Source organism: Tenrec ecaudatus, chromosome 10, assembly GCF_050624435.1.
Source record: "Tenrec ecaudatus isolate mTenEca1 chromosome 10, mTenEca1.hap1, whole genome shotgun sequence".
NCBI lineage: Eukaryota > Metazoa > Chordata > Mammalia > Afrosoricida > Tenrecidae > Tenrec > Tenrec ecaudatus.
Genome location: NC_134539.1, coordinates 138,475,316 through 138,544,431, shown reverse-complemented (window position 1 = coordinate 138,544,431; position 69,116 = coordinate 138,475,316). Strand labels below are relative to the sequence as shown.

Below are 69,116 nucleotides of genomic sequence, written 5' to 3'. Positions count from 1 at the left end.
ATGAAGTTCACATTCAGTGTCTACAAATAAAGTTTTGTTTTGTTTACAAGTACAGTTTTATCGGAACACAGCCACACTCATGTATCTACATATTGTCTCTGGGGACTTCGGCCTTGATGGTTGATGGAGACCATAGAACTCAGAGAATCAGAGACATTTCCTGTGGCCCTTTAAGAAGTTTGCCCACCCAGCATGTCTCTAGTTCCTACATGCTTCCTCCCCCCACTATCACGATCCCAGTTCTACCTTACAAATCCAGCTAGACCGGAGCAAGTACTCTCGACACACGGAATCCAGGACAGATGAACCCCTCGGGAACAGTAATGGAAGTAGTGATACCACGAGGGTGGGAGAAGGTGTGGGGCGAAGGGGTTGAAAAAGGGAACTGATCACAATGCTCAGTGTATAACAACCCCCTCCCAGGGTGACCAACAACAGAAACATGGGTGAATGGAGACAGCGGACAGTGTAAGATTGAAAATAATAATTTATCAAGAGGTCGCAGGGGTGGGAGGGTGGGGGAGGGAGGGGGAAAAAGAGGAGCTGATACCAAGGGCTCAAGTAGAAAGAAAATGCTTTGAAAATGATGATGGCAACATATGCACAAATGTGCTTGACACAATGGATGGATGGGTTGTTCGAAGAGCTGTAAGAGCCCCCAATAAAATAATTTATTTTTTTTTTAAAAGTTTGCCAGTCGCCTTCCTCTCAACCACTAAGTCCATGCCTTAGCCACGCCTTGGTGTATGTGGTGAAACGCATAGAACATAAATCTGCCACGAAGCCCATTTTCAAGTGCACAGTTCAGTGAAGTTCATTACCTTCGCCATACCGTGCAACCACTTATTTCTAAAGCCTTTCATCACCGCAGACTTCTAGAAGACTCTCGCTGGTACACATTCACTCCCTTCCCGAGCCCAGCAGGCTACACATTAAGCTGCTTAACCACAGGTGAGCGCCTCAAACCCCCCAGTCCCTCTGAGGAAGAAAGATGAGGCTGTCAGCTCCCATAAAGACCAGACCCACCCAGAGGGGCCTCAGGCGGAAGGCCTGCCAATCTGCTTCGGAGAGATTCCAGCCTTGAGAGCAGGTCCACAGCAACTACCAACAACAGAGAGTCCACACTGCGCCTACTCACCGGTCTCCACCGACTGGCCAGCGCCCACGATGCTGCAGGGACCAAGGGAGCAGTCCCACTCTGTCCTGTGGTCTTCCTGCTTCCCGTTCTTTTGAGTTTTACTGTTTCCAGTCCTTTGGGGTGTCCCAACGGGCTTCAAAAAAACTGGTGGGACATTGAATTTTAAAGTAATGAAGTTTGTCCATAAACTTTTTGAAGCGCCCACCTCTCTCTGCGTCAGTGGTTCTCAACCTTCCTCACACCGCGACACGTTCATACAGTTCCTCATGTGGGGGTGACCCCCCCACCCCTAAAATTATTTTCATTGCTACTTCATCACTGTTATTTTGCTACTGCTAGGAAGCGGGCGACCCCTGTGAAAGGGTAATTTGACACCCCCACCACCACCAAAGAGGTCACAATCCACAGGTTGAGAACCGCTGTTCTGTTGGGGTGGAATTACGGAGCTCTGGTGTCATGATAGGTTAGGTGTTGAGTTTCCAGCCCCAAGGTTGGTGGTTCCAACCTCCCCCCACCCCTGTCGCTCTCAGGACGCTGACGAGGCTGTGTGCGCCCACGGAGAACCAGTCTCAGAAAGCCTACACAGAGGCACCGGGAGTTGCAATCAACCAGAGGGCAGTGGGTTTGGCAAAGTTATGTTTAACTTTTTAAGCAACCTCGGGAACCCTTGTCATCATCTGGGATAACAGCTAAGGAAGCTGAAACTTGTTACGCTGAGAGGTCAATAAGCTGCCAGGCCTGAGTCTCAGGTGGAAGCCGACTGGCTCCAGGCCACTCGAGCCAGGGAACTGGCCGCCAGCCACGTGCAAGGCCTCTCAAACGGCAGAGAGAGTTAGAAATGTGAGATCAGGAGCTGCTTCCCTCCTGGCAGGCGTCAGCGACTGACTATAATGTCCCCACAGTGCCACACACCATGCCAGCCCAGAGACCTGCTGATGGGATTACCTAGCGACTGTCCACAGACAGGCTTCAGCCTCAAGGGCAGCGGGCTGAGTTACCCGCTCGCTGCGTGAGTGGTCCGTGGTTCTGCCTGGTGTATGCAGGACCCTGCCCGTCATGTCCTCCATGCCCTTTTGTCCCTGCTGCCGTATCGTAGTGCCGAGCTCTCTTATGGAGCCCTGGTGGAGCAATGGTTACTCTCTTGACTACTAACCAGAGGTTGGTGGTTCAGAGCCGCCCGTGGCTGCGTGAGACAAAAGACCTAGAGAAGACACCAGCCCCCCGAAACCAAACAAGCGGTCAACTTCAACGCTGTAGATCTTGGTGGGAGCAGACAGCCTCATCTTTCTCCTGAAGAGCAGCTGGTGGGTTTGCACTGCCAGCCTGTCGTTAGCAGCCCAATGCCCCTCACACGTGGCATGTCTCCTGGCATGCCATGAAGTGAAAGGTACCCAGAAACGGCCTCAGAGGCGCTTCCGGAAGCAAGGCAGGATCACTTGCCTGCGAAAGGTTGCAGCTTCCTAAGCCCCACGGAGTGGCTGTTCTGTTCTGCACTCACTCACTGCCACGAGTCAATGCCAACTCCTAGGCCAGGTGGAACTGGCCCCTGAATGCCCCAGACTGTAACTCTTCACAGGAGTAGAAAGCCTCGTCTTTCTCTGAGGAGCAGCTGGTGGTTTTGAGGTGCTGACCTTGCAGTGAGCAGCCCAACATGCAACCACTTAGCCACCGGGGCTCCTCTGCGCTGCGCGCCTCGGGGTGAATGACCTGGGCGGGATTGGATAGCAACTAAGGGCAACAAATATTTTGCCTGGATGGATACCTACAAGCAGAATGAGTGGGACGGGGAATCTGGGTGGCCAAAACCTAGCCAACTCTTCACCACAGCTACCAAGCAGAAAGCAGGGTGGGGAGGAAAGAGCTGGGTGATCCTCCGCTGACCTCCTCCCCTGTCCCCTCCCCCCAGGAAAACCTCGCAGCTCCCCCTCTTGTCCTCTTCCAGGACCCAGCTAAGCGCTTCCTGAATGTCCCTGAGTGTCGCTGCCTCCGCGATGCATTATAACAAGACGATAATCAATGAACTGCTAACTCTATTGCAATAAACGAGCGAGCCCAACCTTATATAATTCTTTTTAATTGTTTTCTTACATTACAAGGGTTTTTCCTTTTTTCCCCTGCTAAACTTATTCTGCCATAAGTTATGTCGTTTAATTTCTCAAAGTGCTAATATTTTAATTGCTTCCTTCCTGCAGACAAAGTGCTTACACCGTCCTCCCTCCCCAGTACAGAGATTATAAAACGGAGCTGGCAGGAATGCCTAAACGGGGAGGCTCGTTGGCGGCAGGATTTGATGGGAAGCGGCTTTCTCAGAAGTCGGTGTGTGGGGCTACAAAGCTGGCTTCACACTTCAAAGGGGCATCGCACCCAGTCGAGCCAGCAGCTAGCTCCCAGGGTTTATAGTAATCACAGGGGGGAGGGGGAGGAACTGAGCCTTAGGAGGTGGGTGCAGTCAGGGAGGGCCCGGGAAGCTGGGATCTCAAACCCAGAGGGTATTCTATGCCTGGGGTGTGATGGGGAGCAGGACCCATCCTGGGGAGCAGGCTTGTGCCCAGAAAGATTCGCGTTCTGTGGGGTTTGGGTTGTTTGTAAATGAGGCTGGGGGTGCCATCGCAGAGCATCAACTTGTACTCAGCACAATCAGCGCCCCCCCCCCCCCATCGCTTACCCCTCTGCTGCCCCTAATTTCACTTCTGCTCCCATGAGCCACACCCTGACCTTCACGTTCCCCTCTGTTGTTCCATGTTCCTCCCTTGCCCTCCCCCGCCCTTGGCAAACAACAGAGTCTGTTCCAGTCTCGGAATGAAAGGGCCACCTTGGTTTTGTTTTCTGCTTTCTTTTCCATGTAACAGGGGTCTCCTTGTACAGACACGTCCTTCTGTGACTGGCTAACATCACTCTGCACAAGGTTCTCCAGGCCCGTCCGTGCCACGAGGTGCCCGTCCGTGCCACGAGGTGCTTGGGATTTCATCCTTGTTTTCCAGTGATGCAGAGTATTCGTGTGTGTGTGCGCACCAACGTCTCTTTATTCAAAGCATCCATACTGATGGGCATTTAGGCTGTCTTCTTGCTCTTGGGAACCGTGCTGTGGTGGACATGGTGCACGAGGAGGGCCTGACCCCAATAGCATCTTATGTTAACTTCACACACCCAGTGCTCTGATGAGAAAACCGAGGCAACGTTGGGGAGTCAGCCAGCAGAGCCCTGGCTTTCAACTGCCATTCAGTACACACTGCCCCTCGGTACAATCTGCCCCTCAGTAAAGCTTGCTGCCTTCTGCCTCGGGTTGAATAACAAACACCATCATCTCACCTTCCACGGCAAGAGCACTGGCCTTGGGACCCTGCTCCTGACAGGGGGACTCACAATGTGCAGGGCCAGCAGGGGCTGACACGTGCGTCCTTACTAATTTCTAGTGGACAGTTGTGTATGCTTTTCACCACCCCCTTGAAACCCAGGTGAAATTGTTCGCTACAGAGCCGTAAGGAAGCACAAATAAGCCCGTGCTTACCTTGCTTACTGGGTACAGGGACTGTAAAGTTAGAACGAGGCTTTGATTGGATAGGAAGGTGCAGTGGGGCGGGAGACAGGCAGATGCCAGCCAGATCCAGAAGATGAATTTTTGATGTGGAAAAAACAAGAAATTGTCCACAAGTGATTCAGAAGTAAACCCAGAGTCGCCCATGCTTGCCTTGCTCACTGGGCTATCTGCCCCTGACTCTCACCCCCACTGCCCATAGGAAACAATCCAATCTCCTAAGCATGGTCCCCTGAGCCTTCCCCTCCCCAGTCCACCTTGGTCCTCCCAAACTGGTCACCTCACTGGGAGACATCGCATCTTTACAAACGCTGCTTCTCCAACCTGGAATGCTTGTTTCTCTCAACACAAGACCTGGCTCACTCGCCTCCTCCCCTACCCCCAGCCCCTGACAGGCCCCTCCCAAGGCTCCCAGACACGGAGAGTCCAGCTTCCGGAGAGCTGGTGTGCTGTGCTGTCAGCGGGAACTTATTCCTCTGTGTTCCCTTGCTCACCAGCTCTGTGACTTCGGGCAAGTGATCCAACTTCTCTGCGCCCAGTGAGAGTGAGATAGGAGGTCAAGGAGTTAACCTGTAAGACATGTAACCTGACTCAGGTGAGTGCTCAAGGAGCCCTGGTGGCATCGTGGTTATGCGTCGGGCTTCTGACTGTAAGGTCCGCAGTTCGAAGCCGCCAGCCAGCGCCACGGAAGGAAGACTAGGCTTTCTACTCCTGTAAACAGTTACAGTCTGAAACCCTTAGGGGCGGTTCTAACTGGTCCTAGAGGATTCCTGTGACTGCATGGCAGTGGCTGAGTATGGGGAGTGCTCAGGAGACCTGGTAGCATAGGGCTGCTAATCGCAAGGTCAGCAGTTCGAAGCCACCAGCCATCCCAGGGGCAGTTCTATCCTGCTCTGTAGGGTTATTACGACTCAGAATTGACTCAGTGGTCGTGCTTTTCCATCTCCTAGCACAATGCCTGCCGTGCAATAGTTGCTGAATAAAGGAATAAAATAATATTCATTTATGAAAATAAATTATGATTAACAATAATCCCCCCTGCCTCCCCCCCTCACCCTCCCAGGAATGGGCCCTTTCGCTCTAGCCCCTTTTGTTGTTTCCTTTCTCCTGGAAGGCAGGGTCTGCGGGGTTCCAGATCAGTGCACACCCCGCCACCCCTGGGAAGTCACAGGACAGACCACCCCCTTGTCGGGGACATCCTGCCTGCAGATGTGCGGAAGCCCAAGCCGGAGCCTGCAGTGGCTCCTGTCTCTGAGGACCGGCCACCTCAGTCAGAGCCTGGAGTCCTCAACAGGCACTGGCCACGCCCTCGCCCTGCCCCTCCTCAGGACAGACCCGCTGGTCTGTCCCCAGCTCCCAGACACCATGACAAGCAGACTGAGCAGAGAATCTGAGGGTTCCGATCCAACTGTCTTTCCTGGCTGTGTGACCTTGGACAAGTCACTTAGCCTTTCTGAGTCCCCAGACCCGGCCCCCACAGGACAAGGGAGAGGCAGTGGTGAGACTCAATGTGAAACCACACAGAGACCATTGTGATAGGCTCCTGGGCCTTGGGAGAGGGAAGAGGGTAGGATTGGAGGTGAATACCGGCGGTCTCTGGGCACGAGGGGAGCAGGGAGGAGTCATAGAGCCTGGAGCCACCAACATCACAGTGGCCATGGCCAGCCGGACGTCGTGGAGGCATGGGGAGCCTGTGGGACAAAGCACCCGGGCACAGTCCAGGGACGGCCATGCTTGCTCTTCACAAGCACTCGCCAGCACCAGGTTAGGGCAAACCCACAATTCACTCCCCCAGGAAAAGCTACTGCTGAGCAGAGGGCCAGCCTAGAGTCTCTTCAGGCCAGAGCAGGTCCCCATCCGGCAGAGACCTCACCTACTCCTGAGTTGGCACACACCTCCCCCAGGTTCCCTCTGGGCCTCAGACTTGAGCAATGAAAAATGTTATTGTAGCATTCCATGGCCACTCCCACCCACTCCCCACTAGGAAGGAAGTGCTGGCAGGTAGGGGCCTGTCTGATACCACAATGGACAAACGCCGTCCTCAGTACCCGACCCTTCACTCTGCCTCCAATAACGAGGAGAGCTTCCGAGACACCAGGCCCCAAGGCAGATGCCTGAGGCTCATTCATCACGGGTGTCAGCTCCCGAATTGGGTCCCTGTTTCTGGTCTCCCAGGTTCCGAGATCTAACACGCCCACACCATCCCAGCAGGGAGAAGAAGCCACCATGAGTTCCCCCTTGCCTCCTTCCCTCAGTACTTGGGTGTCATGGCTCCAAGGAACATTCACAGGCAGGCCCTGGGGTCCCACGGGAGGGGAGACTGCTGCCCAGGCTGGCCACTGGGCAACCTGCTCGAGACCCACTGATGTGTGCTGGCTGGGCAGAGTCGGTGCTCACTCGGGAGTTTCTCGTGCAGCTTTGTGCACCCTGCCGGTGCTGACATCATACTGGGCAAAGCCGAGGGGCAGCGTAAGAAAGGAAGGTCCTTGACGAGATGGATGGACACAGTGGCCGCCACCATGGGCTCGAGCCTCAGAACCATGGCGAGGACTGTGCTGGACGCGCCAGTGTTTTCTTCACCTGTGCACAGATAGGTCACCATTGGTGCGACACGACGCAAGGGCACCTCACAATCACACCATGTGGACCGACCGCTGAAGATAAAGCGGGTGCATAAGCAAAGGTGGTGAAGAAAGCTGATGGTGCCCGGCTATCAAAAGATATAGCGTCTGGGGTCTTAACAGCTTGAAAGTAAACAAGTGACCATCTAGCTCAGAAGCAACAAAGCCCACATGGAAGAAGCACACCAGCCTGTGCGATCACGAGGTGTTGAAGGGATCAGGTATCAGGCATAATCAGAACAAAAATCGTATCATTGTGAATGATGGGGGGAGTGTGGGGTGGAGACCCAAAGCTCATCTGTAGGCAACTGGACATCCCCTTACAGAAGGGTCGCGGGGAGGAGACAAGCCAGTCAGGGTGCAGTGTAGCAACGATGAAACATACAACTTTCCTCTAGTTCTTTAATGCTTCCCCCACTATCTTGATCCCAATTCTGCCTTACAAATCCAGCTAGACCAGAGGATGTATACTGGTACAGATAAGAAATGGAAACACAGGAAATCCAGGACAGATAAACCATTCAGGACCAATAATGAGAGTAGCGATACCAGAAGGGGAAGGGGAAGGTGGGGTAGAAAGGGGGAACTGATCACAAGGATCTATATATAACCCCTTCCCTGGGGGATGGACAACAGAAAAGTGGGTGAAGGGAGACGTCAGACAATGTAAGACATGACAAAATAATAATAATTTATAAATTATCAAGGGTTCACGAGGGGGGACAAGGGGGGGAATGAGCAGCTGATACCAAGGGCTCAAGTAGAAAGAAAATATTGTGAGAATGATGAAGGCAACAAATGTGCAAATGTGCTTGACACGATGGATGGAGATAAGTTGTACGAGCCCCTAATACAATGATTTAAAAAAAAAAAAAGCAACGGTGTTGACATCTGAGCTGGATCGCAGCATCAAGATCCCCAAGATAAAATCCCAAGGCAAATCCCTCAAGGACCGTCTCCCCACTTCCCACGACTCCCGCCTGTGCCCCCTAGAGTCTCCCTCACCCTTTCAACTCGCCTTGTGCTTCCCAGACTCCGGCTTCTCCTGGCCACACCCTGAGCCTGTCTGAGGTCGCCCCACAACCAAACCCTACTCGCATCCAGCCGGCTCCAGGACCACCCCTCCAAGAAGCCTTCTCTGATGCCATTGGGTCTTTCGGTCCTTCCATAGTAACCCAAACCCAAACTCACTGCCGAGGAGTCGATGCTGGTTCATACCAAGCCCTGCGGGTTCCCAAGACGGCCACTGTTTACAGGAGTGGAAAGCCCAGTCTGTCCCTGAGGAGCTGCTGGTGGTTTCACATCGCTGACCACTCGGATCCCAGCCCGGGGCATCGCCACTGGGCCACTTCCTTGCTTTTCAACACTTTAAAGAGGTCTTGTGCTGCAGGCTTACCCAATGCGATGTGTCTTTGGTCTCTTAAAATCCTTCACACCTTCAGCCTTTTCTCCACTTACCATCGTGTTACCTGTGGATCCAATTGTGAGGACTGGGGTTTTCGTTACAAGGTACAGAGGATGGTCCTCACTGCACAAAGGAGGAGACTGAGGCTCCGAGAGAGATGAGCTAACTCACTGAGGCCCTGAAGTCAGTCAGAGGCACAACCAGGATTTGGAATCGGTCTGTCTGTCTCTTCCAGGTTCCCAAGAGTCCAGCTGAGATTCAGGTTCGGCTGTGAAATCATTCGGTGTGTAATAAAAGTGTTAAGGGAGTCGTGATGATAAAAATCAAATCGGCCTCGACTTCTCTGAGTTCTGTAGCTTAGATCACACCCAGCCTGTGTCATAAACTTCTTGAACTCGGCACTAGCTGGTCCGGGCGTCTCTGGACTTTCACACAGGGTGTTGTCTGGGCTCCTAACACATGTGTCCTACTGCGTTCATGGCCCGTCACCATATGTGTCAACAGAGGGGGGGGGCGCGCGTGTGTGGGGTCTGCATTAGCCTGTAAGCGTGTGCATCCGTACGTGCACAGACTGCCTCAGCAAACCAGCCAAGAAAGGAGAAGCCTCCGTGGCCTCTAGGAAGTGACCGGCGCCTATTACACCAAATGGGCCGCCAGGGGACAGAGATGGGAGGGATCACAAACTGTCAAATCATAATAGTGACAGCAGCATACGCCTTTTGACTTTTCTGTCGTGAGGACGTCTTGCCTATTCGGATAAATGAGCAAATGTCTCATAAGAACCGAAACAGCCCACTGCATACACGAGTCACATCTTAAGCGCAACCCGCAGACAAACCAGTTGCCAGCAAGCCAGTCCCTGTCCATGCTGCTCTCCTGTGTGTCGGAGTAGAACTGGGCTTCTCCATAGTTTTCAAAGGCGGTGGCCATTCAGAAGCCAGGCTTTCCTTTGGAGAGCCCTCTGGGTGGGTTTGAACTGCCAACCTTTCCATTAGTAAGCCACCTGGGGACTTCATGTTAAGCAAAAAAAAAAAAGACATTAAAAATGTGATTCCAATAACTCGGCGGTTCTCAACCTGTGGGTCGCGACCCCTTTAGGGAGGGTTGAAAAACCCTTTCACAGGGTGGCCCGATTCATCGCAGTAGCAAAATGACAGTGATGAAGAAGCAATGAGAATCGTGTCACGGTTGGGGGGTCACCACCACATGGGGAACCGTCTGAAAGGGTCGCGGCCTGAGGAAGGTTGAGAACCACTACGTTAGCATCTTGGTCAGCTCTTCAGCTAGAGCTGGGACTAGGCAGCTAAAAAGTGGAGATAAAGATACAGGGAACCAAAAGCAATTGGAAATCTCACCATATGATCATGCCGGGTAAGTCAGGGCAGAGACTAGTGAGGGTCAGCTGGAGGGCAGGAGCTGGGGCGGGCAGAGGAGAAATCCCGGATCCCTGGGGGTGGGGTGGGGGGCAGGTGAAGGAGGTGCTGGGCCCCACCCCGCCCTCCAGGCTTGTGTCGGCATGTTGTTCCTGCCGGCTGTCCAGTCAACTCAGACTCGCAGCGATCTCACCGGGCACAGGAGAAGTGTCCTCTGGAGCTTGCTGGCCCCCAAGTCTTTTCTCCCTTGGTTATAGGCGCTGGTGGGTTTGAATGGCAGACCTTTCGGTGAATAGTTTAACCAGGGCGCTATCAGCCTCCAGTGTTTGCGGGGAGTGGCGTTGACGGGGGAGAGGGAGCCGGAGCCTGCTGGCTCCTCCCCTTGTGAGCCACCAGTGTGCTGCAGTCAGGCCCACCCTGCTGGGCCTCCGCCATGCCACCGACAGCGCGCTGGCTCCCATCCCCTGACTGAGACTCCGTTTCTAGGTCTATAAAACGAAAGGCCTGGCCCAGAAAGATCTCAGAGGTGCTTCCCAGCGCTAATATTCTCGGGCTTGATGGCTTGCAGGCTTCTGCAAAGATGCATAAAATAAATTAGTTTTAGCAGTAGTGAAAACAAAACTGGAAATCAGATTTATCATTTTAATTAAATATACTTTACATGCTCAATTTCTAGGGAGCAAAATGCTTTCTCCCCCACCCATCCCGTGAGTGTTCCCTTTGTGGGAGCTGTTCGTGTCTGAGAGACAATGTAGGAAAATGCAGATCACCCTCTAAGCAGAGACACAATTAGCAAGACCCTCACACAGGGGTTCTCACCCTTTCTCACGCTGCCACCCTTTCATACAGCTCCTCATGTGGGGGTGACCCCCCAGCCATAACATTCTTGTCTTGGCTACTTCATCACTGTAATTTTGCTACTGTGATGAATCGGGTGACCCCTGTGAAAGAGGTCCTTCGGGAGAACATCAAAAAGCAATGTCAGGGAGGGTCAAGAAAGCAGAGATCAAGAGAGATCAGACTGCGGAGAAACCCCTTTGCTTCTGTGTTTGCTCAGCCCCAGAAGCGGGTGGGCTCAGGGGTGGGCGCTCAGCCTCCTCTTTCCCCAGCCCTCACGTGAAACCCAAACCCAACCCACTGAGACAAAATCGATTCTGACTCACAGTGACAGAGAGTACAACTACCCCCCACCCCCCTTGGGCTCCCGACACGAAATCTCTACAGGAGCAGAAAGGTCCATCTCTCTCCCGCAGAGCAGCCACTGGGTTCAAACTGCTGACCTTGTGGTTAGCAGCCCAGCACCTGGCCCACATGCCGCCAGGGCTCCTGGCCCTCCCGTTACTGAAAATTGACCGCCGCCGAGTTGGTGTTGACTGTAGGACCCCGTAAAAGCGACTAAGGAGCCCTGGTGACGGAGTGGCTATGAGTGGGTTGCTAACCGCAAGGTCAGCACTTTGGAACCACAAGCCAAGCCGTCAAGAGTGACCATCTCGTAACCCCACAGGGGCAGTTCTACCCTGTCCACAAGGGACCCTCCGAGCCGGCAGTGACTGAAGACAGAGTAGAACTGTCCCTGTGAGTGTCCAGGGCAGTTCATCTTACGGGAGCAGAAAGCCCCTCTTTCTCCCCTAGCCCCTGTGTTGTTGTTCTTTGGTGCAACCGAATGAAACCCTGCCCAGACTCTGCGATTCCCACAATTGTTCTTACGTTTGAGTCATTGCAGCCTTAAGGCAAACTGCTCCCTGGACTTTCGATTACTCCGCTAGGACACAGAACAAAAAACGTGGTTTTTTTTATAATGAATGCTGGGGAAGTTAATGAGAACATCCATGAGAAGGCTACTGCTCTAACCAGTGACCTCACGGGTGACAGAGCAAAGTGCTGTCCCAGCCCGTGCCACCTTCATGACTGCTTGACTGTGGAAATGCACCGTCTGGCTTTTAGCTCGCTGCGCCCCGTGGCAGTTACACCATCTCCAGTCCACTTGCGAAGGAGCGGGGTCTAGTCTCTCAATCAGGTCGCAGCTTGATGACCTCATGTGGAGGCGCCCCAGGAGGTAACTCGCTCCCTGGAGGCCAGATACTCTCAGCTCACACTCTGCTTGTCTTCCGGCTGACAAGCCACGCGGAGACCCCTGATGGAACCAGAGTCTGGAGCAGGAAGAGCCACGTGGAGACCCACACCAGCGCTGAGATGCTTCCACAGCCACTGGATCCACAAGACTCTCCACCCACTGGCCTGGGATCTTCCTGCAGTCGACGTCATCGCGCGCGCTTGTGTGTGTGTGTGTGTGTGTGTGTGTGTGTGTGTGTGTGTGTGTGTGAAGAGGACTTTATGGACTGGTGTTGGACGTATGGGCTAATACCGGATTTATGGACTTGATCTGGCCTGGGCTGTTTTCTTAATATACAATTACTCTGTGATACAAAGTTCTCTCTTACACACATGTGAGTGTCTATGAATTTGTTTCTCTAGTGCATCTGGACTGACACACTGGGGGATTCCCTCGTTGTGTCCACGCCCTACTTTACCAAACACAGTCCTTGTTTTTATAAATGGTCTTTCCCAAGTCAACGAGCAGCAATCTCCCCCACCTACTTCCTGTGGGGCATCCATTCCAGTTGAATTTCTTCTAAGCCCAATGTGTTCATTCTCTTAGAAATCCACGATGCAGTCAGGTTCCTTATCGACCCCGCAACCTGAATACATCAATTATCCGGTCTCCCTTCCCCTGGTCCATCCTCTGTATGCCTGTGACGGAGGTGAGAAGACCAGGCCCCTCTCAGGTCCCAAAGGGACATCTAGGCTTTTTAAACTTGAGCAAGCTCTTTTTCGGATCTTCACAGTAGGGCGGGCCGTTGGATTGTTGTGACAGCCACTTCCCCGTGGACTCACACGGCATGTGTCGGGGCACAAATTTCAAGACGCAAACTGATAGAAGAGCAAGTCAAAAAGTGTTACAGCAACCTCGCAGAACCCTTGATTAAACCAAAATATGGAAATGTGAAGCTATTGTTTGGTAACATTTCCTCTATCTAGGGCTATACCATTCAGGAAACATTGTTTCCATCTCTGCGGCCCTCCCCCGGCTCAGCGTGACAGCAGAGACCTGCCTCCACTGGGTTTCCAAGCCTTTCCAGCTCCACAGGAGGAGACAGCTTCGTCATTCTCCAGCCGAGCAGCTGTGGGTTCAAACCGCTGAACGGGTGGGTGGCAGCTCCACAGGTGGCCCCCAATGCCACCAGGGTTGCTGAGAGTTCCTGTTGCGCTTTCCACTTCCTGGGCAGCGTGCGCCCCTCGATGTCTGCCTCCTCCAAACAGCGACTGTGTCACCCTAGAAAGGCTCTCCTCATGCTCTTTTCACTGTCCTTGGACTTTGGGGTGGGGACAAAAAGAAGGGGGGTGCGAGCAGGGCTGTAGCGGGCTTGGCTCATGGGAAGGAGTGAGAGGACAGGAATTCCTCAGCACCATGGTCTCGGCTTGTTCTCAGCAACGCAGCTTTCTGTTTCCCCCAAAGGTCTTCAGAACAAGCCCCCCCCCCTCTGCCCCGTGACCGTTGTGTGCCCTTTGAGAAAACCTACTGAAATGCTCTCTTGAGAATCCCCCCAACCAGTCTGCATAACCATCTGAGCGGACCCCTCCGCCTTCAGTGGAACTGGCCCAGCAGATCCCCTGGGAAACCACCGTTTTAATTGGGTCTCGCTGTGACGACGAAGACAGCATCCTAACCAGACAAAGACAAGCAAATCACGGAGAGAATTTGGCTCCAGCCATCCTCGGGTGGCAAAAGACATGTGGAGACACATTTTGTTCGATTAGTCCCATAAACTAACGAACCCCGCACGTGTCAGTTTCCACCAGGAACTCGATGGAGACGAGAAGAACTAGGTGGTGCCCGGCTGTTGCTGCCCCCACCCCACCCCACCCCACCCCACCCCCACTCTGAAAAGGATCTCAGTAGAAGGTGGTGGATAGAGTGGGAGAAGAAGAAATGCAGAACGGAACTCAAAACCTTAACAGAGACCAGCCTGAGTGGTCATTTAGAGACTGGTGAGATGCCCCCAAAACGCGGGTCCCAGAGCCCCCTTCAGGTCTGGAACCAAACTCACCTCCGCCTTAATCCGCCACTTCAGAACAAAGGAGCAGCAAGCACCTCCCCACGGGTGAGAAGGTGGTGCAGGGACTGGAAACACAGGGAGGGAGGAAAGGGCTCAGTCCCTTGAGGGGACTGCAATGGAGGAGTGAGTCCGAATGCCTATGAGTTTTCTCATGTAAAGCTCTGTACACTTCACCTCATTCACAATAAAAAATTTTAACAAGGTTTTTAAAAACTGAAACAAGCATGTGTTGTTTAGAATAAGCCTGTGTGTGTAACAAACACACCGGAATTCTGGTTACAACACTCTGTAACCAACCCTGGAACAGGCGGTCGGACAAGCAGTGGCCCCTGTCTGGTGCTGAGGATCGTGTGCTGGACTGCTAACTGAAAGGTCCCCTGGGAGGTGCCTCGGAAGAAATCCCTGGAGATCTACTTCCTAAAACTCAGCCCCTGGGAACCCTACGGAACAGATCTACTTCAACACACAGGGCCGCCCGCAATTGTTTGGGATGGACTTTTCAGTAAGAAGTGGGCTTCTCTGATCAACACAGAATGTCTAGTCCCATCTGATTATTGCCTCTCAGCACATATTCCCTGCCCCCCCCAAATACCCTTCCTTTGTGCCGACCTCTTCACCATGCCGGTGGGGGTCCCCGCGGTGTGAGAAGGACAGCAACCCCTCACGTGAGAGGTGCTTCATTTCTGGGCTCTGGACCTCAGAGCCCAGTATCATAAATTCACAACTTTGGCTGTAAATTACCAGATAAATCCGGGCTGGGGTTGCTAAGAAGATGGACCAGACTCCACTGGAGAAGTCAATCCAGGCAGCTGCTCTCTGAGTTGCAAGGAAGCCCCTGCGAACTGAGAGCAAATGGGGTGGGGGGAGGCTGGGGGCGACGTGGAGGAGGGTGGAGAAAGGAGGAAACACAACTCCTGAGTGAATCCAGGAATCCTCCACTCTGATCTCCAAAAACAAGAATCCAAGAGGAGCGAAGTGTCCAGACTTCTCTCCGCTCTGGCTCCCTGACTAGCCTCAGGGACGTCAAGGTGTCCCCTCAGCCGCCCAGGATTGGTGACAACAAAAGCAAATGCAGACACGGAGGAGAGGGGATGGGGACACTAAGTGGGACCGGCCACACTTGATCGTGGAGGAGAAAAATCGCCTTCCTTTGACAGAGCCCCACCCAGCAGGAGCTGTGGCCCCTTCATAACTCAAGTCCACACTTAATTAAAAAGGGGAGCATCTTGGCCACAGTCCAACTGGCGCTGATTCCACCCACATCCTTCAGGCTGATGACATTTGTCCATTTGTCTCCCATCGATAGACATGGAAAAAAATCCCAAGGGGGGCGGTTATGTACCTCCTCCAGCTCTCAGACAGGACCCCCCTCGAGCGAGGCAGCGTTGCAAGCCCCAGGCACGGGAAAGAAGCTGTTCGGGACCAGGCTAATGCTGCGTTTACGGGTGGGGCTCCCGAGAGGCTAAAGCAGCCACTGGACAAGCTGAAGCCATCAGCGACTTCTGAAAACGAAAGACGATGTCCTCCCTACCTTGGAAGGCACGCTGGTGGCACAGTGGGTGAGGCATTCGGCTGGGAACCGCAAGGTTAGTGGTTGAAGATCACCAGTCGCCCCAAGGGAGACGCTCACACGACGCATTGCCTTGGGTACATCTGCTGCACAAGACCTCTTTCGAGTGGTGAAAAGCAAGCTACTTTGACAACGAAGGTGCGCCTGACCCAAGCCAGGGTATAATGCTCCTTAGAGGCAAGGATGGCGAAATGTCATCTTTGGACATGTCCGAGAGCCCAGTCCCCGAAGAAGGACGTCACGCTTGGTACAGTAGAGGGCAGGGGAAAAGGGGAGGGCCCTCGAGACAGTTTGCCACCGTGGCTGCCTCGATGGGCTCAAACATAAGGACAGCGGTGACGAGGGTGCAGGACTGGGCAGTGTTTCGCCCGTTCGGTTGTCCATAGAAGCCCGCAGAGTCGGAACGGACTTGATAGCACCTGACGACAGCCAGCCCCACATCAGCGCACCTGTCGCCGGAACATCATCAGCCAAATTTGACTCGCATGTGGGTAGTGCTCTGTACTCCGCACCTTACTGGGGTCCCCTTTCTTAGAAATGGTTACAAATACGGATCTCTTCCAGGCAGTCGGCCAGGTAGCTGTCTTCCACATTTCCAAACTGGGCGGCGAAAAAGAGGAAGGCCCTCGACCGGCTGGACTGACGCAGCTCTGCGACTAGGAGCGTGAACCTGAGGAGTGTGAGGCTGCCGCAGGACTGGGCGGTGCTTCTTTCCCTTGTTGCTCACAGGGCCGCCATGAGGGGGGACCCAGCGGAGAGCACCTGACAACCCCATTTCCTTGGTCTCTTTCCCCCACAGTGGACTCCACCTTTCAGGAAAGCAGCAGGCTCCATGGTGCGGGTTCTGACTCATGGCCCTCGGGTGGGCAGGACGTCAACCCCGCCTTGGGGTTTTCACAGCCCATCTTCTCCCCAGAGCTGTTGGCCTGGGCTTTCTTCCGCGGTTCCTGAAGTTGTTCTGCTTTGTTTAAAAATATGAAAAGAGAAAAATGCTCGTCACTGACCTTCTGACAGGTTCCTACTACACCTCTGGGAAAGGTGACCCACCAGAAGGAATCCTAAAATCAGCCCCACCCCCACCCCAGGGATGAAGGAGCCTGGTCTGTCCCTCTGCTCTGGAGATCTGGGGAGGCAAAACCTCCCTTCTCAGATTCCTAATGCTCAGCCCTGTCGGCTGTAGGAGACCCCTTAGGAGTTGGGGTGGGGTGATCCTCTCCCCCTGTCTCCCCTCCTGATGACACTCCCACGCCCACACCACCCAAGGGAAAGGAAGGTCTGGTTTCCACCCAGCACCTATCTTTAGGACTTTTCTCCAGAGACTTCTCCTCACCAAACACCTGCTGGAGTTGAGCAATGTAGCAGCGTCTCAGATCTCCATCATCTTAAGCTCAATAAGCTCCCAGCTGGAGGGCAAGCCCCCTTTCCTGTAGGGTCCCCAGAGAGGTCTCCAGCTAAGAAGAAGGTGGACAGGAACAAGGGAAGCAGCTGCCACACCTCACCCCAAAGGGCACTGCTCCCAACTGCTGCCTTTCCACCCACTGGTAAGGCAGTACTGTACTGATAAGGTATTCAGAAAGAAGTCCGTGATGAAAGACCTAAAGGCGGCGGGTCCTCGTCTTTGGGAAGTGGGGCAGGGGTCAGAGACTTGCTCTGTGGTGACTGTGATGAAGGCTGGGAACTCTGACCTCAGGAACATCATCCACTCCTGCTGGATCAGCGTCTGCTTGTTCATTCATTCCTTCCCAGGCTCGGAGGAAGAAGCTGGTCCGTACCTCCCTCCTAGCTTCCGGGACAGCCAGCAATCCCAGTCTTCCGATCTCGGTCCTGTCTTCACATGACTGCTCTGTGTCTCCTCTCCTCTCTTCTAAGAACACCACTCACATGGGACCAGGACCCACCCTACTCCAGTGCGACTTCAGGTGAAGGATAACTTCCGCAACGCTTGCTCCTGTTACCAGGGGTCAGGACTTCAACGCATCTTTTAGGGCATGCAGCTGGAGCCCTGGGGGGTCTAGTGATTGCGCATTGGTCTGCAACCCGCAAGGTGAGCAGTTCAAAACCACCAGCTGCTCCTCGGGAGAAAGTCAGGGCTTTCTGCCCCCAGAAACAGTTACACTGTTGGAAACTCACAGGGGCAGTTCTCCCCGTCCTATGGGATTGATATGAGTTGGCATCGACTGGATTGCAGCGAGTGAGTGTAGGGGACACAATTCCATCTCACACACACACACACTGAGGAAGGCAGTCCAGGGTGTGGACCTCCATGGACCCTGATGGACGAGCCCCTGGAGTGACAGGACAGCAGGTGGAAGGAGGACCAAGGGTGCCACCTGCCTGGGGGGGTTCACTCAGCAGCCTCCCCGCATCACCTCCAAACCCTGCTCTCTAGTTCATTGCCACCGCAGGCGGTCCCCACTGAGACACCAACACTTGGCCTGCCTATGTCATCTATCTGGTCTTACCGAGAAGTCTTCGGAGATCACCTCCTATATCCATCCTCGATGATTCAGAGCCTACAGATTTTTTCCAGGCTCAGAGGAAGCCAGGCCTTTCCATTCACCCCTCAGTCAGGCTAGGCTGCACAGGTCTCCCATCAAACGGCTCCAGCTAAGCCAAGTCCAGAGCCCCCTTTGTCAAGTGACCCAGAGAATGAAACAGCGTTCCCTCCCTTCGCCTCTCAGCTCCCAGGATCTTCCTTTCCTGCTGCCCCAGCAAACCAGGGACTGCCTTTGCGGGAACATTTGCATATCTAATCTCCACCTTCGCACGTTATAACTTACACTCCTAGGAAATGGGTTAGACTCCAGAACCAGGAGGAGGAAACTTCTCTTGCCAGTAGTCCTGTGCCACCCCCACCAACGTGGAGTGAGGCTTGTGGGACATGTTGTGGGTGGTGTGGCGGTGTGTCCAGGATGACGCTGTGAGCATCCTTCCTCTGGGATGTCCCGTGTCTGTGTGCGCTGACTGCACAGCCTCCATCGGGCCTGCTGGGTTCTCTCAAAGTCCACTTTGGGGGTCCTTCGTCTGGGGTTGGTATGGATCTTTGGGGCTGACGTGTGTCTGTGAGGGATGACGTGTTGCACGTCTCCTGACCTCCATGTCCTCATGGGCAAAATGGTGATGCTCACCACTCGGCTCTCAGGACTGTGGTGAAAACTGCATGGGTTGAGAGTCATCTGCACTTGCAACAAGGTATGGGAGCTGAGGCCCGCCTGGTAAGTGTTGGTCATTGTGATATGATTCCAGCGGAATCAAACTCACTGCCATCCAGTCCATTCTGACTCAGTAGTGTCCCTACAGAACAGGGTGGAACTGCCCCCTGTGTGTGTCCCAAACTGCAACTCTCTGTGGGAGTAGGAAGCCCCGTCTTTGTCCCGGACAGCAGCTGGTGGTTTCAAACTATTCACCTTGCAGATCCCAGCCCAACACATAGCCAGTACAGTACAGTACGCCCCCAGGGCTCCTCTTGATTCCAACGGATAGCTGCAGGGCTTCCCCACCTCAACTCGAAGAGACTCCAAGGTCCTGAAGGGAAGGAGCCGGGTTTCCTTGGAGATGTCACTGCTGTGTTGTCAGTGAGCACATGGAGAGAAGGGGAGGTAGGGGTTAAAAGGAATAGTGAGGTGGAGGTGGGGAGGCTGGCAATGACCTCTTCTCTTAGCTGAGCTAGGGACTGGGGAGGGACTTGGCCAAAGACCTACTTTCCACGGAGCCAGGAACCCTCGGGGACTCTTGGACGCAAACAGGAAGTAGAGAGCCCAGAGCCAGAGAGACACCCTGAGAGAGTACCCCTGCCAGCGTTCCTGGCCTGGAGTAGCCCATTAGCACTGTCTTCTAGAAGAATCCTCTGATCTCCTGCCCCATTAGTCTTGGCCCCAGGACACATGCTCCTCCCAGAGCTGGTTCCACCCAGCCCCAAGCTGCCGTTTGCTGAGACTTGTCTCCCCTTCCTTCCGTGGGCAGGGTTCCCACTAAACTCATTAGCATGCTCTTGGTTGTGTCTCTTCACTGACCAAACAGGTCAGGGGACCCTTGGAAACATGAAGCAGGTTTAGGGGAGAACTTCACAGAGCCAAGTGAGACCTCCTCCTGGTCCCTGGCCTTGAAGCACTCTGCATCCTCAGGGTCAACTAAATGAAAGACTTTCTCCCATGGGAGCTAGGCCTGAACGCTGGGAGGGCCTGACCGCGCTGACAGGCTATTCCAGAAGGCTTCCTGGAGGAGAGGGGCAATAGACATACATGAACCTTAAAGAACATCTCAGCAGAGAAGAGATGGAAGTGTATTATCATTTGATCAAAATTATCTCCTGGAGTGCGCCCTAAACAGGTGCCAAAGGTTCGGTGTTCTGACCTAGTACTTGTCCTACTTCTGACCCTGGCCAGCTGAAAGACCTTGGACTGATCATCTCCTCCTGTCTCCTTTGCCAAGTGGCAGTGTTAGACGTGATGAACCGGGAAAGCACTCTGCCGCCCTGGGGCCTTGGCCAGTTCCTGGGTTGATCTCATAGGGTCAGGAAGCAGAACCAGAATTCTCATAAGCATGCACAGACTGTAGAGCCAGGGAATTCTCTTAGGGGGGGAACCCCCAGCTGCAGCCCCAGCAGCTCAGCTCTCATCAGACATCTGTCTCAGTCACAGCTGCTTGCCTGGCACCCAACTCCTCATCTGCCACAGTGGATGTTTATTGAACGAAGAAAGAGATGAATTGAATGGGATGCCAGGGGCCGGTGACTGGCACTTGGGGGCTTTGGCGCATGAACACTCCATGTTTGATCTCGCGATAGGAGGGCGGTTGGCAGCGGAGCAGGAGCTGCGCTTTCAGAAATTGCCCATCCTGGGACCTCTGGTTTCTGCTGCCTTCAGTGGAAAGTGGGTCACAAAACAGCTCGGCAGCACACAGACCTGGAGGGGAAGCCTGGATCTGGAGCCAGCTTACATTGACTGGGCGCCTACGGTGGGGTGGGTCAGGTGTTGTCACGTGTCCCAGCGCCCCCAAGGCTACACAGGACTGCAATGGTAGGGGGTTTGGGGTTCGTAAATCCCAGCTGGAGCAACTCACTGTACCTCTCTGGACCTTCTTTTAAAAACTCTGTGAAATAAAAACAATAGCCTCACTCCGTCGAGTTACGGGAACGTAAAGAGCACGAGGAAGCGGAGCGCTGCACAAATGCTAGTTTTCATTGTTTCTCCTGGGCACACTGGCCCGCACGCCTTGCCTCCCCCAGGGCGCACTGCAGACGTTCACACTCCCACAAACACGCCGATGGAGGGGGCGGAAGGCGCCGGCCGCAGGCGCTCTCCGCTCTCAGACCCCGGCAGCCGCCTCGCGGGGTCCTCGGCTTAGCTCGCGTGCTCGAAGCTCTTTATGAATGAACGCCGGCCGGAGGAGTTTATTTTTTTATGAATGGGAGCTCGAGCAGTGAATGAAGCCCGGGGCCAGCCCCTGCCTCCCCATTGGCCGCCGCGGCTGGGAAACTCCGCCCCCCGCCTCTCCCGTGCGAGGCTTCTGATTGGCGGGCGGGCCGGCCCTGGGGTTTCATTCACAAAAGTCAATGAAACAAAGGGAACGGCCGGGCCGGAGGGGGGGCGACCGAGGCCGGGCGCAGGAAACGCACCAATCAGCTGCTCCCCGGGGCTCACAACTGTCTGCTACGCCCGGAAAACTCGCGGGTGCGCGGGGACTGGGGCCCGGCCGCCTCGCTCCGGCCTAGCCCCGCGGCCCGGGGCGCGCTCGGGGCCCCCAGAGGCTCCTGCTCCGCCGGCCCAGCCCCAGGTGAAGCTGTGGGAGGGGAGGGAGGGCGCGGGGCTGTGGTCCTCGCCACGGCCACCCTGCCGGCCACCCTCTCCCCCGCCCCCGCAGCGTCCCGGGCGAGGGTGGGCGGCACGGGGCTCGCCAGTGGAGGGGGCGCAGAGTTGGGGGCGCGCGGCTGATGAGCGCCCGGGCCGCTGCTCTGCGCGCGCGCGCACACACACACACACACACACACACATTCACACACGCGCGCGCGCGCGTCTTATGTAACTGAGCCGGGCGAGCGGGGCTGCAGGACGCAACCCAAGGCGCGCCCAGCTCCCGGAGCAGGTGGGACCTCGTTTGGCGGGAGGGTTTGGGTGGCGCGCCGGGCGGAAGCCTCTCCGGTGCCCGAGCGAGTCCGCGAAGTTTCGTCCTGGACCCTGGGCCGGCCCCTCCCCGCCCCGATCGACTCTGAGCGAACGCAGCCCACCCCCGCCCTCAGGTCTCTGCCCCCGCGCGGGGCCCGGGCCGCGGCCGGAGGGAGCGGCCGGATGGAGCGGAGGATGAAAGGCGGATACTTGGACCAGCAAGTGCCCTACACCTTCTGCAGCGTGAGCGCCGCGCGGCCTCCGCCCCGCCCCCCTCGGCCCCCGCGGGGTCCCTGCTGCCCGGCCCTTGGGTCACCCGGGGACCCCAGCCCCGCCCCGCAGACCGGCGGCCTCCGGGTGACTCGGGGCGTTCTCCTGGTCCCACAGAAATCGTCCGGAAATGGGAGCCTGCGCGAAGCGCTGATGGTCCCGCAGGGGAAGCTCATGGACCCCGGGTCCCTGCCGCCCCCCGACTCCGAAGGTAAAGAACGCGGCGGACGAAGCAACACCCCTGGCCCCACACGCACTCCGGGGGGTGGCGATCGATGTCCCTTCCCGGTCCCCCCAAAGACTAGCCGCCCGAGGGTCTTTCTTCTCAGCCCCGCGTCCCAAGTAGGGTGGCAGGGTCGTGGCCGGGCTACTGGGCACCCCCCTCCCCCATCCCCCCTCACCTCCTCCAATTCCACTCCACCCCGCAGACCTCTTCCAGGACCTCAGTCACTTCCAGGAGACGTGGCTCTCCGAAGGTGAGTAGTTTTGCGGCCTTTTCTGCGGTTGGTCCTAGGAGGCCCTGGCGTTGAGAGCCTGCCCTTGCTGCCCATCCACTTCCTCCCCTCCTTTGGTGATCTCAGGGGGGTCCCGAGGCCCCCTCTCCACTCCCATGCGCCGCCGCTCTCCTCGTTGGTAGACACTTAGATTGATATTTATTTTCTCTTCCCTGAGCCAGACTTGTGTAACTAGGCCTGGGGATGAATCAAACCATTGTGTGGGGTATTTGCTTATTTGAATGGAACTTGGCCCCGGGCCCGTTTTCCTGGTTGAAATTTTCATTTGCGAAGTTTGTTTGGCAGGAGCCGCCTGGCCGGCCGAGGTGTGTGTTAGATTGGGGGGTGTATGGCTACGATGGGGAGAGATGCCGAGTTGAGCAATTGATTTGTTAGCTATCTTCGGGGATTGCCAAAACACTGATTTCTCCCATACCTTGCCACCTGGCTTCCCACACCCCCAGCCCCCAGTGCCGACTGATTTAACATCTGGAGCTAAAGAACAACAAAAATTTAAATACTTGTTTTCTGATGCACTTCAGCTACTGGGCTCAGTGCCTCCTCCACAAACAGCCTTGATTGTGATTCTAGTAGAGTCACTGTCCACTCCCCCTTTCTGTGGGCTGGGGGTTAGCCACTGACCTGCTGGGGTGGAGTTGGTGGCTGGGCCTTGTCTGGAGGGGCAGTGCTCTCTCTGTGGGGTCTCCTAGTTGGGTTCTTTGGTGTGTGTTGGTGGAGCTTTAGAGAATCTCTTTATGGCAAACCTCAGAAAACCAAGAGATGCAAACCCTGGTCATCCATCTTGGGGACCTCTTCCTTAGACTCTTGTCACCCCTTCACCTGGGGACCTCTCCCCCGGGATTGCTTTCAGCTCAAGCCCAGCTCCTCCTCAGCACCCTATAGCAGGGTGGGGTTGAAGGAATAGACTCCTGGGTGAGATCCTTTGGCGGGGAGACCCACTGTCTTGGTCACGATAATATCCCAAAAATCTGGGAAGAATGACTCGTGACCAAAAAAGGTACTCGGGATGTTTTGTGGGATGAACGGCTGACCAACTGGGTGGGTGGGTGCTGGAGGGATGGTGGGCCTTGTGCAGCTCGCCACCAGCTCTGCCAGCCCAGCGCGCCCCACTCTGAGTTGCAGGCAGAGCTGTGCCCTGCTCACCCCTCTGCAGCCGCTGAGGTTCCGGAGGAGCAAAGAACACCCGGGTGTCGGTTTCCCTGCTCCCTCAAACACTTCCTTTCTCAGCCCTGCTCTCTGCCAGGAGCACCAGGCTGTGTCAGCTGTCCGACCTGTGCTCCCTGCTGTGGGCAGCCCCTGGGGCTGGGGGCTGAGCTGGTGGCGCAGAGGTTGGCTTTTTGGCAGCAATTGGACTGTTGGTATTGGGTTATGGAAAGGGAGGGGAACAAAAATGCCCTCATCTCTTCTACTTTGGAAGCCCCACCCCTTAGGGGTGGGGGTCTAGAGACTGTCCTTGGGTCCATCTGTGTCACAGTGTGACAGCGTGTGTGAGTGCGAGCGAGCGGGTGTGACAGCTGCTGCCCTGGGAGTCCCTGCACATTTAAGTCCAGTGGGTGCGGAGGTGGGGGTGGGGACCGCAAGGCTTTAGGTGTGTGTGTGTGTGTGTGTGTGTGTGTGTTCTGTGCTGGAGCCTCCTTGGTTCCTTCTGCTTCCTTTGGAGGGAGCTAGCTGCTCCCGGGTTCTCAGCTGGCAATGGCTGGCCAGGCCTGAGGGGGGGATGCTGAGGCCGCTGGCTCTTTCTCGCTCTCTCTGCGGAGACAGATGCAGCTGCCGGGGCCATGTCCCCCTGCACCATCCCAGAGCCACCCCAGCCTTCTACCCTGTCTCTTCCCACCAGGTCAGTGACCCTGGCACCCCAGAGGGCGCTCTGGGGTGGCAGAGAGGGACTCGATCGTTTGGAAACTTGCCAATGGTGAAGTAATCGGGCGGAACGAGGGGCTACAGCCCAGCCTCCCTCCTGAAGCTTGATTTCTCCCGATAGCCCCCGAGAAGCTGTTCTGTCGATAGCCCCCGAGAAGCTGTTCTGCCCCCGTTCCGAGAGCAGCGATGGGTCCTGGCAGGGTGGGCGATTCTGTTGGGGATCTGGATGGCTAGTCCGGGGTCCGGGCTAGAGAGGTGCGTGCATGGTTGTGGTTCCCAGGCCGGTGCTTTTGGGGTGACAGGCGTGGGGCTTGGTAGAGGTGGCTCAGACACCTTTGGGGTTGGGTTTTTTTCTAGAAAGAGGTGAACCAGCAGGGCATGCCTGGCTCCGGGTGCCTGGGGCCTGTGGAGCTGCTGGAGAAAGGACGGCTGATGCAGACAGACAAACCCAGGCTCAGGCGGGCTCAGCCCAGGCTGCGGCAGGTCGTGGTGGTCACTGGTGTGCTGGTTTGGGCCAGGGGTTCCTCTCCGGGCTGCTCGGGAGCCCTTAGGAACCCTTGGGGACAATGATTTTGGGTCCATTTGGTAGTAAGAGACATGAGTGTCCTTTGTGTGAGGCTGAGACCCAGAACCTGGAGTTTCTAGATTCCCAGAGGCTAAGGGGGTGGGGTGGGGTGGGGGGAGGTTTTCTGGGGCCCTTGAAGCTTCTGTCTGCTGCTGTGCGTGCAGTTGCTGAAGATGCACCCCACGCCCGGGTACGGGGTGCCTTTCTCTCGGAAGGAACTAATCCGGAGCTTGCATCAGCTCCCCAAAGGTGTGGTGGGTCTGTGCTCTCCCCAAAGGGTAAGAAGCACTGCTCTCAACCCACCCCACAACCTCCGCGCGTCCCCATCCCCTTCTTGTTGGCTTTCTATCTTCTATTTGCGGGTTCAAAAAGAGCCCCTGAGTGCAGACTGGGTGCACTGCATTGGGGCTCTAGTCACCTGTTTGCTGTCAGTTCACCTACCAAGCGGGAGTGAGGGAATTCAGGGATGTGTGAATCCCGGTGCAGCCTGTTGGTGGGGAGAGATGGGGTTAATCCCCTCCGCTGCCAGTCTTTTCTAGCTATAAGGCCTCCTTCTGCCACCTCCCCTTCCCAGAAGGCTCCTGGGGACCAATGTCCCCCGCCATAGATGGAAAACTGGTTCCTTCCAGGATGGAGGCTGCCAGGGTGGGGGCAGGGAGAAGGGTGAGAGACAAGAAGGCGACAGACAGACACAATGGAGCAGAAGGTTCCAAGAATGCCTCCCTCCCTCCCCCTGCCTAGGGACAGCCTTGAGAAGCCTCTCTTGCTGACGCCTGGACCCTAGGGAGGAGAAAGGTGATGGGGCTGTCTGGTGTTGGTAACTGGCCTCTTGTGGGTGGGTCTTGCGGGTTGCCTATTCTAACCTCCCAATTCTTCCACGGCCCTGTTGGTGGCCCCTGTGCCCCTCTCTTCTGCCCGTATGAAGATTGTCCCCTGAAACTCACTGTCTCTGGGCGTCCTGCCGGCCGACACGCTCATCCCCTCCTTACTCATCTGCCATCTCCCTAGTGGCTCCCCCTTAGTGCCAGGATCAAGCCAGGGACACAGGCTTTGGCAAAACTCAGCCAAGTCAACAAATAAATAGAGTGGCGTCCGCTCAAGACCAAACATGGTCATTGAAAATCGCCTGCTCTCCAGGAATGCACAGCCCGACGTTCCGGTTCCAATTTCTATTTATGCTTGTCGGTTTCTGTGCTTGTCGGCAGTCTCTGGGCACTGAAGGCTCGGTCCTGGTCCTGTTCCTTTGTGGGAGGAGCTGATCAGGGACCAGGCTCCTTGCCACAGCCCATTTTGGCCCCAGTTGATCTCCCTGAGGCCCTGGGCAGAGGATGGTGCCACCTCTTCACGCGTGATGGGCGAGGGGGATGTGGCTTCCTCTGGGGACTTCTGAGGAGTGGGGTTCTGGTCAAGCCCGCAGGCCTGAGTGGGGAGGAGAGGCGAGATGACCTGTGGGGCTCTGCTCTTGGCTTTGGGTGTCATGTGAGCTGCCCACTGACGCCAGCAGAAGCTCCCCTCAGCCCATTACCTCAGTGGAAACTGGCGGATAATGAGATCCCCAGGGGGGGCCAGAGTGCGTCAGCCTCCCCCTACTTCTGCACCTCTCCTGCCCTTGGGACCTTCCATGCCTAGGTAACAGGGAGGGGAGTGTTGCTCGCCCTGCTCTCATCACCCCCGTCCTGCCACTTTGGGGGTCCGCCTACTTGATTCCGCAGAAGGCATGGCCGGGATGGGGTGATCCTGGGCCTCCCATCCTTGGGCAGCTTGGACAGGTTTTGAGCCCCTCCCTTTACCCAGCACTCCTCAAACACACCTATGACGGCTCCAGGAGTACTTGTTAAAAAATGCTGGTGCCCGGGCCCACCCTGGCCCATGGAATGCAGAGCGTGGAATCTGTATTTCTGACCATCGCCAAGTGGTCCTTCCCCGGGGCCCGGGTGGGAATCCCTGCCTTTGTGCCTTTGGGCGCCTGGGAAGCTGTGTGCTGGCTGAGGGTTTCTGTTCCTTTTTGCCAAGGGCTTGTCACATCCTACCGATTTCTTGGATCATTCTAGAACTGGTTTGTGCTGGCTTTTCATGAGTTCTTTAGCGGCGGGTGACGTCAGCCCCCACTCAGGACAACTGTGTGTCAGAGTGGGACCTGCGCTGTCGGGTCGTCAGTGGCTGATTGTTTGGAAATGGATCACCTGGTCTTTCCTCTCAGGCACCTCTGGGTGGACTTGAACCTCCAACCCCTTTCCGTGAACCACTGGGTCCTTTGTTTGCCCCACCCAGGGCCTCGCAGCCTTCCAGGAGCCTCTTTTTTCAATGTACTTGACACCACAGATGCTTAAAGCCAGTCGTGACGAATCCTGCTAAGCAGTGTATCAGGCCAGGAGTGTCTGATGAAAGAAATGTGCTTTTCCCAGAGAGGCCTAGCCTGTCGTGCCGCCTGCTGGGCAGAGAAGGGGCATTCGGGCAGGAAGGCCGGGTTGGTTAGGAGTTTTTTCTTTCTTCTGGTTCCAGGCCCACCATGCTGGCTCCTGCCAGGATGAGAACCAGCGGTGATTATATGTTTATCCTCTTAAAAAAAACAAAAACAACTCCAAACTCAATTGCCATCGAGTCGATGTCGACTCATAGTGACCCCAAAAGTACCAGGTAGAACTGCCGCTGTGAGTTTCCGGGACTGTGACTGTTTACAGAAGTAGAAAATTAAAAACTGGCTTTATTCTCACCATCATTCAGTAACACGCCAAGACTCTCCCTCTGGCCAGACCCTGCTCTGAGGGCAGGAATTCCAGAGGAACCTGAAGGCAGACTCCTGCCTACAGGGTTTTACTTTGCAGCAAGGGGAGTCGGGGAGACGACAAAGATCCGGTCAATACACGTTAAGTTTAAGTTCAGGCGGTGCCACATGCTTGGCCGTGGTGAGGAGGGGCGGCCGACACAAAGCTAGAATAGAGCCGCAGGCAGGAGCATTTTGGTTTGGCTGCCTCAGGAAAGCCTCTAAGAAGGTGATAAACGAGCTAAGACCTTGGTGGCAAGAAGGGGACCCCCCAAAAAACCCTGCCCCCCAAACCAGGTCAAGCTCTTGGGAAGATGGAAGGCAAGGCATGGGGCAATGTTGAAGACTGGGTCTGAGATGAGACCGCCAAAGAGGGACAGGTGGGGGTGGGGGTGGGAGGTGATCCCTGCCAGGTCGTGGAGGCTGGGGGTGGGGTGGCTGGGGGAGAATTTGGATTTCATTCTAGTGGAGCAGGTGGCCACCAGAGTACTTGACAAGAGAGGCGGGTGAACTTGATTTCTCTGTTTAAAAGATGGTGCTGACAGCTCTGTGAGGGGAGAGTGGACCTAGGGCGTCCTGGTAAAAGGCCGGGGCTGGACTCCACGTAAGACGCCAGCCACTGCGGCCTGGCCTGGAGTGCACCCAATAGACTAGGGGCGCGTCGTGGTCCAGGTTAGGGATGTGGGGCACTGAGCCGTTTGAAACTGCCCGGTCATTTTCTCCTCAGTGAGCCTCCCATTGTCCAATCTGAGAGAGTCTCTGGGGAACCTGTGTCCCGCCGGCTGCCGGCTGGGGATTCTGGCTCCATGGGTCTCCCCTTGACTATCAGGAAGTTCTTACAGATGTCCACCCTTCCTGCTGCAGTCTCTAGAGAGAGAGACAGCTGGGCAAGAAGGCCAGAGTCAAGGGAGGTGCTTGGCTGGCTACCCACCTGGGAAACCTCACTCTGAGGAGCTCAGGATAAGAAGTTAGCATCCAGAGTGGGGGTGCCTAGGTTGGAGGTCATGGGTGAGCTGCTGTTCTATTTTAGCCTTCCTGCTTAATCCCCCAAACCCAGCTCCACCCATCTGGCACCCTGGGAGTGCTCCTCAGACTTCCCAGAGCCCTCCCCTCTCCCTGGGGCACATCAAAGGGACTGGGCACCCAGAGCTCAGCTGCCCCTCTCCCCGGCCCTCTTCTTTCACCTTCTTCAACCTCCCTCCGTCCTCCCCATTACACCTTCCCCTGTAACCCTCTCGAGTGCACATTCGCCTGGGAGGTTGTTGACAGTGCATTTTCCCTGGCCCAGCCCATTTCTCCTCGTGATTCTGCAGTCCCTAGACTCTCAAACTCCTGCCCATCCCAGATGTGACTGCTGTGAGCTCTGTGGGGCGGGGCTATCTTCACTTCTGAAAAAACGGAGGGAAGAATAAAGACAGAGCAGCAAGACAGACCCTGGAATCTGCTCAGACAGGTTCTAGGAACAGGCAGGCTCTGTGGGCCTTCCTTCCCTCCAGGGTCTCTGGTGGGTCCCGGACATGGAGGACATTAGGACCTGGGGCAGAGCTGCCTTCAGACTATTGTCCCCTTCTGGGAGGGTGCTAATCTGCTGGGCTGGGACCATGGTGTCTGAGGGCCCATCTCCAGGCTCCCCACCCCAGACTCGCCCCTGACTTCTCTCTGCAGCTCAGGTACCAGACAGCGATGAGCAGTTCGTTCCTGATTTCCATTCAGAAAACTGTGAGTAGAGGGCCCTGGGAGGGAGGGGGTGGGAGGAGGAGGGCAGGAAATGAGTCATAGGGCTGGAGAATCGCTGGGATCAACTACTTGCTCTCTCCTAAGGCAAAGAGTGAAGGGCAGGGCTCCCTGTAATTCTTTTGGGCTCAGAGACCCAGGTAGCCACTGGAGACCGAAACCGTGGTTCCTACCTGAGACTTGCCCCATCTGGCTGTGTGACCTTAGATCAGACACCTCCTCTCTCGGAGCCTCAACTCCTTATCTGAGTTAGGAGGGGGCTCTGCCTCTAAAGCAGCTTTCCTGGGACCAGGGTGAGTTTGCTCAGAGGAGACACTTGGCGCTGTCTGTAGATCTTTTGGATCTGTGGGGTGTGTGAGTGGGGTGCTGCTCCTGGCATCTAGTGAGGAGAGAACAGCCCCCACCGTAAAACAGAAAGTCTTGGGCCCTTATGTCAGTAGTGCGGCCGCTGGAAACCCTGCTTTCCTTCCTGTCAGGTACTTGGCCCTCCAGTGCCTTCGCTGGTGAAGGGGGCACAAAGCATCGTGCACAGCACCCACCCAGCCCAGAACCAACCCTTTGCTGCTCAACCTACTGGCTGGGCCATGTTCTTCACAGTTAATTGGGAGCATGTGTATGATGCTATCCAGCCGACATTCATGTGGGCCAATAGCCAATCTTTGCCAGAAACCGAAAGATCCTGCGTAGCCCCAAGCAAACATTTCCCTCCCTGGGAATGCTCCAGGCCACTCAGGAAAACCACGGGTCCCGGGCCGGAGGTGCTTGCTCACATGAAGATGTTTTCTGGACGTTGGCTTTACATTCAGTGTTGAACTTTCGACAGTTTCTTTGGGTTCATATTAGACGTTAAAAAACGAAAACACTGCCATTGAGTCAAGGCCGACTCGTGGTTTGGCTGGTGCGTGCAGCTAGGCTGGTGCGTGCAGCTAGGCAGTATGTCAGCAGCCATGTTGTTCTCAAAAGCGTCTGGCTATGGAGCTTAGAGTCCCTCAGGGAACACACACTTGCTGCCGTTCTGACAGCGACCCTCTAGGCCCTGGTCGAACTGCCCTGTGGGCTTCCAAAGCTACACCTCGCTGCACCAGTAGGGCCTCCTCTTTCCGGACGGCGGGCAGTGGGTTCCAATGGCTGACCTGGTGGTGTGGGAAGCAGCCCAAGGCATAACCACGACGTCACCAGGGCCCCTAGAGAGTGAGTCCCTGAGTGGACAAATCTCGACCTCGCTCGGCTGGCCACCAGCCACAAGGTGGAAGCGGGTTTTGCGTCCCACCGGAGCCCCCTTGAAGAAAGTGAAAATCCCACCACAGGTCGACACGGAGATCCTACAAATGACATTATGGGTGTCCTCTGGGTTGGGGTCATCCCAATGGCAATGGGTTCGGCTCTTGGAACACAGAACCCAGAGAAGGGCTGAGGCTGTACCCATCCCCCAGCTGGTCCTCAAAGGACACACATGCTGGGAAGCCATCCCTCCCCTCCCGTGACACTGCTCTCGCCCCTCTACCCCTCTCCTCTCCCCTGTTACAGTGGCTTTCCACAGCCCCACCACCAGGGTCAAGAAGGAGCCCCAGAGTCCTCACACAGAACCCGCCCTGTCCTGCAGCAGGAAGCCGCCGCTCCCCTACCGCCATGGTGAACAGTGCCTTTACTCCAGGTGAGCCCCCGCCAGGTCTGGGGGAGGGGGAGCCCCTGAGAATAAAACCAAAGAAACCTCACTGCTGTCATCGAATCAACGCCAGAGGACAGGGTAGAGCCGCCGCTGGGAGCTTCTGAGATGTTAACTGCAGATGCTTACAGGAATAGAAGTCCCCATCTGTCGCCCTGGGAGCCGCTGGTGGTTTTCGAACTACTCACCTTTGCCAACCGCAGCCCAGCTTCGTAACCCCTACGCCCCCAGGGCTCCTGGTCCCCTGAGAAGAGGACAAAGGGGTTTCCAAGCTGCAGTAGTCTAGATGGGCAAGGCTGAGGCAGAGGGTTGCTACTGGAGCCTCCTATTGTCCCGGTTTGCCCTGGTTTCCCAGGGGTTCTCGGGGGTGGGGCTGGTGGTGGTGAAATGGACCGGATGGATGAGAGAGTGGTCACTTAGGATGGAGCCTGTGGCTTCATTGCCAGCACCCTCTACCTCTCCCCACAGAGACCCCGGGACTGCACTTCCCTGGGGAAGGAGGGCTCAGAGATGTTCGCCCAGCTGCTCTGCCCCTCACCCCCATCTCCCCTGCAACCCCAGTGCCTATGAGCCCTCCAGACAAGTCACCATCAAGTCCCCTGCCCCCGGTGGCCCTGGACAGTCGCCCCTGCAGCCCTTTCCCCGGACAGAACAAGAGAGTTTCCTAAGGCCTCCCGGCACTTCCCAGCACCCCCCTGCTGGCCACGGGTACCTCGGGGAGCACAGGTAAGGAAGCCAGCCAACCTGTCAGCCCAGGTCTACCCAGTTGGCCCTCAGTCCCTGAGCTCTCTCCACCTGTCCACAAACACCTGGGAGCGGGGAGGGCAGGAGGAGGCGACACCGACCCCCCACCCACTTGAGAGCCCACTTGGCACCCTTGAGGAGGAAGGGCTGATTCAAGAGTCTCTTCTTCTCCTTCTCTGTCCAACCACCTCCAGCTCCATCTCTCAGCAGCCCCCGGACATTTGCCACTCCTTCACGTCCTCTCAGGGAGGGGGCCGGGAGACCCTCCCAGCCCCCTACCCACACCAGCTCTCGGAACCCTGCCTGCCCTACCCCCAGCAGAGCTTCAAGCAGGAGTACCACGACCCCCTGTATGAGCAGGCGTGTCAGCCGGCAGTGGGCCCGGGTGGGGTCAATGGGCACAGGTACCCAGGGGCGGGGGTGGTGATCAAACAAGAACAGATGGACTTCGCCTACGACTCAGGTAAGCGATTCCGCAGGGGAAGAGGATTTGGGGTCAGGGTGGCATGTGAGCCAGCGAACACGTCGTTAACCCTACGTCTGCCCCGCACGATTTTACCTTCCCAGCATCCTTCCATCTCCCGGTTTGTGCACCCGGCCCCCCCATGCACGCTGCTTCAGAGTCAACGGAATTAGGGGGTTTCAATCATCCAAAAACCAAACTGCCGTCGAGTCAATGCTGACTCATAGTGACGCGCGGTCCCCCCTTTTGGTTTTCGAAACTAACTTCACGGGAGTAGAAAGCCCAGCCTATCTCCCTCGGAGCTGCTGGTGGTTTCAAACTGCCGACCACGCAGATTGCTGCCCAACAAGAGTACCCTCGACGGCTCCATTACACGTTCAGAGCGAAAGATCTGAAGCCTGGCCCTCAGGCGGCACTGCTTTCTAACTGGCAGTTGGGGGTTCATCTCTTGCAAAAACCAGAACGCTGGGCCAGAGCGTGCACTTCGGGAATTGGGGGATACGAGGAGCTGTGCCCTTGGTCCCGTTCCCCAGAAGAAGCTTTTAAAAAAACACAAAGGGAGTAGAGTGAAAAGAAACAGCCGGGCTCAAAAGATCCCAGTCGGGACAGGATGCAAGACTAATGGGGCGCGGGAAGTCAGGCTGGATGGGACAGACTGCTGTAAATACTGGTTCTTACCCCTGCCATTCATAAACAGCGTCGTGTTCTCAGCCAAGGCCAAGGCTTGAGAAAACCAAACTGAGTTCATCTACCAGCCTGCATTAGGGAGTCCGGGTGGGGGTGGGGGAATTCAGAGATTAGAGTTGGCTAGAATCTTAGAATCTCCCTTTTCTGGGTGTCTCGGAGCTTCAGGGTGGGTGTCTAGGGGTTTCAGGGGGCCTGGCATGGACAGCAAACCCCTGAGCCAACAGACCCAGAAGGGTGGAACCTCAAGGCGGATGGCAGGGGAGGTGCTAGCCCTGACCTTCAAAGGCTTTGGGGGGGGTGTCCTTGAACTCCAGCCCCTCCCCCTCGGCTTCCTCCGAATGGAGTCAGGAATTCCATTCACAAAATGGAGGCATGAATGAGCCCACTCTCCCGCCTCCTCCCGGAGGTGTCGGGTTTCAGCCTCATTCATCGGTGGGAGTGGAGGGGGAGGGCCGGCCCGGGCTCAAACTTGGAAGGGGGGTTACGCTCCCGCCTCTGGGAGGAGTGGGGAGGTTTCCAGCCTACAGAATGGAATGTACTCTGCTGTCAGACCTGCAAAAAAGGTGGCTAGACCCCAGGGAGTGCCCGTGCGCGCGCGCACACACACACGCACCCGCGCACACACATGGCTGGGAACCTGACCTGCTGACCGGACGCTTGTCCATTCCGAAGGAGGCTCAGGCATGGACACTGAACCCCTTGCCCGGAGGTTCAGCCCTCGCTCTGCACTCAGGAAACAGCTGCTCCCTGGCATCTAGCCCCCGGTGGAACAGCCCTGCCCTCTGCCCAGGCCCCTAGCTGGGGGCTCCACCTCCACTCCCTCTGGGTGAACTTCCCCTGGGATTTGGTGGTGGGCAGGCAGCTGGGAAAAGAGCCCAACTCTCCGGAACACAGGCTGGCAGGAAGAACTTGAAGGGGGGTGGGATGTGTGTGTCCAGCCACTTAGCCTGCCACCTCTTCTCCCTCCCCAGATGTCCCTGGGTGCGCATCAATGTACCTTCACACAGAGGGCTTCTCTGGACCCTCCCCAGGTGACGGGACCATGGGTAAGGGAGCCCCTTCCCTTCCAAGTCCTCTGAGCAGTAGCAGCGACAAACCCTGCTGAGGGGAGGGAGGGTCTCCTTGGCCAGGAGCCCCTCTGGACTGTGGGGCCTCCTTATCATTGAGTCACCTAGATCTAAGGGGTCCCCAACTTCCTCCCCAAGGCTACGGCTATGAGAAACCCCTCCGACCCTTCCCAGATGATGTCTGCGTCGTTCCGGAAAAATTCGAAGGTCAGAGAAGTCACTGTGTGAGCGCATCGTATGCGAACCCTCTGCCCCCCAGGAAGCCCCCTCTGCTTTTCACCCTGCGGGTTTGGCACCTGGGAAGGCCCAGGAGAGGGGAAAGGTTCCCAGTGGGCATGCAGGGTTGATGGGGGGTTTCCAGGGGGCCGATGACCCCACCACCCACCTCGTCTTGCCCAGGAGACATCAAGCAGGAAGGGGTCAGCGCGTTCAGAGAGGGGCCGCCCTATCAGCGCCGTGGCGCCTTGCAGCTGTGGCAGTTTCTGGTGGCCCTGCTGGATGACCCCGCGAATGCCCATTTCATTGCCTGGACCGGACGGGGAATGGAGTTCAAACTGATCGAGCCTGAGGAGGTGGGATTCTCCAGTGGCCCTGCCCCCTCGCCAGCCGCTTTGGGCCCTGAGAACATGGAGTATGAGCTGGGGTGGGGGGGCAAGGGTCTCCACTGACCACCCTTGCTGGGCTTGACCCGGGCTGCGGGCGGCTGCTAGTGTGGCAGAGCCAACAGCTCCTCCTGCCTTGGGTCCCTCCTCTGAGCTAGCACTGCAGGCCCGCACTTCTGTTTCTTCTGTCCCTAGGTGGCCAGGCTCTGGGGCATCCAGAAGAACCGGCCGGCCATGAATTATGACAAGCTCAGCCGCTCACTCCGATACTACTATGAGAAGGGCATCATGCAGAAGGTCAGGGGGCAGGGCGAGGGCTTGGAGAGCAGTCCTCAGCAAGTAATGACCCAGGCAGCAGGGATGAGATACTGGGGGGGCTCTGCACCCCAAAAAGTGCCAAGGTGGATGGGAAAGATGGGGGCAGGGACGGGAAGAGCGTGCCTGTGAGCACCAGGCTGACCTCTCCCCGCAGGTGGCCGGCGAGCGTTACGTGTACAAGTTCGTGTGTGAGCCCGAGGCCCTCTTCTCCCTGGCTTTCCCGGACAACCAGCGCCCAGCTCTCAAGGCCGAGTTTGACCGGCCGGTCAGTGAGGAGGACACCGTTCCCTTGTCCCACTTGGACGAGAGCCCTGCCTACCTCCCTGAGCTGACGGGCCCTGGACAGCCCTTTGGCCCCAAGGGTGGCTACTCTTACTAGCTGCCCCCTGCCACCCATGGATACTGTCCTGTGTACATAGAGGTGAATTTGGCGTTGGGGAAACCCTGACAAAAACCCACCGATGTCTCTCGGACAGATTCCCACTGTCCCATGGGCTCCCCATGGGGCACAGGAGGGAATGGTGTGGAGAAAGTAAGTCTCAAAAGCCCCCTGGGGTTTTTCACCTTTACCCCAAGGGAGGTCAGCTCCACCTCTTTAAGCCCCACCCTACTTCACCACAGAGGAGAGCTTACTCTGTTCTGGGGTGACAAGTACCTCCCGTTTATCCTGATGTGGGGAGACCCTTGAACCCTGCCATCAGTCCCCCTTCAAGCTGGGGCTCTGGAGGGTCCCAGTTATCAGTTCTTGGTGCTGTCCATCGAGGCAGGGGCGGCTGCAGATGGGAACCTGGGATGGTGGGGGGCTGGGAGCTCGGGTCCTTACTCCAGGGAGGCACCTGCTTCCTCCTGGGCCCAGGCCTGGAACCCCCTCCACATCTGCCAGGCCCTAATAAAGGCCCCTGTTTCTCCTGTGAATTTTCCTTATTTGCTGTGGTGGGAAGAGGCCCCCACAGTGGACAGAGCTCTGGCCTTGGGGCAGACAACAGGTGTTTGAAGCCAGACCCTGACACTTCTCTGTGATTTTGTCTTTGGAGCAATGGGTGCTGTGCCCCTCAGATGAGTGTGTGGAGACCCAGAAATAACCCAAGGGTGCTTTCTTGCTGACAGGGTCCAAGGCCCCAGTGGGAGTGCTCGGGAGGCTTCCTCAGCAGGGTCTTGGTCTGCCTGAGGGATGCCCATTCGGTGATCACATGCTCCTCGGTCTGTGCTGGCTGCCGTCCTAGGAGGGCAGGAGTGGGGAACACTTAGGTTTTCATGCCCAATTTGGGGCGAGAGAGTCCTAGGAGGGTGTGGGAAGCAGCATGGTGGTGCTGTCTGCCTGAAGGGGGAGAGCATGGCAGAATGGGCAAGTCCATGCCGACTCAGTGACCCTACAGGAGAGGGTAGAACTGCCCTGTGAGTCCCTGAGACCTTGTTTATGAAAGTAGAAAGCACTTTCTCCTGCGTAGCAGCTGTTTTTGAACCACTCACCTTGCAGGTTGCAGCCAAATGCATACACACTATGCTACCAGGGCTCAAGGTTGGGACCGGACCTGTTAAGACCCAGTCTACTCAGGAGCAGCCCCTGGGGAAGGATGTTTCAAAGGGCCACTAAGAAAAACCTTACACTGACTACAAGTACCTCAAGCCAATTCTAAAATGCAAGATTTTAAAAATACGTCATTTAATTCCACAGTCACGCTAGGTTTATAGGGAGAGGGAGGAGCCGAGGTCAGGAGGACAAAGGAAAGATTTCCATGAACAGCAACATCAAGGGGGCTGAAGGTCCTCAGCTCTGCGCAGACCGAGCCCACCCCGGCAGCCTGCCAGCAAATTCTTGGGCCCTACAAGAGAACATCTAAACCAGATCCAGCTCTAGGCTGGCTGAAGGGAAACCCCAGACCAAGGAGCCTGACCCAGCAGCAAAGCTCACTTATGTAGGCTCCACGGAGACGGTCCCCACACATTTGCACAAACACGGACTCAGCATTTGGGTAAGGACAGGAAACTCCTGAGCTGGGGCTCCTGCTGAGTTGGGGGGAACAATATGCTTTAACAGCCAAGAAGCTTCCAGTTCCCAGCAAGAGGCCATGGCTGAAATCCTCCCCCTGAGCAGGCCCGGCAGCTGAGCCAGTCCCAGGTCAGAGGTGGCTCCAGCTTGTGCTCAGGGGCACCCACAGCCGGAGTCCTTTGTCCCCACTGCCTCCCCCCTTGGCCTGTGAACATCCCTGGAACCCAGACTATTCCTATTGACCCCAGTGGGGAGACCTGAGGTGGGGAGCTGGCGCCAGCCCCAACTGCCCCCCCCCCCTGGTTTTATCTCCCACCTCAAACCCTGCCCTAACACCTCGGCTGCTAGCAGGGCTTACAAGGAAGACCCTCATCGGGTCAGACATCCACTCTCCCCACTCTGCGCGGCTGGCTCTGCCTGTGTCTTCACAGTGGTTCCTGTGACCGCCTGAGTGCTTCAATCTCCTGTGTGTTCATCACTGGCATGGGAGAAGGGGATACGCCTGATATTGGTGGGCTTCTCTCCAGGTAGAGAGCTTCCATAGGAGCTGAGAGAGGATCACGGAGAGGTGGCCCCGCTTCCCCCAACCCTCTAGGAAAAAAAACCACTGAAGACAGAACCCTCTCTGAGGTATGACATTGGTTTTAGGTGGGGAGGGGAGGTCTTGACCATGAAAACCCTGTGAAGGAGGTAAAAAGGCTGACCCTTCGTCTTAGCAGGTTTCAAAAAGAAACGTCCCGTTGCTCACTACCAGTGTGTGTGTGTGTGTGGGGGGGGGGGGGGTGCCATTCTCTGCAACATCTACAACCACTCGGCCCCAGACGCAGCAGCAGCAGCGTGCTGGGGCATGGATGTGGTTCACTCCTGCCGGCTGCCCCGCCAGCCCAGCCCCAGAGCGGAAAGAAGAAATGGCCGGCTGTCTGGTCCTGTCTCAGCCCAGAGGCCAGAGCTCCGGTTTCAGGGGACGCTCCACCTTGGGCAGCAGAGCCAGACACTAAATCACCTTCAGCCCAGCCCAGGCTTCATCCCAACCCTCCAGCTCAAAGACAGTCAAAGAAAGCCATTTTTGTTTCTTTAAGAAAATAAATATTTCCAGACGGTTAAGCCACAGCGCAGGCTGCAAGCTGGAAGGGTGTGGGCCGACACTCGCGCTGGCCTTCCTGGCTCCCTCACTGAGCCTTTAGGTCCAAACCCCCACCCCTGGTCCACCTGAGAGCTCCCAGAGGAGCTCCTGTCCTGCAGACGGGGCCACGATGGCCACCCACGTTGGCTGCAAACTCCTGAGTCACTTGAACCGGCACATAGTGGGGACTGGAAGCGCTGGTCAAGGCCAGGCTCAAACCCGCTTCTATTTTACCACCAGAGAAGAAAGCATTGTAGACAAGGTAGGCAAGGTCTGGCTCAAGCTGTCCATCACTGGATGGCTAGCTGTATTCGCACAGCCAGCTCGTGAGGACTAGGAGGAAGTCCAAGGCCAGGCCACTGCGGCAGGGGCGGCCTGCAGAGCAGCCTGGCCCTTCAGCGGCGCCGGAAGGCCCGGGATATTCTCCAGGCGTTGGGTTCCTCGTAACGATTGTACAGGGGCTCAAGACGCTGCTGCTTCTTCTGCTTGCTTAGCTTGGTCGGGTCGGAGACCTTGAAGAAGGCAGGGGCAAACTCCACGAGCCAGCGCGGATCGATGGTGGTGACCTCACGCATGTACTCCTTCGTGGTCAGCACCAGCTCGTGGTACACCACCCTGCGGGGAGAGGACTGGTGCTCAGAGCTCCACCAACAGCCTAGGGCACAGCGGGCCTCCGTGGTGGCTCAACTTCCCCTTCCTCGCCGCCCAGTCCACAGGGACAGATGCAGGTCGCCTGTGACAGCACTGGGAGCTGCCTGCAGCTAGCTGCAAGGACACACGCTGTCGGGTGTGCTCTGACTCTGGTTCTGACTCTGCTAGGTAAGAGAGACTGGACCTCAGCTTCCTGCTGCTGTGTCAAAGGGGCCCTGGAGAGGGGCCTTAGAAGCTGCCCAAGACCAAGCACAGCAGCATGGGGGCTTTATGTTAGTGGGGTAGGTTTTAAACGTGATGCTTACAAAAAGAGTATGAAAACCCCCTTACTGGCTGACCGCCAAGACACTTCTAGCTCCGGCCCTACGGCATTTTCTTCCAACAGGGATAGACACTGTGCCTAAAAGTCTGAGAGGCCCTAGGCATACAAGCCATGATGGGCATGCTGGAGGCCGGTGAAGACACAAACACAGGCTCAGCCACCTTTGAAACAAGGGACTTCCCCAGAAGGCCCAGCGTCTCACTCGACCAGCTGGCAGCAACCAACGGATGGGTGTGGCACGTCCCCGAGCGAGCAGGCCCCATGGCCTGGGCCACCCTCCGGCTCTGTGCCCAGCCCGGCGCCCACCTACCATTCCGGCTGCCTGTTGAAGAGCGCGCTGGAAGGGTGGATGTAGACCACCTGCTGGTCAATCAGCGTCCGGTAGCCCTCCTGCGGGTCTTTCTTGGCTGCATTGCGGAAGAAGCCGCTGCAGATGGCCTTCTGCACGCGCACTGTGGACTTGCCACAGGAAACCACATCCAGCTTGTGTCTGGTAGGAAACAAGGTCAAACTCAGAAGGCCAGTCGGCCTCAGAGCATCTACCTTCCGGAATGCTGGGGCTCAATGTCCCCACACGGGTGGAGTCCCGGAGCACATCAACCCAATGGGCAGGAAAGAAGCAGCAAGAGCCAGACACTTGGCTCGGGCAAGAGTTGAATTCTAGAGCAGTAACATTCCAGAAGCTTGTAACCCAGGAGCATCTTCCAAACTGAATAAGCCATGTTTCCTTCAGGAACTTTCTAGAGTGCTTCTGGGCTCTCGCTATCCTGGGGAGAGGGAGCACAACTGAACAGCTGACGGACGGAGGGGCAGTGTGATCACCTGAGCACGGGGCCTGGGGCGCCAAGGGCAGGCTCAGGGACACCAGAGGGGCACCGGCTCACCTGTCCATGATGCCCAGCATCTGCTTGCGGATGTCCTGGGCCCGGCGCAGGGAGCGAGCCTGGATAAAGTTCTCATAGCACCACGGGTTGGAGAACTTATTGTTCTTCCAGGAGTTGTACACAGCCAGCAGGGTGAGGTGGTCCCCTTCAGTTTGGTGGAATTTGGCCTTCTTCTGATCGGCGAGGGCTTGTTTATCCTGCCAAGCAACAGGACAGGAGTCATTCCCCACCCAGCTGTCCTACCCGGCCACCCGGCCACGGGGCTGTGCGCACGTCCAGGGCAGGCGTGGCTCCCCGCGCGCGCACCTTGGGCCTGTAGAAGACGTTCTGCACGGACAGCATGGACACGATGGTCAGCATCTCCTCGCTGCACCCCAGATGCACGGACATGATCAGCATCTTGCACAGCATGGGCTCCAGGGGGAACTCTGCCATCTGGAGGGAGCAGAGGGAAAGACAGGGCGTTTGCCAGCTGGGGACACGGCTGAGAGAGATTCCCCTCCAGGCACGCCAGGCCGGGGGTGGGGATGGGGGCTGCCTCTATCAGTGGATTTTATTATTCTTTCCCAAATAAACTCCAGAGGGACACACGTGACCGAGATCCTAACTACCCGTGAGGCAGGTGGGAATTCTGCCGGTAACTTTTAGAATTAAGTGTACGCAGATTCCATGTAAACGCAGCGCTGAGAACCACAAACCTTTTTTTTTTTGAACCACAAACCTTTTATGTAATGACAGGAAGGAGGTTCGCTGGGAACGGGGAGTGAGGAAGCAACGACAGATTACGGTGGAGAGTCTGCAATCATTTATATTTGCCAAAACTGAGAGCTGTCCTCCACCAGGTGCGAGAAAGCTCCAAACGCTCACACGGACATCGAGGATAGACGCAAAGTACCCTAACGCAGAGATGCCCGGTTTGGGGATCAAGACAAAATTGTGGAAGAAACCGTTCACCGAGGGAGTAGTGTCAGAGCTTAATTTGTGAAAACTTTGCAGAAGGCTGTGGATGACCGTGGAAGCCCCCGATCCATTTTCCAGGGTCCCCGCATGGACTAAGCTTCTGAAGAGCCCTGTCTGACCACAGCTGAGGAGTGTGACAGGCAGAGCACTGCGAAGTCGACGAGGGCAGCAACAGTGAGACTCGAATGTCATGCCTTATCACGTGCTCGCCATTTTCAAGTTGCTTCTGTCTGTAACACTCTCGGCTTTCTTTTTGATTGGGGCTTTTCTATGTTTTGTCTAGCCACTGCTGGTTTTTGTCTGTTTGCTTCCTGTTTGTGTCTGGTATCATTTTCTGTGTATGCAATCCAGACAGGTGCATCTACAGAGACAGTAACTGGATTGGTAATTGTCCAGGGGCGTCGCAGGAGAGAAAATGCTCTGAAATTGATCATGGCAGTAAATGTACAAAGCTGAATATGACTGAAAGATTGCCAATAAAGCTAGTTTTAAAAAGAAACCGTTTACATGAAGTGAACAGGCCCTAGCATTCCGCGCACCGCGCATGCAGGGTCCCAAGAGCTTGGGAAGGCCTGCGGGGAAGCCTGGTCCTACCCTGCGGCCCAGGCGCGTGAGCAGGCCCTCGTCGTCCAGAGCGCCCAGCGTGTACAGCTGCTCCATGGCCGTGATCAAGGTTTCCATCGGTGGGGCGTCCATGAAGTCGAAGGACAACAGGTCGTTGATGCCCATGGCCTAGAACAGAGGGAGGGAAACACAGGGTAGGAGGCAGCGTGGGTGAACGTGGGCCCTTTGCTGCCTTTTACCTGCAACGAGGAAGCCTGGGATGGATGGCCGGCAAAGACGGACTGCCGGGCAGCAGCTATGTTCTCGGTCAGCTTTAAAAACCACACCTTGAAATCGGCTCGTCTACCTGGTTTTCACCGTGCCTCCATGACCTGCCCCTCACCCTTGAGGTGGGAGGGAGGGACGTGAAGATGACTAAGATTCAGCCCTGATCTCTGAATTCACAGGTGAGAACCACAAGAGCACAGCCTGGCACACAGTAGGCATTCAACACATGTGCTAACTGATTTGTTGAATTTTAAAAAGGAGGAACAATCAAGTGTGCAGGACCCATGTTTTCTTTCCATTTGTGATCCTCACCATCGATCCAGCAGGTGCTCAATAAACGCCTGTCGTAGCAGCACCACCACCACGAGCAGTTATGAAGCCCCGCTCGAGGAGCCTTTACCTGCACAACAGACACCGACAGCAGCTCTCTCTGGGATGAGACAGACAGGGGCCGGGGCCCTAGGCCGCTCGGCACCAAGCAGGAGTGGGCGCCACCGGATGGGGGTGGAGCAGGGAGGGAGGCGGTTTTGAGTAATATATGGCATCAGTGCCTTCTGCGACAGGAAAGGGCCAGGCTCCAGGGTCACATCAGTGTCATGGGGAAAGGCCAGCACCGGGGCCTCACTCATGCGGCCACCTGGCCACAGGAGGCAGGTGCTCCCGGGGAGGAGAAGCAACAAGGCGGCGTGAAGACCGAGCCTCCCCATGAGGGCCAGGCAAAACCTGGCCTGCTTCTCCCTTTCCCAAATGTTCGAATGGGGAAAATGTCACTTGCGAGCGTGCACATGCGCCCCCACACTGTTTTCCCCTGTTCCTGACGAGCAAAACGGGACCTGAAGGCTGGTTAAAAAGAGCTGTGGGCTTGGCCACAGGGTGGCCCGGAGTTCAGGCTTCTGTCTCGTAGAATCCACTGCTCACTAAAGCCTTTCGCAGCTGCCTGTACGGTGGGCTACTACCACAAGAGAAAGATGCGTGCTCACAGCAGACAAGCCGATTTCGCTGCAGACCTGCCCGGGGGGGCTGGGGGGCTGTCAGTACCGCCGACGGCACTCACTCCGAGGTGCTGGTTCTGGGAAGCACGCAGCGAGGCCTGCAGCACTGCCCCCGGGGAAGGAGACGTGAGCCCTACCTTGAGCGAGAGCACCGTGCTCGCCAGGTTGGTCCTCTGGATCTCCGGCACGTTGGTGGTCAGCATCTCGTCACGGTAGGCGCGCTCGGTGTACAGGCGGTAGCACTTCCCTGGGCCGGTCCTCCCGGCTCGGCCAGCTCTCTGCTTTGCCTGGGCCTGGGGGGCGGGCAGAGGAAGCGACGTGATTGTTGGGCACAGCTGAGCGGCAGCCAGCTAACGAGGAGGGGGGCCCAGCTACTGGCAGACGCCAGACCTGGGGCTACTTCACTTCCTGGAGGGCCGTTTCCAAGACTGCCAATGCGCTTCTCTCCTTTCCTACACGCGGCACTTTCAGGAGCGTTTCGTGCCAAGCGAGGCAAGAACAGGCGGGAGGGAAGGAAGACAAATCGCACAGACACACCCAGGAAAAGGTCGTCAAAACGGCCTCACCGCATGTCACCGCATGTCACCAGACCAGACAGTGTGGAATAAGATGACTACATCCCACCCCCAGGACCAAAAACGCACGCGAACGGTCACCGTGCAAAGATGTGCGCAGAGCCCTCAGCCGTCTCCCAGAGCGAGTCTGGGGCTGCCCGGGGACAGAAGACACGCTCACCCAGAGCAAAGGAGCTGCACGCTGCCAAACAAAATCCACACGCGTCTGCATAAGATCCCAACCCGCACAACTGGACCCGAGGCAGCATCATGACAAACGGAGAGGAGATTGAAGGTGCCCCCGATTCGGTCTCGCTTGGACCCACAAGTCCACGCCCGAGGAAGCAGCAACCAAGGGGTCAAAGATGCATTACGGCAGGTCCCTGTGCTGCACGAAGCCTCTCCCCGAGTGCGGAAAAGCAAGGGTGTCCCTGTGAGGCCTGAGGGGCACCTGACCCAGCGTGGCTGTCTCGCCGACTTCCCAGGCACGTGAACGTTGGACCGAGAGGAGACGGAAGGAGAACTGGTGCCTGCGTGGTGGGGCTGCAGAGGGACACTGAAAGTCACGGACCGCCAGGAGGACAGACAGGTCTGTCTGGGAAGAAGCATGGCAACTACGACAAGACTTCCTCTCAGCTACCTTGGGCAGGTGCTGTTAGGAGCGAGCAGGCCCCGGAGAAGGACGCTGCGCTTGGTGACATGCAGGGGCAGCGACAGAGAGCACGGCCCTCTGAGAGACGGGCGCCCGCACAGGTGATTGGGGGGGGGGGGCTACAGGTCAGCAGCAACTTGACTGACACCAAACAACACACGTAAAATGTCGGAAGGAAAGGACTCGAAATGAATCCCTTAACATGACAACAGAGCTTAACATGACAACAGAGGTTACCTGATGGATGAGTTTCATTTCCTTTATTCTTTACCAAATATCCATCCTTTCCTGAAGGCGTAACAATTGAATAATCAGGAAAACTAAGACTATACAAAATTGCGCACAATGAAGGGAGAAACAAACACAAGGAAAAGAAAGACACCAAAGCGGCACCAAGACTGCGGTAATTCCAAACTTAAAGTCCCCTCTGTGAGTAGAGGCGGAATGGAAAATGAAAACAACAATAATAGCTCACCCTACGTTGCCAGCAAACAGCGAAGCACCGTCACAGAGGGCCACTTCCTGCCGGCACCAGCCTGTCTCCGAGAGTCAGGATTTTCAGATTGCCTGGCTAGCCAGTTCCAAACCCCAGGAAGGGGTGAGAATGGACAATTCACCCCAGGAGCAGGGCAGCAATCCAGAACCCGCAAGTTGCCCGAAGGCTCTAACCAAGAATCCACCGCTTTCCCCAGGCTGTATCCGAGTCAGGGACGGACGGCTGAGTCCCTGTGAAGGCTCTGGCCAGTGGAACAGCGCACACACCTCTGCGCAGTGAGGTTAGCAGTGACGTGAGCGCATGCAGGTGCCCAGGACAGCGCCTGGCACTTCACAAGCACCACCTGTTAGCACCACCATTACGACCCAACCTGCAAAAGGAAGAGCTTCATTCCCTTCACATCACGACTGTGACGCCGGCTGTCATAAGAAGCTCGTGCAGTCTATGAACGTGCAGATGAAAACTGCCCATCAGCCAGGACCCCAGGAGCCAACACCAGCTCACAGGGAAGCTGGGGGGCTGATGAGACCCCAGCCTGTCAGTTTTGCACGCACCGTTCACACATTCTGAGCACAAGTGTACAACCTGCTTTTAAATAAAAACGGTAGCCTGTCACTCATGCTATTTTTGAGCTTACTTCTTTCAAACATGACTTATCAGCGTTCTTGCTGTTAGGTGGGATCGGATCCTCCAGGCCACTAGGACACAGTTCACTGTGCACCAAGGAATGGCGTCGCGCAGCCTCACCTGCGGAACCTTGAACCACGGTGGGGCCACTGTGTCACCCAGTTTACCAAGGCTCCTGTCCTCCCTTGCTGACTGTGGAGCATGTCCCTCTCCGGGGCCTGGTCTCTGGATGCGTGTGCAGCGGGCGTGCGATGACGGCTCGCCCTGCCTGCTGCTCAGAGCGCCTGCTGTACCTCCTCGAGACAAGACTTGTCTGTGCTGTCGACTCTTCACCAGCACCGCGGCTCTAAGGCATCCACTCTTCTCCGGTCGTCCGGCCGAGGCATGGCTTTGAGACAACTGGAAGCACCGTGGCTGGGTCAGGCCCCCTCAGCCCTCCAAGGGACACCTGTGCCCCTCCAGGCTTGTGCAGACTTGCCCAATGCACCCATCACTGGGTGAGTGTTGCTGGTGTGCTCGAGTCAAATGAAGTCTCGGACAAGGCCCATCGTTTCTCCGTCCATCGTGCTGCATGTCCACTGGCCCAGGTATGAGAATGTCTGTCTAGCGTATCAGCCACGGCACGGCAGACCGTGTGTGACTAAGGACTTCCCTCTAAGGAGTCTGGGAGCACTGCGTGAAAGCCCTCGGAAAGGCTGGCACCCACCTCTCCCTGGAAGACGAGGCTGCCTGCTCTGCTTCCCTAACGACCCACAACCTTAGAGCCCCAGGGCAGCTCCACTCGGTCCTGCAGGGTCGCTGAGGGTCAGGCTCAGCTCAACAACAGTAAGCTTCGTTTGGATTGGGTGCCAGGTTATGTTCCCCCAACACAAACACCCCGCGCACGGCCTTTGGCTACGTGTTCAACTTCCCTGAATCTCGGAAGTGTCTCTAGCAGAGCCACTGCTGGGTTCAAGACGGGGAACTCTGAAACTTCCGTACAAACTGTCCTCCAAGAGGAGGATGAGGTCATTCCTCTTCAGATACAATGTAACCAGGATCATATCCCAGAACGTCTGAAGAAACAAATAACCTTTTCACGAAGTATCATCATTTCAGATAACTGGCTTGCTACTTTTAAAACCTGTGCTCGGAGTGTTGGGCTTCCACTTTACGGTTTTTAATTCAAGCTGTGTAGAGTTTTGCTGAAATAGTCGAAGCCCATCTCTGGACGACGAATGCAGTGACTGCTTCCTGGGAACCTAGTTCCCTGAGTATGTTTCTACAGAGAACAACAGCAAGCAACACAAAACTTGCCTTTTCACCCAAGCGTCCAGTATTCATCGTAGAAGACCACACGGCTCAAAGTACAGTGCCCCAAAAGCCAGAAGGGCTCCCCAGGGTTTACAGGACTGACATTCACACCATACCTGGGAAATAGGCGTCACCACAAGCTGGTCGATCCCTGTCTTGGAATTATAGACTTTCTGCTTCACGAATCCGGGGTCCACCACGTAGTAGATGCCATCAATAGTCAGCGATGTCTCTGCGATGTTGGTGGCTATCACAACCTGCGGGGCGGGCACAGACCTCAGGTGTCGCCCTCAGACACCTGCCCAGAGGAATGCACGGCACCCTGCTCTGGATGTCCCAGCGCGACCTCCGTGGGCAAAAAGAAAGGCAAGTCGCTGCACCCTAAGGGCTAGGCGGCGGGAAGGAAGTGCAGTGCCTGAGAGCAGACGGCTATGTGGCTCACAGGACGACAATGCTAACCCCCAGCGCCCTGGGAAAGGGGAGGTTTGCTGGCGTCACATGTGCCGCTGCAGAATGAGATCCTCCCCCCACGGGGCCGTCTGCTACAAAGCAGGCTGTCGTGGGTGTGGGCGAGAGCAACAGGCTTTCCCCTGGATCATAAAGTGAGCCGCGAGAGCAGCAGTAGATGCGATCCAGGAGATTAGGAGTCTCAGCCTGGCACTGCCACGCTCTTCCACCCAGAGGTCCAGCCAATCAAACACAAGTGCTTGGAAAAATCATTCAGAACATCTCACATCATGCCAGAACCTTCCCAACCCCAGAAGGCTTAGCCCTGCCTCAGCGCTGCAAAAACCGTAACCATCAGGAGCAGATGAGAGGAGCTTCGCTGCCTTCACCCCCAACCTGCTCCTCCACCCACACTTCCCTCCTCAGCTCTGCCTCCCATGCAGGGGGGCCAAGCCAGGAAGCTGGGAGTCAGTGAGACTGCCCCCTGCCCTCCACACCTCCAAGCCAACCCCCCCACCCTGTCCACTCAACGTTATTCCAAGCCAGCTGTCTTCCACGCCTAGGTAAATGCCCGAGAAAGGACCCCACGGCCACATGGGAACTGGTGCACAAACGTTAGAGCAGCCAGGGGCTAGAAACAACCCAAATGTAGGCCCAACGTGGGACCTCGGCACAAAGAAACTCACTTGGCAACAGAAAGCAATGAACACTGACACATGCCACAACACGGGTGAAACTTGAAAACATGTCTAGTCAAAGAAGCCAGTCATGGCCTCCAAAGTTTCCAACTCCACTTACATGAAATGTCCGCAGTAGGGAATCCAGGGAGACAGAAAGGGGACTCGTGGGTTCCAGGGACCGAGCAGAGGGCAGATGGGAAGGAGGGCGGGAACTGCCCAAGAATAAAGGGCTTCTATTCTGAGCTCAGGAAAATGTCCTGGGCTGTGGCTGATGGTTCCACTGGTTTGTGAACATGCCTCAAACCACTGAACTATATCCTTAGAAAGGGGTGACTCTCGTTTAGTTTTTTATTTTTCATGACTCATTTTAAAAGAGAACACACACACAGACACGGAAGCTTCAAAACGTTCGTGGAAAAATCCCATCATTTGAATGTACATTTTTCCGTGATTTTTTTGGAGACCCGCTGTATACTATATGTGAATTATAACCTAATGGGAAACAATCTGTTTCCTGCCCTCTTATCTCAAGCACCTACTTATGAACTCAGGTCTAGCCCCGAGAACAACCCAGCTCCTGCCCTGGCCACAGACCAGCGTCACCCTGCTCCCCTCCAAACACGCGTCCGCCTGCTTTCCCTGACGAGGACGTGACTTTCAGGACGAGCTTAGGTCCTTCTTTGCCCTCACAAGCTGCGGCCCAGCGGACCAGAGCCCGCTCACCCTCCAGTCAGAGGCCTGTCTGCGGTGTGTGCCCCACCGCCCTCAAACTGCAGCTCTGGTGCACGGCCCCACCAGGAGTGAAGCTCAAAATCCGCGCTGCACGGAGAGGCAGGAGAGGAGTCTCAGAGACGCCCCTCCGCAGCGAGTCAGCAAACGCATCTGAAACCTGCCAGGCAACTCTGCCGCCCCTCGGGCCAGAGGTTCTCACCTTCCTCACGCCGCCACCCTCTCACGCAGGCCCTCATGTGGTGGGACCCCCAGCCATCCTACTATCTTCGTGGCTACGTCATCACTGTCATGACTCGGGTGACCCCTGTGAAAAGGTTGTTCGACCCCTCCCAAATGGGTCACGACCCACAGGTTGAGAACCTCTGCCTCAGCTATCCCCGCCTGGCTCGCCGCTCTCAGAGCATGAGGGTTTCTTTGCAGCCCCGTTACCTTTCTGCTGCCAGGTGGAGCGGGGTCAAAGATTCGGGTCTGCATCTCACTGGGAAGGGCGGAGTACACCGGGAGGATAATCAGCTCTGGGACATCAGGTCCCAGGGACTTCATTCTCTCGTACAGGATCTCACAAGCAGTGTCAATCTCCTCCTGACCCGTGAGGAAGACCAGGATGTCACCTGTGGGCAGAACAGAGGTGTTTGGCATTTACCCTCTGGCTGTGTGCATGTGTGTGTGAGAGAGAGAGAGGTGTGCTCTGTGCAAAGACCACAGTGACAGCAACAGAACTCCGAATAACAGTGAACGCATAGACCACAGACTGAATTTCATCCCCCAAATATCTGCCAGCTTGTTGACAATTCCCTGTATTGTGTGGCTGCTCTCCCTTCTGTGATCTGATATCCTATCTTCCATTCTGTGATGTGTGCACACCCTAACCTCTGCATGTTACTGAGGCAGGATCCCTGGGGTTATCTACAGCCATATACCCCACCCCCCTCCCCTTGCCTGAGGCACCCCTTTATCCTACAGAGGAAAGGAGTGAGAAACAAGCAGAGAGGGGAGGGCAAGCCGGCAGCAAAGGCAGCTCTTTGGGCCTAGGGAACAAGAGATGTCAGAGCCGAGGCTCAGGAGAGGCAAGGACCTTCCTCCAGAGCAGCAGACACAGAGCCTTCTCCTAGAGCTGCCGGCCTGTGCAAAGCTAAATCGCTGTTTGTTGAAGCAGCCCTTCCTGTTCCAGCAGCCTAGATCCCAAAGACAAGATGCATTTCCACCATGGGCCAAGGCGGCTTTACAATGCTCCCATGTTTCAACAGACGCAGTTGACCTTGCACACCTTAGCATTCGACTTCTCACTGAGGTGCAAGGGTTTGTTCGTCCTTTCATTTCCAGCATTTCAACATGGAAGCGAAGACAGAGCACGATTGAAGAGGTGTTGAAAGGATTCACGACAGAGATGCCCACCCGTCCCTTCGGCCTAAAGGAGAGGCGTGCTCTTGGGCCTCACCTGGCGGCTCTGTCAAGTGGATCTGCATGACAGTGATCAAACTGGCGTCCAGATAATCCGTCTCTGGCTCCTTCGTGTACAGAATTTCCACTGGGTAGGTGCGACCTGGGATGGTGAAAATGGGCGCTTCATAGAAGTACTGAGAAAACTTCACCGCGTCCAAGGTAGCTGAGGTGACGATCAGCTTCATGTCCTGCCGCTTCTGCACCGTCTAGAGGCAAACACAAGCCGTTTGCTACGAAGGACTGCCCTCCCCAAAGGTCAGCCCCGACTCCCAGACCTCCGTTTCCAACCACGCAGTCCGCCCCGACTCACGGTCCCCCTACAAGCGGGCCCCAGACCTCAGCACCTTCTTGAGCAGTCCAAAGAGGACATCAGTGTGAATGGTCCTCTCGTGCGCCTCGTCCAGCATGATGATCGCATACTGCGTGAGGTCAGGGTCGATCAGGCACTCCCGGAGCAGCATGCCGTCTGTCATGTACTTGATGGCCGTCTCGGGGCTGGTGCAGTCCTCAAATCGGATGGTGTAGCCCACCTACGGCAGAGCAGGGGGAAGGCTAGATACCAGCCCCGCTCTCTGCAAGCCCCCGGGGTCTCCAGCAAGGCCTCGGCCCAGTCAGACTACTGCCCACCACCATCTCACAGCAGAAGGCGAGCTGCGCAGGGCAGTCCCTGAGCAGACCGCTGAGGGCAGTGGCATCACTGTGCAGGGTTATCGAGGACACCCGACGGGGACCTTCACCCGTCCCGCTGGCATTTCTACAGCAATGCCGCTCGCAACCCACCTCTTGGCCTAAGCAACAGCCAAACTCCTCCGACACTCTTTTGGCCACTGACATGGCTGCCACTCTTCGGGGCTGGGTGCAGCCAATCTTGCCCCTGGACGTGTAGCCCGCCTCCGCCAGGTACTGGGTGATCTGCGTGGTCTTCCCAGACCCCGTCTCGCCAATAACAATCAGGATCTGATTGTCATGGACAGCCTGCAGACCACAGAATAGGAAGGGGTCATGAAAACAGGGTACACGTCACCGGAGCACAGTAAGCCACGTTTCCGTTCTCACACTGCACGAGGAAAAGGAGACACGATGGCATAGGTACGGCTAAGATTCCAAGCAGGGCTTAAATTGTTAATAGTGATACTTAGACAACAACTATGGGGAAGGAGATGTTGGTGGTTTTCTATGAGCCAATGGGACTTCAAATCATCTTACTGATCTATTTTAACTGCATATATTAAAATAATTTTAAAACTTTATTGGCATTTCTTTCTTTTTAATCATTTTACTGGGGCTCATACAACTTTTACCACAATCCACACATAGATCAATTGTGTAAAGCACACTTATATATTCGTTGCCCTCATCATTCTCAAAATCCGCCTTCCGCTTGGGTTCCTGGAACCAGCTCCTCGTTTTCTGGCATTTCTTTTTTAAAGAACTTTCATTGGTGTTCTTAAATTCATAGGAACAAAGTGACCCCAATGGCGTGAGGCATCACCTGGGAATACATGGCAGTGCATGTTTCATGTTATCCCATGTACGTGGCTAAAGAACTCAGGAGCACAGGAAGCATTCATTCTCAAGTCCCAGTTCCTCTCCTCCAAAGACTTTTTTATTTCCGATTACATATGCTGGTGCTATAGATAATAGTAAATGACTGGAATTATTTTTTTAAAACCCACACTCACTGCCACCGAGTCAATTCTGACTCACAGCGACCCTACAGGACAGGGCAGAAGTGACCCTGGGGGGTTTCCCAAACTGCAACTCTCGATGGAAGTGGGAAGCCACATCTTTCTCCCTCGGAGCCGGCTCCTGATTTCCAACATCTGACCTTGTGGTCAGCAGCCCACGACACCACCAGGACTCCTAAAACTAACCAATGTGCCACCTAATATGAGACTAGCTAAATAAACTAGAGCCCACCCACATAATGAGCCACTAAAAAGGCCCACAAAAAGTGGGGCAACCTGAGAATATCACTAAGTGTAAAAACATCAAGATGCAGAACAATGCGTGTAGAAGGCTACAATTTAACAACACACAGATAAACAAGACACTTGTTCCTACGCACACATCTGTACCTGCTTATTGTCTGCGCATCATTGAAAAGGCCCACTGGACACTAGTCCATGTAAAGGCAGGTCCCTGCCTAGAAGGGCTTGCTGGCTGAGCGGCCCAATCCCTTTGTGCTGGTGCGGCTATCGAACACTCGGGCCGCCTGGGCCTGCTCCAGGGCCGCCAGTTCAAAAAGACTCACTTCCTCAGAGGAAGAAGGATGCGTAGGCACAATACTTTTTTTTCCCTATTATTTTTCCCTCTTTCAAACGTGCTCACAGCTGCTCAGCTACCTGGGATTTATAAAGACCATTCCTCTTGAGAGCCCTTTCCCTCCAACCAATACATCCTCAGATGGACGTCTCACCTGAACCAGCTGCTCCTTGAGTTTGTAGATGGGCAGACTCTCTCTCTGCTCAATGATTGACATCTGGGTCTTTTTCCCGTAAGACGCCTTGTTGCCCCCAAAGGCATGTTTCTTCCACTCCGGGATGTCATTGGGCATCATCCCAATACCCCTCATGTTGGCAGCAATCTGCCTGCCTTCCGCTGGGGAGGAAAACAGGCAACTTAGCATTTTTCCTCCAACGACCTCCAACGCAACAAGGGGAAAAGCCAAACGTCAGGTGGGCCCCACACGTGGGTTATTGTGGGTCAGCCTGAGCCGTAACCAAGGCAGGGTAGTCAATGGGGCCAAGGAAGGTGAAGAGAAAAATGCAGCCGTGGGAGGAGGGAGGAAGAGCGGGCCTCTGACAAGGGCGACGGCGGGCGACGAGTCAGCTGCTGCGGGCGGGAGGCCCGATCCCTGTCGTGCTGTCAGCACCAGCGGGGTTCATTTCATGTTCTCCCAGGAGGCAAAACCCACCTGACAGAAAAGCCACCGTCACAGCCACCCAGAGCACACTGAATCCAGTCATCCAGTGGGCTCGCCACAGCCTTGTACAGCCATCACCATCTAACTTCCCACCAGCTCTACTCGCACTGAGCCCACATATCACACAGTCAATAGTTCAACCATATCAAGAAAAACTAGCCATTGCCACAATTTCAGAACACCCCCCCCCATGATTAACTCGCCTTTAAAGTGAGTGGTGTAGTCGCCCTCAGGTCTAGCGCCCCTCCCACCTTCACTATTCACGCCCCAAGTCCCCGCGTGCCCCCCCACCTCCCCGAGACACCCTTGCACCCAGTGTTCTCTCTAAGCATCCACTCCTCCTGGGCTTCACAAGCTGGGAAAAGAACAGAAGGGAACGGAGAGGTGGGGAAACATAATGACATAGACAAGAGGAAGGAAAAAGGACCACCATCACATGTTAAAAGCCAGGGCTGAAGTCTGTCCATCATGCCTAACTGCAGCCCACTGCGCCCGTCTCAGAGAGACCCCGTACCCGTGACCGTAACCCACACCCTCCCTCCTCCCGCTCAGCCCCAGCAATCACACACCGACTCTGTCTCGGAGGGTTTGCCTCCGTGGACCTTTCCTCGGGGACCCGGGGGTGCTGCCAGGTAAGTGGAGGGCTTGAAGCCCCCGGCCACTCCCCGAGGGAGGACGACGAGGCTGTCTGTGCGTCAGAACCCACTCAGGCGGCGGGTAATGAATCATCGACTGTCTGGTCCTCCACTGGGCTAACGGTTTCGTGGCTAACCCTGCGTTTCGTGGCTAACCCTGCGTTTCGTGGCTAACCCTGCGATTCGTGGCCGTCGGAGCAAGGGAACATACAGGATTTTAGTGGTTTTCACAGTGCAATACTTGGTCAACTGACCTCCCTCTCTTGGCACAACTTGAACTTGCTTTAGGCTTAACTACCGCATGTACTCCTGTATAAGCCGAGTTTTCCAGCACATTTTAATACGGTGTTTGTGGTAAAATTAGCTGCCTCAGCTGATATTCAGGTCGGCTTATACTTGAGTATATAAGGTATTTCTTGCTTGTTCCATGACAGAAATTTCTTCTCTGGCTTTTTAAATATTAGGGGTCTTTTCTTTCTTATGCTTTATTTTTCTGTTTATATTATATATATTTTTCATTTTGGTTTTGTCTTTTGTTCCTGTTGGGTTCCCAGTTTATGCACTCGACAATACCTAACGCAGTGGTTTGTCGAGGACTCTGGTATGATGTGCTGATTCTAGATGAAGCAAGGAACAAAAAGGAAGCCACGCTGACTGGCGGCTACATGCGTGAAGGAGGAAGGGGTGCTGCTGCTTAGCGGGCACTGAGTGTATGTTAACGGTGGTGGGGAAATTTGGAAAGGGGTATTGATCATGGCTGCCCAGCACAGAGAGAAGAATCAATGGCACTGAGTTATACATACAGAAGTTGGAGACGGTTTTGCTGCGTATATTTTTGCCGTAATTAAAAGTAAAAATTACACTGATCCCGTGAGTCCAAGGAGAAGAAACTACGTTCTAAAGCCACCTGTGGTGAGGAGTGCACCCCTACGTTGTGTGATCGGTGGACAGAGTGCCAGTGACGCTGCTGAGACACTGAATGGCTCTCCCGGCACACAACTGTGCAAATGCGACGGCCACAAGGGCTGCCAAAACATACTTACATCTTTCACCAAACAAGGGAGGCATTCTGGGTAGGATCCAGAATAAGCCTTTGGAAATGAAACACTGTTGACGTCACTCCCTTGGCTTAGCATTTCCCAGCATTTTCCAATCCTTCTATGAGCGAGCCCCAAATTCCTGTGCCACCTGTGCCCAGCCTTGCCCTGCGTCACCCTGCCCTTGCTCCCTGTACTCCAACGACACAAGCCTTCCCTCGTTCCTCAAATGCATCGCCGCCCCCGGGCCCAGCACAGGCTATTCCTGGCCTCGTGCACTGCCCTTGACACCTCCCGCCCTGCTTCACCGCAGGTTAGGAGGCAGTCCTACTGACCCTTCAGGTCTCAGCCTATCCGTCTCCCCATGCCAACTCTCTACACAAGAGGACTTCAAAAAGTCTGTGGGGAAATGAAATTAAACGATAATGGGGTTTTCCCACAAACTCCTCTGAAGGCTCCTTAGTCCTTCATCCCGCTCACAACTCAGCGAGCTCTTTGGCGACGACACGACTACTGAGTCACTCTCCCAGTAAGTCAAAAGGTTTGATCCATAGCTGTGTTCCACTCATTCAGGCACACAACAATTCATGTGCACCATAAGTGAATGCAGATTTAATATGGGAACGGTACTCAAGTAATCAATATTTACTGTACAAAGAACTACATGAAAATTTCAAATTTCAAGTAATTTAGGACAGACACTTAACTAGGCTAATGATTTGTCTAGTTCCAAAACAGTTTTTGGTTTAACCATGTTCTAAAGAAGAACCAAATAAAATAAAGTAACTGAAGGGGAAAACCAGCTATCAAAGCCACAGCTAAGCTTGCAGTGAGAGCCACAAGAGGCCCTCTGCCCTGTCCACACCAGCCTGCTTCCGAGGGCCTTACCGTCAGGCAGAGGGTCCACCCAGTGCTTGTTGAGTCCCATGGGAATGGAGTCCATTTCCGCCTCCCGCTGGGCCTGCTTGAGCTCCCGCCTTTCTTTGGCCAGGGCGCTCTGCATCATGGCCGCTTGCGAGAGGGAGCCGTCGGGGTTCTAGGGACACAAAGCAGCCGCATCAGGGTGCGGGCTCCAGCCGACTGGACACCCGCAGGGAAGAGCCGGAGCCTCCCCCCTCACCTTGACGATTTTGATGGGGCTCATGTCCATGCTCTGCTTGGTGTGGCCCCTCAGGAATGGAGGCTCCTCCTCCACCAGCTCGATCTCAAGGTCCTCATCTGGGAAGACGAGTGAGTGAAGGAAAAGCCTCCACGGCATTCCTCCCGAGCCCTTAAAAGCAGAAAGCCCACCCAGCCATACAGCGGACATTCAAATATAAAATACAGGAACACAAGTGAATGAAGTGCAGCTGACAGAAATCCACAGCTATCAGAAGCCTGCTGGGGAGTTTAGAAAAAGAGGAAGGAGGAAGATTCCCTCAGCGAGTCATACAGACACTGAAGATGTTAGTAATGTTCTACCCCCTAACGGCAGTGGCTATGTCAATGTATATTACTGCTCTATCAATTATGTGTGTTCTATTAAATGACTTCACAATTAAAAAACAATACCAATGGGCTAAGTTTAAAGTTGTTTCCAGGGAAACTCAGAGGTTAGGTAGGTGGATCCAAGGTTTTCAGAATTACTAAGAACGTGGAGTCAAGTTTACTTCCAAATACCCAGTCAACTGGCCTGATACGTGGTTAGTGCTTCTTTCTATCTCGCAGCTCCCTGCAGAGTCTGGGCCTTAAAAGCTTGTCACGGGCCATCGCAGGCACAATTGGTCTCCAGTCCCCGGGAGGGCCAGCGAGAAAAGAGGACTCGGGAAGAGCAAGAGGATGTGGCCTGTGTGGCCAGGTGCCTACAGGAGCCACTGGGTGCTACCCGACTACCATTACCGAGCATTCTGAGCAAAGCTTTTCCACAAAACAGAGAAAAAGCGCAATGGAATTTCAGATCCTCATGAAATCCAGACTTTCTGCAGCCGTGGAGGCTGAACGAGCCCTGAAATGATTCTCCTGAGAATATCTTGACCCCGTAATCCAAAAATAGCTGCCGAAGTCCTCTGAGGACCACACAATCGCCTGGGAGAAGCACTAAAATAATCTGCTTCTGAAAGAACTGCTGTGTGAGACACAGGGAAGCTAGAGGGCAGTGGGTTGACACGGACTCACTCGGAGGAGGAAGGTGGGATGGACGAGCTCCCTTGAAAGGAGAGCCGGCACTGACGGCACCGGTGTCTGTGTTCCTGAATGATCCCTGGCAAAACCCTGCAACACCTATTCCCCAACCATCCTGAGAAGGTGAAGCAGTCCCTTGTGATGATGTACACACGTTCGCAGGGGACATGACTGCTTGCTTCCATGTGAAGGGGCTCTGGCTTCCCGAGCGAGAGCTGGTGAGCACAGTTTAACCGTTTAGCCCTGGCTTAACCGACAACTCGACTACCACGACCAAAGATTCCATTGGTCAATTGTCCTCTAAATCATAGGTACCCAAGCTTATTGGGCCTACTGCTCCTTTTTCAGAAAAGTTTACTCACTGCTCCCCTGGAATTTAAAAACTTTTTTTTAACCGCAGCCCATAGTCCAGGATGAAATGTCGGTCTCGGCTTTCACCGCGACCCTGGATTGTTCCAGCAGTCCCCTCGGGGCTGGCGTCACCCGATCTGGGAAACGTTGCTCCAGATCCATTCTGTCCACTGAGTTCGCAAGGCGTTTCTTACCTTCTTCATCATCCACCTTCGGGAGAATGCCGGTCTCTTCGTCAAAGTCTGGGAACTCTTCTTTGGAAAGGACATTGGCAGCGATCATCTAGACCAGAAACCAAAAGCCCAGAGGGAGGTGTGACCCGAGTCGGAGTGGAGCCACACATTCCCTGTGGGGACCCACGGGCCTCCCTCCTGGCCCCGGGCAGGGCCCCCCATCCCACACCGCCTTCCTGCAGAACCCGACACCCAGTGCCAAGAGGTATGGGTTCAGTCTCATCCCCAGGGAGCATCCCGGCCGACTCTGAGGTGGCTCCGCGGGATGGCAAGGAGGAGGAGCACTTACAGGGCAGGCACTGACCCAGGCTCTTTACGCCTCTGTCTCCCGTTTCCCTGCACCACCGCCGCCACTCCCACTTCAGAGGGCGGGAGCACTACACAGAGGCGGAGGAACCCGGCTCCAGCTCACACAGCCAGTGCGTGGCCATTCGCCACGCAGACCCGCGCGGCAGGGCCCGCGCTCCAGGCCGACGCCGGTGCAGCCCACCTGCTTGATCTCCCACTTCTCCGGGTCAGAGATGCGCGTGAGGCGCTTGCGCTCCAGGGAGTCGTCCTCGACTTCGGGGGCACTGACGAGGGACAGGTGGGTGGGCCTGTCAGGGTTCCGCATGGAGGTCTCCTCACTGGTCTCTCCAACCAGATTCCGCCGGCGATGTGGGTTCCGATCTTCTCCGGTCTCCTGATCCACGTCCTAAGGCACAGGGACAAGGAGCCAGCTCGTCCGCTGTGGCCTTCGAATGGAGACCTGCACCAGGCACCTCGCTTACCTTCATGCTCAGGCTGGTCTTGGTCCCGGTGAAGGACAGCACTTTGACCTTGACCCTCTGGCCTTTGCTCACCACATCGGCCACATTGGCCACCCGGCCTTCCCGCCGGAGCTCGGATATGTGCACGAGCCCTTCCCAGCGCTTCCTGAGGAAGAGAGCGGATGGCAGGTCTGGGACATGCCTCACAATGCCTTTCCCAACGGACTCCCACCCTCGCGGAGAACGTCCTAAGCTGCCCAGTACCCAACAGATGGCCCAACAAGAACCCAGGGCCACCACCCTCCCACAGGGAAGACGCTGGGGGGCGGGGACACAGACACACACGCTCTCTCTCTCTCAACCCATCATCCAGTTGCAAGCGGCAACAGGGCAGATGCCCTGAAGGCAGAGGGAAAATAAATGTGAACTTATCCAGAGTTCAAGTAACAGGCAAATTCAAGAGAAGCTGGCACGGCAGATTTGACGCCAGCATGGTTCATTGAACTGTGCAGAACGTGGGCCTCCTAGTGATAAAGCCGCCCTCCCCGCGGTGTGTGGGGAGAGCGCCGGCCACTACCTCAGTCCCTCCAGCTGCACAAAGCAGCCGAACTGCATGATGCTGGTGACCTTGCCGTTGTAAATGTCCCCGATGGCGGGCTCCTCGGGGGGAGGCCGGTCCACGTGCTTATCCCTCCATCTGTCCAGAGTCCTCTCCCCATACTTGTCCCGGTCCTTGCGCTCTTTGGGGGGACTCTGACTTCTGCTCCTGGACCGATATCTACATTTCCCTTTATTCCTCTCGCGGGTCCTGGAGCGTGATCGAGAACGGGACCGGTGTCTCCGCTTACGGTCTCGCTCTCTGTCTCGGTCTTTGTCTCTGTCTCGGTCTTTGTCTCTGTCTCGGCTCCGGCTCCGCTTCTTCTTCTTTGCCCTGTCCCTAACAAATAAACAAGAACTTGTGTCAAAGAGAAACCAGCCAGCACATCATGACAATCTCACGCACACGGGAGGAGCTAGTTAAGCATAAACTGAAGAGACCAGGAAAGCCCTTCCTTCAAGCCAACAGAGAAAGCCTTCCCCGAGAGCCCTGATTCACCACATTTTGAGCTGCCTAAATCTGGTGAAACCAGCTGGTTTGGTAAAGGCACCACCTGTGGTCTTGCTATCAGAGCAGCGCTGGCTGAGCGGGTGGCTACCGGCCGGCACCGACTCAGTGGCAGTGAGTCTGGAGTGGAGTCGGCAAGACGGGCGGCGCTCGGTGCTGCTCTCCCGGAAGTCTAAAGCGCAGGAGAGGTTGTGAGGGTGGTTAATGGCTGGAAGCCGCTGGTTTGGGAACTGAGTCGCAGGTAGAAGCTAGAAGGGCTTAGGCCTCCTTCTAAGAGACAGAGCCAAGATGATCTTAACAAGACTGCTGGCAGAACCGTAGCACCCACGGCAGTTCCAGCGAGGTTCACGGGGCAGGAGCCCTCCGCGGAGAAGGTGCCCGTCCTCGCAGAGAAGACAGTGCTGAAGCTCTAGGAGGAAACGGACCTCGGGGAATGACAATGGCTCTGTCGGAATTAAGTTCCAGTGTTTGCTGTCTGAGTCGTGCTCAAATGGTCACTGGAAGTCATGAACTTAGACAGCCGGCTGAGGAGCTCTCAGCAAGACCTTGAAGAAGGGTGACTGTCAAAGGAAAGAGGCCGACCTACAGCTAAGGACATGTGCCCACAAGTCCACCAAGGCCGCGGACACAAAGCCTTCTGTTAGAAAGAGTAGCCTGTGATGGAAGAGCTCATCAACCATCACACCAGGAAGTCCATCTGAGAGAAGAACACTGCCGACACCTCTTGGACTTCTACAAGCAGCAAGGTCAGGGCCCATCCTGGAGGGGCAGAGCCGGACAGCAGCACAAGCAGCAGGGCCTTCGCTGGCTCACAGGCAGGGGCCGTGGCCCCTGGAGCTCAAAGGGTGGGGCTGAAGCCTCCAGGTTTCAGTGAGGCTGGAAAGTCGCTGCCCCTCTGCACGAGGCTGTTGGAGCAGCGTCTCTCTCACAGAGTCCCACACGGGCTGCCACGCCCAAGGGCAGAAGAAGGGGACCAGTGGGGGAGGCGGGGTAAGGAGATGGGGTCACTATGTGGATGGAAGAGGAGGATGGGCATCTCAAAGTCAAGGGGGTTGCCAAGTTGCCCGGAAGTGAGAGTTAGGCCCGGGCCTGAGGAGATGACCCACGCCTAGAGTCTGGAGGGCAGGCCCGTTGCCTGGTCTCTGAGAACAAAGGGTTGGTTCCAAGGCTAAATGTACTCTGCTCTGCTGGGTTTGGGGCCTGCTTAGGGTTGATAGCCTCCATTCCTCCCTCCCTCCAACTCCCCCCATTGGTAATGGAAATGCCAACTTTGGAGCTCCTCCACAGTCCTTGGGAAACAGGGAACAAGGACGCTGTACGTCACAGTTCACAGGCCAAGAGGAATCGTGCTCTAGGGGGGAGCATGCCTCCAGTCCCACCCACAAAATGATCAGAAAATGAGAGTTTGAACTTGATTTGGGGATGATGTGACGGCATGACTATGATGTGCATGTCGGGGGTGAAAACCCTAGCCTCTATGGCTGCAGTGCCAGGAGACGTGGAGGCAGTGGGTACGTGTCGAGTCCCTGCTGCTCTAACGATGCCGACAGGGCGGCTCCAGCCTGTCCCACGGGGCCACTCTGCGTGGGGCCCAGGACGGCAGTCAGGTGGGCTTTCATGCTCGCGTGCGGAGGGGGCAGGTTGGTTAGGGGTGTCTTGAGTCCTCTTTGGGGTGACGTAAAGGGGAGGGAGCATGAGAACTGGCTGCGCTGCCCACTGTGAAAGCGACTGAACCATGGGAGTGTACGATGTGTGAACACCGTCTCAAGAAAACTACTTAAAAAAAGAAACCAAACTCGACCAGCGGTTACCATGGATGCAGGAGAAAGAGTTGGTGTGTAGGGGGCACCGAGTTTCTATTTATATTTATGGGGATGGAGTTAATTTGGAAAAGGGTATCAATAGTGGTTGTAATACACAGTGGCACTGAATTGTACATACAGAAGATGAAGAATTGAAAAATGTTTTGTTCTGTATACTTCTACCACAATTGGGAAAAAATTTAAATATAATTACGTCCCTCACTGACCCATAGCCCTACAGAGGACAACACTGGAGACACAGCATGGGAATTGTGCCCAATCTGATCCCACCACACCGAGGCAAAACACTAAGGGCGTGCAACAGAACAGCAAGGGGAGCAGAGTAACAAAGTCCCCAGGGAATACCAAAAATAGGCTTTGGGACCAGGGCTTGGTGCCCCATCAGACTCAACAATAAAACACGCCTAAAGGCCAACAAACAGTCCTTGAACTAACTACAAGCTTTTCTTTCTTGTTGTTGTGATATCTTTTTTTTGTTTGGTTTGTTTTTGTTATTGGCTTGTTGTTGTTTTATTTTCCTTGCTTGGTTTTGCTCTGTCTTGTTTTTGTCCATGTTATTATCTCTGCAGGTCTGTCTAAGTAAGATAGGCTGGAAGAACAATCTGGAGGAGAAAACAATGGGACCAACAGTTCCGGGGGGACATGGGAGAGGGGGAGGTGCGGGGAAAGGTAGTGGTTTTAATACCCCAGGAACAAGGAAACAACAAATGATCCAAACCGGGGGTGAGGAGGGTGTAGGAGGCCTGGTAGGGCGTGATCAAGGGTAATGTAACCAAGAGGAATTACTGAAACCCAAATAAAGACTGAGCATGATAGTGGGACAAGAGGAAAGTCAAAGGAAATAGAGGAAAGAGCTGGAAGGCAAAGGGCAGTTACAGAGGTCTAAATAAAGGCATGCACATATACAAATATATTTATATATGAGGATGGAGAAATAGATTTATGTGCATATATTTATAGATTTAGTATTAAGGTAGCAGATGGACACTGGGCCTCCACTCAAGTACTCCCTCAATGCAAGAACACTTTCTTCTATTAAACTGGCATTCCATGATGCTCACCTTCCCTACACAATCACTGAAGACAAAGCAGGTGCATAAGCAAATGTGGTGAAGAAAGCTGATAGTGCCCGGCTATCAAAAGAGATAGTGTCTGGGGTCTTAAAGGCTTGAAGATAAACAAGCAGCCATGTAGCTGAGAAGCAACAAAGCCCACGTGGAAGAAGCACACCAGCCTGTACGATCACGAGGTGCCAAAGGGATCAGTTATCAGGCTTCATCAGAACAAAAAATCATTATCATCGTGAAAGAGGAGTGCAGAATGGGGACCCAAAGCCCATCTGTAGGCAACTGGACATCCCCTTACGGAGGGGTCACAGGGAGGAGATGAGCCAGTCAGGGTGCAGTGTAGCAATGATGAAACATACAACTTTCCTCTAGTTCCTAAATGCTTCCTCCCCCAACTATCATGATCCCAATGCTACCTTACAAGTCTGGCTAGACCAGAGGATGTACACTGGTTCAGATAGGAACTGGAAACACAGGGAAACCAGGACGGATGATCCCTTCAGGACCAGTGGTGGGAGTGGCAATATTGGAGGGTCGAGGGAGGTGGGGTAAAAAGGGGAAACTGATTACAGGGATCTACATATAGTCTCCTCCCTGGGGGACGGACAAAAGAAAAGTGGGTGAAGGGAGACGTTGGATAGTGTGAGATATGACAAAATAATAATTTATAAATTATCAAGGGTTCATGGGGGAGGGGGGAGCAGGGAAGAGGGGGAAAAATTAGGATCTGATGCCAAGGGCTTAAGTGGAGAGCAAATGTTTTGAGAATGATGAGTGCAATGAAGGTACAAATGTGCTTTACACAATTGATGTATGTATGGATTGTGATAAGAGTGTATGAACCCCCAATAAAATGATAAAAAAAAACCTCCGAATTTTGTTTGGCCAGTTCCCATTCTGAACTTCCAAAGAACCCCATGGACAGACCGGTGTTCAGCTTCTCTCTGCTTCTCCTGGCGGGCCGCTGCGCTGGGCATTAAGGCTTCCAGCTCCTTCAGGACATCCACAGCGACTTTCACGTCGTCCTCGTCCAGCATGGTCTGCGGCGGGGACAGAGGGAAACATCACTGGGGAAACGGTCCCGCAGGTGTGCCTCCCGGGCCCACCGTCCTTTATATCACAGACCAGTGCAAGAAAGCGAGAATGGGACCCTGCACAGGCTCCTGGAAGTCACTTCTACACTTGGCAAATCCCCTTTGTCCTGAATGCAAGCCTATGCAGGCTGCTCATGGTCAGGTCGGTGGTTCGAGCCCTCCGATGGAGAAAGATGAAGGTGTGTGCCCCATCAAGGTTCAGCTGCAGAAGCCCCAAGACGCCGTTCTAACATGACCTGCGGGGTTACTAGGGGCCAGAGCGGACTCAGTGGCCATGGGCTTTGGCTACTTCATGGAGAGAGCACCACCCACTGCCGCTGGGTCGGCTCTAACACGTAGACCTGATCCCAGGGTGTCCGACACCACCACCGGGCTCCTTAAGAACAGAACAGATTCCGAGAAACTTGCTAAAAGCAACACCCCTCCCACCCTGCCTTCCCCTTTTACTCTGCTCTGTTCCCCAACATACTGTTTCCTGCTCCCCCTCCAACGCTGTAGCGTACTCTCAGGAGGGCAGAAACTCACCCGTCTAGTGCACTGATGTTTCTCTGGTACCTGAAACCTGCTGCCAGAGTCAGCCCTGAGGCTGCCCAGCATTACGGAGGCAGATAGACTCACTGCTCTCCTGAGGAGCAGCTGGGGGAGTTTGAACCGCCAGCCTTGTGGTCAGCAGTCTAAAGCTTACTCAGCAGTGCCACGGGGTTCCCTGTGCCGGCCTACAGGAGGCATTTGATAAACAGTCACCAAAACAAGCCAAACAGTCAAAACTCTTGAAGAATCCGACCTCCTACCGTGCACTGAAGACACCCTGGTGGCCCAGTGGCTGGGCATCAGGTGTTAGCTGCTCCCAGCGAGAAAGACGGGGCGATCCCATTCTGTAAAAAGTCCCTGCCTTGGACACCCAAGGGGCAGCTCTGCTCTGTCCTAGAGGGCTGCTAGGGGTCAGAACCGGCTCCAACGGGTTTGGTTTGGAACACGTAATGAAGCAAGATATTAAACTTCACCCATCAGACACCTGTTCCAGAACTTTGTTCTTTCATCCCTATTTCATACGTCTAGTTTCTGGTTCCCACAATTCCTATTCTTATTTCCCCTGAACACCAGTCCCCGAGCCCTTGAAGAGGATCTGATACACCAGTGGGGCTCAAGGAGTGCTCAGGAATCCGAGTGCTTAGCTCTGGAGAAGCAACACAAACTATCACAAGACTGGAGCCGTCAAACGTGATCGGTACCCGGATGGAAGGGTTGTCTGGCTGGCAGAGGACTGGGAAGAGTTCCTTCAGCTTCTCTTTTTCGGTTTTCGGTTTAACAACTGCATCTTGTTTCATTGAAGAGCATGAAGGGTGGGGGAGAGAAAATGTAATCAATATTCTTCAATACCATAGACCACACGACAACTTCAACATTAGATTTGCAGCAACCCCATGACATTTGACTACATATGAGTCACACACGGCTATAAACCTAATTCAACTTGCTCAACAGCTGCCAGGACCACAAAGCAATTACCTGCGCTCACAGTCTAAGCCGCGCAGGAGGCAGAGCTCGGTGGCGCTCTACTCACCTTTGCTGGTAGAAGGCTTGGCGGGGGGCCGCATGGTTTGGATGAGCCGCAGCAAGTTGCTAATAAGAGAATCCTTCCAAAGAAACAGAGCAAAAGACACCAGTCACTCCATCTGTGTTTCAATCCGCTCGGAAGGGAACGGGCGAAGACAAGGCTCTGGAGAAGGGTGGCCGCACGGACCACGTGAGGCGAGGGTGCCGCGGTGGGGCAGGGCTGCCACACGCACGAGGGCTCTGGGCCGGCTGAGTGATGGGACAGCCAACCACACGTGTGGCCTCCGGGAAAGCTGACAATTAGGGCTGTTTAGCTCCCTTCAACCACTCTACTTCCTGTGCTTTAGAACTACCTCCCAAACCCAGACTGGCCGGACGTCCTGCATTCACCTTCAGGGAAAGCAATAAATAACTAAATAAAACCAAATGAAAAAGACTAAATTCCCACAAAGACCTCATGATGGAAATCCTGCCCCGTCTTCCTGCAAAGGTGCCAGGGGACATGGAGTTGATGCCAACTCTCAGTGGCCTTGTAGGACAGGGTGGAACTGCCCCCACGGGGTTCCAAGGCTCTAGTCTTGACGGACGGATGGACGCACCCTGTCACCTCTTTCCCCTCAGAGCGGCTGGTGGATAGCAACACGCCCCCCCCCCCACTTTCGTTAGGATCTCAGTGCTTAACCACGGCGCCACCAGAGCTTAGTGACAGGCAAATATTACCCAGCAGCTTCCTCGACTGCTCCCTGATTGCTAGCTCAAGGGTCAATTTTTCGATTCCGTAGTGGCCCGAGAACAAAGCAGGAGTGTCCGGATACACGTACCGTGAATTCTGCTCCATTTTTAATCAGGGAAACCTTGAAAGTATCAAAGGTGGTGTTCTTCTCAGCAAGGCTGATGACAAATTCTGCTGCAGACAAGAAAGAAACGCTGAGTCGGATGAGACCCCAGATTAAAAAGAGCCCACGTGCCACCCAGGCTGAAAGCGGCTCCTCCTGGACCAGCAGGTGCGGCACCAATGGCTCACCAGTCCCTTGCGGGCACCGAGGCTGTTTGCCCTGGTCATTGTGCCCGCTGCTCACGACGACGGCACTCGCTGGGCACCTCCCATCCTCAGCCCCGGACCTAGACCTGGGCACGCGGACCAGTGAGGACCCACGCAGACGCTGAGTGAAAGCTCGTTCCTTCTTGGCTATCACCCTTTTTTTTTAGCGGCTATCATCTTGTGGGGCTCTCACCCTCCAGTAGCTCTCGGAACTCCTAACACGAGCGGCATTTATTGAGCCGTCTTCAGGAGAAGAGGGCATTTTGCCACGGCCTAAAAGAGCCCTCACACAGAATTCTACAACACGTCTTTCTTCTTTAATGATTGCATCAGGACGTCCCTTCTACCAAAAACAGTAACATGAGCAGCCCGGGCAGGATGAGCGATGAGCAATCCCGGCGGGCCACCTCCATGACGGAATCTCCATAACGCGAATGCCAAACACTCCTGGCTACCAGGCTTTGAACCCGCCTGGACAACCACCTGCTGAGAATGCGCATTTCCACCCCAGGCATGTGGAATCAGAACCTGCATGTTAACCAGCTCCCCGGGTGGATTTGGAGATGAACCACGCGGAGAGCCCATTAGGAATGAAAGGCCCGACCTTAGTGCTTACTACCTAGTACTCCATCACAGCGGTAAGACTAACCTAAGCCCTGGTTGTCCCCCAGAAGAGGAGGACGCACTCACAGGACAGGCCTACCTGGACCAGGGGGCGCGAGAAACTAGACCAGCACGTCGCGGCATCACACGGCAGCCCTCTGCCTGGGACACATCGTCTCCATTTAAAAACGGGAACGCTCCCTGCCGTCCCCCGCGCTCCGCTCCACCTGATGACTCCCCCGCCTCCAACAGGAAGCGGCGCGGGCAGGGGCACCTCCTTCCCACCGCCCCGCCCCTTTCCCACCCAGCCTCCGGCACGCGCCCGTCTGTCTGTCCGCCCGCAGGGACAGCGGCCCCACCGCGAGCGGCTGTCAAGGGTCCAGCCCGCATTCGCATGGGAAAGAATGGTCCCTGCGGGCTTGCGCCGGGAGCCCGGCCTGCTCCGACCTGCCGGGTTTCCCAGATGGAGAGTTGGGCCCCGAAGCCCCAGGGGCTGGGATGTGGGAAGGAGGAAAGCAAGCAGTGGGAAGCACCGCCGGGTTCGGAAAGACGCGGACTCCGGGGGGCGCTTCCCGTCGCGGGGCTGGCTGTGTCCACGCGCAGAGGCAGCAATGGCCGCTGTCTCGCGGGGCGGGGCGGACAGCCAATGCCTGGCGGGGTCGCCGGCACCGCCTGGACCTGCAGCCGCGGTCTGACTACTGGGGGCCCGAGGGGGCGGGGCAGGCAAGCTCCGAGTTTCGGCTTCTAGCACCCCAAGAGCTCGGGCCGGCGGGCGCTCGGTCAGAGACCCCGGGCGGGCGTTCCCGGGACCGAAAGCTCGGGACAGACACGCGGACACGCGCACGCCCGGTCCGAGCACCTAGCTCCTTCCGCTCCGCTCCGCCCCGGCCCACAGGGACCCCCGCGCTCACCCAGGTCCTTGTCGTTGATTCCCAAGTGGTTGTCCAGTTCCGTGCAAACCTTCGACACCAGAGACAAGTACTCGAGTTTGGCGAGTTCTTCAGCGGGGCCAGGTTCCGACCCGGTTAGGGCTCCGGCCAGAGCCACAGCCAGAGCCATGGCGACGGCCTCCGCCCGGCCCGCCCGCCCTCCAGCTATTCCCGTCCGGGTCGGAGTTCCACTTCCGGGTCGGCGCACTCTTCTCTGTTTACAGTAAACCGACGCAGCCGGATGGATCATAGAGATCAGACCGGAAGTACTTAAGGAAGGGCCGACCGAGCGGGGGTGGGGTGGGCTGCTCTGCACGTCGGCGGGCGCCCTCTGTAGGTGAGTGCCGCGCCAGTCCTCCCAGCGCGCTCCCGCCCTTTGTCTGCAGAGGGCGACCGTGGCCTGCGCACAGCGTTCTTGCGAAAGAAATCGAACACACGGTTCTGAAAAAAGTGGCTCGCTCGCTTTACCGTGGATCCGCGTCTTACCGGGCCTCGCTTCTTCAATAATAAAACAAAAGGCGACAGGTTGTAGTCCTGGTCGTAACGCCGGCTTTCCTTTTGTGCGTGGGCAAACTAGTACTTCCATTATGTATCAAGGTGACCTTGGGCAAACTTTCCATCTCTGGGCTTTCCTGCTCCCCTCTGTGAAATGGGAGCATGCTCCCCGGCTGGGTGTGCAGAGGGATGAATGCGAGCCCTGAAACACAGGAGACACGCGACAAATGGCAGTCACATATCCCAAGGCTGAGACAGTAAACCAGCCTCCCAGACAACTCCCCTCATTCTGGGGCCCCAAAGACCACCGCACCGGCCTCCTCTCTTGGGGAAACTACTCCTCAGTCCCAGTTTTGTGATGTCAAAACCCCTCAGGCCTCTCAGAACTTGTCCCTCAAGCCGAGCCGAGCTGAAAACTGAACTCAGCTCCTCCATCTTCCACGTAAGGGCCCCCCTTTCCCTGTGGCAGCCCTACAGGAAGTTAGAATTGTTTCCCTGCCACACTGACCTCTGTGACAGCTAAGGAAACTGAGGCACAGCAAAGCAAGGGGCTCCCCCATCACTCAAAATGGAGGGACTCGGACCCCTTTTTGGCCCCAGATGACAGATGCAGAAGTAGGCTCAGTTCCCATCGCCTCACCAAGAGCTACAGCGTGGCAGAGCGGAGCTTGCACGGGGCCCTCGCTGCCTCAGGAGCTGCAGGCTTTCACTTGCCTGGGAATCCATTCTGGTCCCTCTGAGCTTGCTCCGCCCCCTCTCTTCTTTCCCCCAAGAACGAGATGGAAAACCGGACCCTGGCTTGAACATGCGCCCCTTGCCTAAGATGGGGAGTCAGGGGAGCAGGGCTTGCTCTTGACTTCCTGTGCGCTCGTTTGCCTTGAAGCTCTCACATACATGCCCTCCTCCAACATGTAACGGGCAGGGGACAGACATTGGATTTGTTTTGAAAGCTCTGTGGGAAGGGGACCATGGAAGCATCTTGTATAGAAGTCGCAGCAGAGCTTTGGTGATGGGGAGTTCTTGAGCACCTATCTCAGTCGTCAATGTGAACGTATCAAATTTTACTTACTGATGCCCTGATTTACAGATTTTCACAAGTGGTCTTTTGAATGCAATGCGTGGAATTCTACCCAAGGAGATATAGATAGATTGATTGATTGATTGATTGATCCCAAGGAGATATAGATAGATAGATAGATAGATGGATAGATAGATAGATATACAGATATAGATATATATTTACAAAGAAAGGCAAACACCTATATAGATGCAGGGACCTTGACAACCCAAAGATGTACATGGAATTCCCCAGTCTCTCCCATAAGAGACATGGAACCAAATGCAGTTTAAAAGCGGCTGTGCTGTGACCGTCATTTTGATAGAATGTGTAATTTATACATGTCACATATGATCTGTGGCCCACATCGTTCATTCCCTGGCTTTCCCGGTGGCTCCTTTAACACAGCCAGCACGGGTTCTGTTCATTTCCATTAAGTCACTGAACCAGCCATCGT

The 69,116-nt window shown here is 55.5% G+C and overlaps 2 protein-coding genes across 10 annotated transcripts; one reads left to right on the top strand and one right to left on the bottom strand.

Moving 5' to 3' along the window:
* Positions 1-21,328: 21,328 nt before the first annotated feature.
* Positions 21,329-36,037, top strand: ETV4 (ETS variant transcription factor 4). Of its 7 annotated transcripts, none has more exons than XM_075561891.1 (13): positions 21,329-21,535; positions 21,999-22,107; positions 22,252-22,345; positions 22,563-22,610; positions 29,504-29,557; positions 31,100-31,226; positions 31,800-31,964; positions 32,177-32,445; positions 34,104-34,163; positions 34,338-34,406; positions 34,599-34,771; positions 34,997-35,098; positions 35,274-36,037. In XM_075561891.1, the coding sequence occupies exons 2-13, from the start codon at positions 22,048-22,050 to the stop codon at positions 35,496-35,498; spliced, it is 1,446 nt and encodes a 481-aa protein (XP_075418006.1). In that variant the 5' UTR covers positions 21,329-21,535; positions 21,999-22,047; the 3' UTR covers positions 35,499-36,037. The 7 variants fall into 7 exon arrangements, with proteins under 7 accessions (XP_075418006.1, XP_075418003.1, XP_075418002.1 ...); XM_075561888.1 differs by having other exon boundaries at positions 21,330-21,535; positions 34,104-34,178; positions 35,274-36,036; XM_075561887.1 differs by having other exon boundaries at positions 21,331-21,535; positions 31,707-31,964; positions 35,274-36,036.
* Positions 36,038-36,765: 728 nt separating this feature from the next.
* Positions 36,766-67,289, bottom strand: DHX8 (DEAH-box helicase 8). 3 transcript variants are annotated; one of them, XM_075561878.1, is made up of 23 exons: positions 67,090-67,289; positions 65,355-65,440; positions 64,541-64,613; positions 64,209-64,294; positions 62,810-62,922; positions 58,465-58,818; positions 57,909-58,053; positions 57,629-57,832; positions 57,100-57,187; positions 55,515-55,612; positions 55,283-55,430; positions 52,216-52,397; positions 50,577-50,771; positions 50,141-50,326; positions 49,792-50,002; positions 48,783-48,964; positions 46,611-46,751; positions 43,010-43,165; positions 41,644-41,781; positions 40,396-40,524; positions 40,090-40,286; positions 39,516-39,695; positions 36,766-38,847 (listed from the first exon to the last, which is right to left on the bottom strand). In XM_075561878.1, exons 1-23 carry the CDS (start codon positions 67,235-67,237, stop codon positions 38,628-38,630), a joined length of 3,660 nt encoding a protein of 1,219 aa, XP_075417993.1. In that variant the 5' UTR covers positions 67,238-67,289; the 3' UTR covers positions 36,766-38,627. The 3 variants fall into 3 exon arrangements, with proteins under 3 accessions (XP_075417993.1, XP_075417992.1, XP_075417991.1); XM_075561877.1 differs by having other exon boundaries at positions 58,465-58,824; positions 65,355-65,437; XM_075561876.1 differs by having other exon boundaries at positions 58,465-58,824; positions 67,090-67,288.
* Positions 67,290-69,116: the final 1,827 nt, after the last annotated feature.

Excerpts from the sequence above, each read along its gene's own strand:
- ETV4 (XM_075561884.1), top strand. The coding sequence starts at position 22,048 with ATGGAGCGGAGGATGAAAGGCGGATACTTGGACCAGCAAGTGCCCTAC. Across the intron at positions 22,108-22,251 it reads TGCCCTACACCTTCTGCAGC|AAATCGTCCGGAAATGGGAG; the intron begins GTGAGCGCCGCG and ends CTGGTCCCACAG. Across the intron at positions 35,099-35,273 it reads AGAAGGGCATCATGCAGAAG|GTGGCCGGCGAGCGTTACGT; the intron begins GTCAGGGGGCAG and ends CTCTCCCCGCAG.
- DHX8 (XM_075561876.1), bottom strand. The coding sequence starts at position 67,237 with ATGGCTCTGGCTGTGGCTCTGGCCGGAGCCCTAACCGGGTCGGAACCT. Across the intron at positions 58,825-62,809 it reads CAGAGAGAAGCTGAACACCG|GGACAGGGCAAAGAAGAAGA; the intron begins GTCTGTCCATGG and ends TTTATTTGTTAG. Across the intron at positions 46,752-48,782 it reads CTCCACCTGGCAGCAGAAAG|GTTGTGATAGCCACCAACAT; the intron begins GTAACGGGGCTG and ends CCCGCCCCGCAG.